Source organism: Emys orbicularis, chromosome 4 (genome assembly GCF_028017835.1).
Source record: "Emys orbicularis isolate rEmyOrb1 chromosome 4, rEmyOrb1.hap1, whole genome shotgun sequence".
Classification (NCBI taxonomy): domain Eukaryota; kingdom Metazoa; phylum Chordata; order Testudines; family Emydidae; genus Emys; species Emys orbicularis.
The window spans coordinates 57,442,155-57,514,243 of NC_088686.1; positions in this window are offsets into that span (position 1 = coordinate 57,442,155).

Sequence of the window (72,089 nt, forward strand, 5' to 3'; positions counted from 1 at the left end):
TATGAAACTTTTTTCTTCCAGTGCTTCCTTGTGGATGTACTCTTAATCTCCCATATAACTAGAGCTGTGTGAACAACGGATTTGGCATTTCATTGGCAATTCCAAAAGAATGAAAAAAAAATGGGGATCAAACTGAAAATGATTTTTTTAAAATTATTGGCAAACAGAAAAGTAAAAAAAAAATTATTTGGGCTCAAATAAAAGGCTTAATTTGACCCCAAATGAAATGTTTTGTTTTGATTTGGAACATCTTTGACATCACTGAATTTTTTTAAATTAAATTGAAGGAAATTTCTAAATGAAAAATTATTTTGACCCAAAAAATTGAAATGTTTCATTTTACATTTTTAAATCAAATGTTTAGATTTTTTGTAATTTTCTTTCCTGCCACAAACAATTTGGTGAAACTGACATGAATTAGTGAAATGTTTTGGTATTGCTGAATGCCTCTTTCACCAAAAAACCAAGTTTACATATAACTATGCTTGAATGGATCAGATTTTTATCAGTAATTGTCGGTTTCACCATACATACACAAACTGAAGAAAAAATATTTCCATCAATAATAACTGAAATTTACAGATAGGCAAAGTAAGACACATGCTGCTTGAGAATTTAGAAGAGTTTGATTTAAGGATATTTACTTTGTATATTTTGACATGTGACGTTACAATTGGTATTTTAATGGTTATAGAGTGATGATTGTCTGACCCCCTATAGTCTGACCTCCTTGTAATTTCCCACAACTGTGAAAACTGAAATCGATAAAAATTGGGGGGGAAATGCTTAAAAGCCATAATTTTAAGTAACTGTGAAAATTTGCTTAAAACAAACATTGATATTATCCATTGAAATTATATATAAAAAATCAAATTCAGTTGAGCCTACATATAACTTTCCCAGTAGTACTGTTCAAATAAATGTTAAGGACTGACTACATCACCGGTTTGAGCAGGGGGTCAGGAAGAGGGGAAGAAAATTTAATGGAATTGGTACTTCTCTTCCTGTGTGCATGGACAGAACCATGGCTTAGCTTTACTGACTGCAATTGATGGAGAAGTACTCTGCTACCAATGTTGGCCAACAGCAGGTTAATTCCCTCCTGGAACAAGAGGAGAAAACCAGGAGGGAATTGTCATTCCCTAGACTGCTCCTACTATGTGTCATCCATGCTTATGGAAAAGAAAGAAACTGACAGAATAATTTGGCCAAAGCTTGATTCCATTGCTACTTTATTGGTTCTCTTTTGAAAGTCCTTTTAGTTTTCACAGCAATATAATAGCAACAAAATAGGCCTGAAAACCAACTGATATAGAGAACAACTAAATGTTCTAAGGTTAAATTGTGCATCTTTGCCTGAATATCAAGGACTCCCCTAAATCTGTGTTAGGTTGAACCTATAGAAGGTTATCCTAGGTTCCTTGGCACTGGCAGCCTTATAACTGAGATATATTTTCACCTGTCAAAAAATCAATAAAATATACAGTACTTAATCCTTAAATGTTTCACTATTAGAATCATTTTCTGATCCCTCTGGATTAATGCATCATAAAATAGAACACTCAATTTTACATGAATAAATTAAGTGTTTTTCAACTTACAGTAATGAGGTAGTGTTGGCTCATACAACTTTATAAACTGGTTGATATTCATGTATTGTTATCTGTGAAGATATCTCACTTTGGGCTCTGCAGTCGTTCATCAGACAAAATTGTTGATTTCATTGGCAGTTCTGCCTGAGTAAGGACTGCTGATGTGACCCTTGATTATCTGCTCATTTTTAGCCTGGAATAATTTCATGCATTAATGGGTTTCCCAACAATCTTCCTGATTCTTTTCATTATGCCAGTTGCTTCCCTGTGTTACAGAAAAGAGGACACACATTGTAAGATGGTCATGTTAATTGCTCTCTGTTTCCTGAAAAGTCACACAGAAACTGTTCCTCTTATACAAGGTAGCAGCCGTTTCCAGACATACATTTTATGAGCACGCAAAGGGAAGAAGTTAACATGCTATGTTGTAATGTTTAATGGCAAAGATCTGTCAAACAATTTAGAAACAATTCATGTCAATAATTATGTGGCTGCTTGAAATGAATACGAGGTTTATAGTTGGGCATGAGGAAGGCCACTACATAAAGTTTCCCCCAAACCAAATATCTTTTTAGGTAGATGAGTCCCATAAAATGGTTTACTTCTGAAGCAGCTGATTTCCAACAAAGAGAAATGGGTTATGCTCTCAGGGATGATATAGTATTCATGCAAAGGAAGGATGGTCTTGTGGTTTGGGCCCTCATCTGGGAGTCAAGAAATCAGGGTTTTGATTCCAGTTCTGCCACAGACTTCCTATGACAAGTCCTTAAAGTAGCCTCTGATTTTGCAATCAATGGGAGGAGAGGGTGCTCAACACCACTGAAAATCAGGCCCATGTTGTTTCAAGCTGGGCAAAATCTGAGGCACTTCAAGTCAGCTGTTGTTTTTGAAAATGTTGGCTTTAGCCCCTCTGGTGCTACAGATTTCCATCTGTAAAATTAAGATCAAGTTCCAGTGGAGTAGAGAAGTGTGGCTGTGAAGATACATATATTAATGGTCTGAGATATCTCCATGGTAATTTCATGGGAAATTCAGCCCAGCTTCAGTGTAAAAATCTCTGGCAAGCCTTTTGGTGAACCTAGAGAAGGCTTGAAGTTTTGTTCAGAAAATGTCATGCATCAGACCTGAGTGAAGCAGTTCACCGAACTGAAAGTTAGAAAACTCGTGTATCTGAAAGACTTTTCATTTCCATCCCTTCTAGTGACTGTAACTGGTAATGGAAAAGCATTTTGTATCATATCCCTCACTATTCTCCTCCTCCTCCTCCTGGCCCAAGGATCTCCTCTAAGATGCATTATGTAGAGGATGGATTTTTATTAATTTGTATCCATGTTAGTTTATATTTTAGCTGTAAATAGAAAAATACTTTGGTCAATGACAATGACTCTGGAATCATTAGAAACTCAAAATAAATCCCTGAGAGTGGGCAGTTGAAATAAACCATGGGCACTGTTGGTCTAATTATTTCTAGCCATCCTTGTTTTGACTTGCCAGTACATCCCTGTAGTCTGTATCAGACCAAAATGTGATCAAAACTAGAGTGACTTGCCTGAGTATAAATGTGATTCACGCAGAGAAAGTTGTAAAATAGAGGGGAATGGTGGCAATGGCTGAACTGCTAACAATTACAGTCATTTGATTTGAATGATATTGTGGGTTTTTTGTATATTTTTTCCACTTCTCCTCTACCTGCCTCCTAGTGTCAAAAGAGGAAGTTCTCTTTTCTTTTGCACTAATCATCTCTGACATGCTGTTGGCAACCTTATCCTTCAGGTTCTTTCGCTTGTATTCTAGAACACATTCACCCCATGGGAGAAAAGCAAACATGATGTCTTTAAAAAGGAAATCTAAAAATATAGCTAGGAGATACTTGTCTGTATTCAGTGCCTTGGCATCTGTTCTGTATATAGGATTTCTTTTACTCGTGCACTTAGCAATGTTTAAATGGGTTACCTAATGTAAAAGGCAGTAAAAGGGATAGTTTAAGATAGTGGTACTAGGATGAAATTATGAAAAGGTAAATGTAGCCTATCATGAGGGTTTGTAATGGTGAGATCTATGAAAATGTGCAAAATATGTTTATAGAATGATGGGAGCCACACTGCCTGCAACATTTAAAACTATATTGGGCACAGTATTAGAAAATAAAGTATATGGAGTAATCTAGTATTGCCAGAGGAATGAACTCGATGACCTAACAGGTCCCTCAATTCTCACAATGTGAAGTAGGTAGAGAAATGTAATTATTGTTTCTATACAAATAGGGAAAGTGAGGCAGAGCAGGTAAGTGGCTTGATCAGTGTCACAGAAAAATAATTCTCACAGTCAGGATTAGAATCCAGGAATATGTTCAGTCCACTAAACTATCCCTCTCTTTAAAAAATAAATCTAGAAATTGCATCAAATCTTGATATGGTAAGATTTAAAAAAAAAGAAAAAAGGATAGTGGGTGAAATCCTGACTTCACTGAAGTCAATAGGAGTGTTTCCTTTGACTTCAGTTGAATCAGGATTTCTCACTGTAATATAAATTGTGGCCTGCTCCTTAAACTCTTACACAGGCAACTCTTTCGCACATTGGCTTAAATGGAAGTTTACTTGCATTTAGTCCACAGGATCAGACCCTTCAACTCTTTCTTCCACATTACATTTTTGTTGAATATAAGGATGTTTGGTTTTGCTTTACTGAGGTTTTTAGTGAACAATACAGCTAGGCTGACTGCAAACATTTACATGTAGTTTGTTTGTGTCCTTCTGCTTTCCTACTTGTTTATGTTCATTCAGAGAACATGTTGACAGTACAGTGAAGACTGATGCATTCACAAAATAGTCATTAAGTACTGCTTTTTTGAAGAATACCTCTCTATAGAATTCTGCTTCTAAAGAGGATAGTAATCTGCCGGGTAGCAGTTGTGTGTGTGTGTATAGCATTTAGAATTTGTTGACTTTTGTACATACAACTATATATTATTTTATATATAGAACTACCTTTGAATTTTGAATGTTGATTTATTCCCATGAACATAAATTTATTCATTTGAATTCTTTTGTGCACCTATAACTTATTTTTCTTATGAGAGTGTGTGGCTATACCGGATCTGAAACATTTTACTTTGCCAGGGGAAAATAAAACCCAAACTGGAAAAAGGATAATTGATCTATATAAATAAATGATTCTGCCCTCCCATCCCTACAATCCTCTTTGCCCCTCCTCTGAACTCAAACATGGGGCTGGTTTCTGCACTGTCTTGCACCTCGTGTAATCACATACGCCCATGCCAAGTAGGCGCAAAGATCATGCTACTGAGCGAGTAGAAGGAGCTGAGTCTGACCTCCTCTTTGCAGGGGTAATCATTTTGCTGGAAAGAGCTCTTTCCAGTTAGGCTGGAAAGAGTCTGTTAGGCAGAAACGTAATTTGGAATAATGTCATCTCCATCACAGGAACAACAGATGCTTCCTCCCAGTTGTCTGCAGTCTCTTTCCTACTGGGCAGGTCTTGTATCCAGATAAGCTGATTTCTGGGTACTCCAGCGGAAGGTTCATGGCCCAGTAGCAACCATGCTGTACAATCTGGAGACAGGGCCACAGCAGAATGACCACAGACTTTGGGGGACTTGGAGCACATGCAATGCAAATCCACAGTGGGGAGACTGAATAAGCTTCTGAAGGAACAGAGAACGCTTCACCTCTCTGCCAGAAGAAGGACCCATCACAAATCAGTAGGGACATGGAATACAGACATGGGGAGGGGAGGAGGGAGTGCTGCTGAAAACACAAAGGGAAGAAATCCCTCCCTCTAAAGTCAATTACATACATGCTATACAGAAGCTAAGAGCCTAGTCCCACAAGTGTTGAGTAGCTGTGAGCACTCTGAGTCAGATGCCAAGCTATTTCTGATCCAGTAAGTTGAAGCAAGCTATGGGGAATGGACAGGATTTGAAGGAGGAGAGTGTAGTGGACTTGTAGAGCTGTGTAGTGGGCTTGCCATGCATAATGGTCAGAAGGTTCAGAGACATTTGTGTGAGAGGCTGACTAATGGGAGGATTAGGCTGACATCATTAGTGGAGCAGAGAAGAGGGATGATGCAATAAGAACCTTCTTTGTATGCTTAGACACATTTTTGTGTCAGTGACCGGCCTTGCTCTCATTTTTCTTCCAAGTACAGCTTTAACTCCTTTAACCCTATAACTCCACTATATTTACTGCAAGCATTTATGCCTTGGCCAAACCCTTTCTCTGTTCTGATACATCCCTGCCCTACTATCTTCTCCTAACTATGCCTCAGTTCAGTGCAGTAGTAGAGATGTGCTCATATTTCTGAACCTGGTGCACATTTATCTGCACTAAGTGAAAACCTCTCTGTGAAGATAAGAATCACTTCCTCAGTGCTACTGCCGTGGCTCTCTGCACATCTTTTAGCAGCCTGCAGGATTGAGTCCTAAGTGATTAGTAAAGTCTGTTGGTTAAAAATCAAATGTATGCTTTATACTTCCAAGTCTAGAATACTCCCTTATTGCATATGTGTTCTTGCAAATGTTTTTTCCAGATGACAACATTTGAACAGTACACAGTACAAATTAAGTTTTTTACTATCATGGATATCATTATGAAACATCTAAAGACTAAATGTATTCCAATAATCATTACAATGATGAAAAAATTCCTTGCTTCAATAATTGATTTATGCGTCATTTAAATGTACAGAGTAGTTCCAATATCATTTCTTATTAGCTCTAATGACAAATTTTAAACTAGCATGACTGAAATAAAGATGAAAATTTGCCTTACAAGTTATTACATTTAAATGGATTTAATATTTAATATTTAAAAAAATCATTTGATGTAAATAGCCATCACGAATCACTGCAAATATGCTTAGATGTAATTAAAGTTTTTTCTTTAGCCATATCTAGTTGTTTCATAATAAATTATTTTCCTTCCTCTCTCTTTGAGATGTGTAGGTTACATTTAACATTTTAAATTGTGGAATAATATTAGTTTTCTTCAGAAACACAGGTGGTGCTTATTCAAATGTTCACTATTGTGTTTGTGAGAAAAGTAGGTGCAGTATCTAATTCAAGTTTTGTTTTCCTGTTCCCCTGTTTATGAAGCCACATACATAAATTATGTATTCCCAAATAGAGGAAGACAGAGAGTACATAGGAACCTGAATGACAGATAGCTATGAAGCTTCTAACATATTTCAAACTAAAAACTTTTGCTGAAAGAATCATACAAGAAAATGTATTTTCAACTTGTCCCATATTGCTGATTTTGCAGTATGGTATGCAAAGAAGAACTTTATCTGAGACAAGACCCTATAGGCTTGCCCACAAGGCAGATAGCTAACTTTTGACACACATGATACAACTGCTATCTACAGACCACAAAAATCCCAGTTCAAGTGACATCTATAGTAAGGTAGAGGACAGATGTACACTGAATCCATCCACTATATTTGAAAAGGGGGTGTTCCACTAATTGATTAAGACCCTGATTCAGCAAGGTGCTTAGTTACTGAGTAGTGCCATTGTCTTGTTTAAGATTAGACATGTGCTTAAATACTTTGCTGAACCAGGGCCTAACCTGGGACTACCATTGGTCACTCACAAACACAACATTAAATTACCTGCCCGCTATCAGTGCTGGGCAGTTTGATTAGTTAGATTTCACTATCCCATCAGTAGAAACTGCACTCAAAGCCAAGGGAAACCATTCCTGTATCTGCTTTAGAGAGACCGTAGTTTTACTTCCGAGTGTTTAAGAAAATTCTATCAGTTCCCTGCAGTTCCCCAGATGACAATGTGGCATTGTCATAACTAGCTAACCATTTTATTTCTTTACTACTTAGAAAAATCTTTTTGACATGAAGGACCTGAATCTGTTATCACTCACACTGGTGTAAATTGGCAGTAGTTCCATTAAAATTGGCAAATGAGACCAGAATAGAGTTGCCAATTTTGGTTAGATGTATTCCTAGAGGTTTCATCACATGACATAATCTTTAATTAAAGATTAATCTTGAATTACTGGAGACTCCAGGATTGTCCTGGAGGGTTGGCAGTCTTTGACCAAAATCAGGCTCCAAATATTTTCAGTATAGAGAATCTTGGTGGTAGAATACACACAGTACTGAAAAGTTAGTTGTTTGCAGAAATGAAATCAGTTTATCTCAGCAGTAATATAGCTTCATGTAATGATCACCACTTAGTTACCACTATGTATTATTTACAAACAGTGAGTGGAACTATTTGCATTAAAATGATACTATCAACTTTTCAAAGTTTCTAAAGAGTCAGGCTTTACTGCTGTGCACAAGGGCAGAATTCAATTTTTATGTTTTTTTCTCCATTTATTATAGGTATTTCTTTATGGAACCATCACAGCTATTTCTAGGTGATAATTATTTTCCTGTATTTTTAATGCAGCAGAAACCAACAGGACCAGTTTTTGTTTACATCTTTGCCTGGGCACCAGACTTATCTACAATAATAGCATCAGGAATTTCCATTAGGTATCAAGTAGCTTTCAGGCAGAAAGATAGTCTATCTTTCAGTAATCTGAAAACCCCCCATGAATGACATTAATTAGTAGAGAGGAAGACTAGTTGTTTTCTAAAGGCATCATGCAGCAAGTATGCATGTCCACTATTAATCAATCACTACTTGTCATACTTACAATTTTTGCAATGACTTCCATTCACTATAACAACAGTAGTTTAACGAACAATATTTCTGTGCTTCAGGCAGGGAAATGCATGTAAACATTTTTTTAAAAGTAGTAGAATGCAGATTGCTGATTACAGCATCCAGTTTTCCCTGAAGCTTTGAAATAGTCTTACTTTGCCAAGAGTTTCCATCTTATGCAGATTTCAGAATCTTAGGAAATCCAAAGTTTTTTCTAAGGAGGTTCGTTCTCCTTCTAATGGACTATTTAATTGAAGCAGAAATGGGACCGTACAAATTATTTTCTTATGCAAGTGTTAGTACTGTCCACAATTGTATTTGACTTAGATACAAAAATCATAAGTGAGGTCCTGATCCTAACCCCACCCAACCTATCTTCTTTCATTCACTCTCCTGCTCCAATCAGCCCATGATACCAGCCTCCATCACCCAATTCTTAAATTTTTAAGCAAGCACCTTTGTGCTTTCTCCCATGCTGCCCCTCACATTTCGGAGAAACTCCCTGTAAATAGCTGCAAAATGAATTCATTATCCTCCTTCAAAACCCTCCTTAAAATTCTCCTTTGTCATGAAGCTGACAACAATTAGGCTGCTAGTGTGCAAAGATCACTGCCCTATATATGCTGACCTATATTGTCTCATTTTCCCTTGTATTCCCCCCTCTGTCTGTACGCTTTGTTGTTTCTTGTCATATACTCAGATTGTAAGCTCTTTGGTTCAGGGACTTTTTTGCTCTATATTTGTACAGTACCTATCATAATGGGGTCCTGGTCCATGACTGAGACTCCTAGACACTATGATAATACAAATAAGAATAAGAATAATAATTAATAATTTGTAACATTTGCATTAAAAGTTGTATAAGTGTAGGCAGAAGAAATAGCAATGTTCTGCTTCAAGCATTCACTACTCAAAAGCATGCAAACAAAGAAGTCGGAGATATGCGGGAATATGTTCAGATTAGCCATAAGAAATTAGCATTTTCCCATTACCTTTATATAGATAAGTATTTCTGGCTTGGCAGCTGTCTTAATAAAAACTTACAAATGGAAGATGATCATGGGCAAAACATAAGAAAAAAATCCACATAAGAGAAAATGATACAAATTGACAAGTAACATGAGAAAACAGTAAGGTGGTACTTGAATAACACGTACTGAAGCACATATGATAAATGCTGGGAAAAGTTGAAATGGTAACTACATCATAAGGGATTTGTGATGGGGCAGTTAGGCCCCACACTGGCAATGAGGGGGTTGTGGACCCCCATGAGCCCCATCCTGCTACACCGCAGCTGATGTCAGGAGGAGGAGGAGACCTAGCCCAGTTAAAAGTTGACCAGGAAGGAGAACAGGGCTCTACTACTTCTTTGATGGTTCCAGCCTAGAGCATAAGGTAGCCTGCTACCTGGGCAAGCCATTTTGTGGATGGGATGTCTAGGCCTGAGAAGACTGACAAGAAAGGACTGGCCTCACGGAGACAAACCTGGAGCAGAAGAGTGGGGTCCTCCTGATGAAACCTTAGATGACCCTGGTTTTTAGTGCACCATTTCCCTTTTTGTTTTGGACTCTTAACACCGTGGAAGCTGTGGGACTCCAGTGTGCCTTTGGTGGAGGGCACCATGGCAGCTGATCTGTGAGGGGCAGCACTTGACTGTCAGGGACCCACAGCGAGGGAGTCATGCCCTAATGGGCCACATGGGTGTGCCACCTAAACAATCTGGTTTCAGATTTTTTTTTTTTTAAATCTCAAAATAATTGCCAAATGCATTCCCACTCTATAATTCCATTGATGTATCTCAATAGAGCTAGAAACGGGATTAACTTGGTCCATTGTTTATATTATAAATTTATTACCTTTCATTATTAATTTGAATTATTATTTCCCAAAGTAAGAAACCCAAATTCACAATCTTTTTAAATAACTGAATATTTTATAGAAATGTGAATATTGTAGAACAGATTGGAAAGATCAAACCATGTGTCTTTTTTCAACTCGCAAGTGTAGTTAGAAATCTGAAACAGACTATGTTCATGAAAAGATATGCCTTGGATAACATCTGGTGGTGATGTGGGCAGTTTTCAAAACATGGGCCAGCATGGTTTTATACAGAAATAATCTGGAATTCATGGTTTCATGTGGTTTTGATGTAGAACCAGGTGAAGCTCATTGCTTTTGACTAGGTTTCAGTTTAAGAAACCTAGTGAGAACCCAATGGAATGAAACTGAATAAAATGTTTGCATTGAACTCCTGCACTGATACAATATTTAGGGAAATTTTTAATGTGTATTTAAACTTTCATCTGTATGAGCTTTCACATCACACACATAAATAACACTACCAAACTAAAGTAGGGGCCAAAAATTATACTAACACTTAAATTAAGTTGCTTTCTACCTTTGCTGTGCCTGAACATAAATATGTTTAGCAGCATATTATAAAGCAATCGTTTTGTGCCATATATTTTATTAAAATGACACAACAGTTAAAATCTATTTCAACTGCAGTATATATGTTTGACTTGATAAAATAATTTAAAAGATGTCACCTTGAATCACACAACAGTGATTATTTACTAAAATAAGATAGAGACACTTTGATTCTAATAAGCAAATGCCTGGCCTGAAGTCGCACCTTCATATGCATCTAACAGTGCTCTCATTTTATCATATTTTAAAAATCCACACCTCATGTTTTCTCTTTCCTTACATGGATGGTGCTAATGACACACATAGTAAACCTTCTATTAGCTCTGTACTTCAATAGGATTTGTTTAATTTCAGCTGTCAAACAATATGGAGGCCCCACACATGCACTTTTTTGATAACCCCAGGATTTAAAATACATTATCAGGATGATGGCAGTAAATGTTTTCCAAACAATAGTATTTATTGACAATGTTCTTTCCCAGGATTTATACAAATCTGTGCATGTCAAATCCCTCATATTTGTCTACCACGATTATATGTATGTTACCAATGTATATATATATATAAGTAAGTGTATTGGGTGGGTGGGTGGTAATGTGATATGCAACATTTTACCCTCAGCTCACTTATCCAAATCTGACTCATGCTGGTACTATCTGTAAGTCATTACCATATGATGGCTGTTCAGCGATTGGTCTGTGAAATGTATTGGAGCTCTAGTGGAGAGGTAATCCATATCATATACAAAATATCCATCATGACATCTGGCTTTTCACCCCTAGAGTTGATTTCCCTAGAACAATGCTGAAGCCAACTGGTGAGTAGTATGGGAAGCACTGTGATTGCCTTCGCTGTACCATTTTCCAGGAAATGGCAGAGCCAGATTCCATCGGACGCTTCACTGAGACCACCAAACTGATTTTACATTTGATTTAAGACAGACTTAAACCTATCGGTGAAAGAACAGTTAACTTACATTTCTGTGTAACCTGGCCACCAGCAATGCCCCTTCCCGCTCAGCACTTTCACTTTTCATTTGATGGATGCTAGGGTGACCAGACAGCAAGTGTGAAAAATCAGGACAGGGGGTGGGGGGTAATAGGAGCCTATATAAGAAAAAGACCCCAAAACCGTGACTGTCCCTATGAAATCGGGACATCTGGTCACCCTAATGGATGCTGTGTTACAGTACGTAACAATTTTAGACTTTATCTGGTTGTGCTATTCGGTAATGTGGAACTAATACATTTGTGCAACTTCCAAGTGCAATATGTAATCTGACAAAATATTACTTGTGTAGCATAATCATAACATAAAAATAGTATTTTAACTCTCTGAATTTACTCCTTTTACTCCACATTTTATTACCTCTGACGGTATTTATATTGCCACCTCACCATGGTATCTGAGCACCTGACATTACACTAATATCACATAATAACTGTAATCAAAAATTTTTTAAATTAAAATAATTATCTTGCATTAAAGCATTATCAGATTTAGAATGTCTGATATCCATACTTCTTAGCATCTTACAGATCTGATTAGTCTGTTGTTATTAGAGCACTGAGGTTTGTTGATGTCTGATACCAGTTTTAGCCTACATGGTCATTCAGTAATGAGAAAACAAGGTTTCCCACAGAATGCTTCGGATACACAAGTGATTACAAAGAGACTGAAAATGTGTCATCTGCCCTCAAATGCCTACTTACAAAAATATTTTCTAAGCCTTCCCTTTCTGCATATGAAGAAACTGAAGATATACTAAGTATCAGAGGGGTAGCCATGTTAGCCTGTATCCACAAAAACAACAAGGAGTCCAGTGCACCTTAAAGACTAACAGATTTATTTGGGCATAAGCTTTCGTGGGTAAAAAAACCCCAGATTCTTCAGAAGTGGGGGTTTTTACCCACAAAAGCGTATGCCCAAATAAATCTGTTAGTCTTTAAGATGCAACCGGACTCCTCGTTGTTTCTGAAGATATACCTTAACTTAGCAAAAGGAGGATTCACTTGTGGGGGACTTACCTTCTGATGCAGTACCTGATCCTGAGGGCAGCTTGTAAGAATAGATATCCAGTTACCAGTACGGGAGTGAGTATACAAATAAGATGGTATAAGCTGCTATTGGAGTGGCTGTGCTAATATTTATTTTAAATTTCAAGCCATGCCCTAGTCTGAACTAGGTCCCCAATTCAGCAGTCTATCCCTAGTTTTCAAAGTACTTAAGCGCATGCTTAAGTTTAGGTTCATGCTACAGTCCCATTGAGGTAAATGCTTTGCTGAATAGGGATGGAATTAATAAAGCATATGCTTAAATGCTGTGCTATACTAGGGTCTAGATGTAGCCAGAAGCCTGAGCAAAGTTAGTTCTGAGCTGGTTGCTCAAGCAGTTAATAAAAATGCTGACGCCTGAAGGCTTACTAAATGTTATGTACACTGAGCCTGATTACCTGCACTTCCAGTTGGGGAATGGGAGTGGCTGGTGCAGTTTGTCAGTGGAAGTTGCTAAATGCTCAGCTTCTCTGTTGTTCAGGCTGTTTAGTAATATGTTTGCTCAGCTGTATTGAGAAATCAAAACCACCAGCCTTCAACATCTTGGATTTTATTCCTAAAAACAATACCCCCTGAAGAAAGTGGATATTTTCAGTATTAATGAAATCTGATTCTGCTGAGAAACTTTTGAGAGCAGCACACAAATGTGAAAGCTATCACTTGGCATACTGCCATCGAAATGGGTACATTATTCAGGCTGTAAAAACTCATTGGGACATGTTGCACATAGCCCGTATCTAGTTTTCATATATGTCCCCGCTTCCGGTGCACACTTGCCTTTCCGTGCTCTTGCTGCCTGTAAAAAGGTGAAATTGCATATACAATATTGGTCCTGGGATTTTCAAAAATGTGTTCTAATAGAGGATTTCAGCATGTCATTTTAATGATTCTAGGTAGAACAGTGTGTTTTTGACAGGTTTGTATTTTCTTACGTGTATTGAATTTGATTCTAAAAGTACAGTGTTCAGTTTTTTAAAGCAGAATTTTGTGGGTTGTGTGACTTTGTTTTTCATTTGTTAAATATAGAGCATCCATATGTTGTTTTCTTTTGGAGTCTCAAAGAAAACTATAATATAGTCACTGAGAACTGGAATATTTTATCCCTACAATCATAACATTCCTGCAGCAGAGGAGTTCGGCTTAACATGAACATTTTTTCATCTTTCCGTTATTGCAAATTTGTGTTCTAACCCACTTTCTGTGTTACACTCACGAAGTCAAAGCTGTAACAGGCATAGAACAATCAACACCTTTCCAGCTCCTAAGTTACAGTTTTATGATATGAAACCCCGCTGACCAAGATGTTCAAGTCATGTCTTTGGTTCATGACCTTCAGGTTGCTAGAGCACAGTATGAAGTATTACACCTGGCTTCCATGGTGTAATCTTTACGGTAAGAATAATACATGAGACCTTACATACTTCTATCAGTTGCAAATGTTCTTGTAGCTCATTGTACAATATGTCAGATGAAATGGATTTCATGATCTTTTATATAATGCATATGTTCCAACAGTCATTTCAAATCTAATTTATTTCCTTAGAAATTCATTCATCTTTTGGGTGCCATTTTTAACCATTTTGATTTGATGCTATGCAAGCATAGGGGCTAAATTCTGTGCTCAGATACATGTGCCCAAGTCCCCTTTAATTCAGTGAGGGGTTTGCATGTGTACAGTATGCAAGGCCAGAATTTGGCTTATAGGTATTTGTAATTCGCTCAGTACAATGTTTCACCACAAACCGTTCAGTGATTCTGGGAAGTCGTTCTTCAGAAGCTGAGGCTCACTTAATAGAAAGTGGTCTTTCTAGTCAAACTAGGTAGGCTTGTTTACATTACATTCTTTCCAGTTAATTTGCCTGTTTAAACACCTAGTCTACTAAGGTGGTGTTTCAGAATATAAACGCAGATTTTTGTGAGTTGTAATATTTGTTGCACCTTCCCTCTGGTACTCCATCAAAAATAGTTGTAACATTTTTCCTTTCTTACTTTGGTGGTGGTGGCTGTTAGTGGGAATTCAGGGAGGGGAGAATGGGAATATGTTGGATTTTATGGGGTGGGCACTTTGAAGTTTAAAACCTTGTGCACAATTTTATTTATACTAGGCTACTGTGCATTTTCTGGAAAGAATAAGTTAGCTGAGGTTTCTATTAGCCAAATTAGCTTTTAAAAGTATATTTTAATGGGGAGAGTGACATTAGCTTCAGGGCATTGTTATATATAGTAATATTTTGGCCTTGTGCAGTGCAGAAAATCAGCAAAACTGGGGATTCCTTATTCCCATGGAAGGGTCTTTTTGTGTGGCAGGGAGCGAGAAGGAGGTGGGGAATGTGATTGGCAAAACAGTAGATTATGTGTAGTGTAAGACCAGTTTATTCACTTGTTTGGGAACAGAAATGGTAATATCTCAGTCTCAGCACTCACACTCATTAGGCGAGTGCAGGATGTGTGTGTCTCAGAGGTTTAGTATTTATAGAACAGCCTTGTCTCCTTGATCTATGAAGTAGTCTCCATTATTGAAAGCCACAGCTTTGGTCTTCACTTTCTGTTCTTCTTTTCTAGTCTTTCCTATTCTGGTTCTTGTAACCATCAGTATGGTATCTAAAGGCCAGAATAAGACAATATGCCATAATTACCTCTAGAAGGAGAAAAGATTTGGGGAATAAATAAAGTGCATTTGAAATTTTTAAAAAAATCAAAGAAAATAACTGCAAGTTATTTTATCTATTAAGACTAAAAGGCTATTAAAATGGGAAATTTTAGCATAACCTTGGAATCTTCCATATATAACCCCGAAATTCCAGGATGGACAAAAATTGAAGAAAACAAAATTATGGAAATTTTCCAGAGAATATTTTGTTCAAGCTCCCAAAAAAATCATTACACAAGGCAAAAATTGGGCATGATATCTGAGTGAACGGAAAACTGAATAGAATGAAAAATCTTTACACTCTCCCACCAAAATTCGAGTAGAAAGAAAATGTGCATTTTCATGTGTGTGTTTCATATGAAACTGACTAGCTGAAAAAGATATGTGGTCTATGCTATAGTGGGAATGGTACGTGTAAAAACGGACTATGCATAAGCTCACCAGACATATGCTTCCTACACATATTACCCAAATAATATATTCCATCCCAGACATGAAATATTCTATGGCTTAAAATATTGATTCACATAAAGTCTACCAGAGAGGATGGTGCTGGTATTCAGGAAACGTTAGTACTTGTGCCTGAGCCATAGGGCTCTATCAGAGAGATTAGTGGCTGAGATCAACATGCTATTTATGCCAACTCAATTAGCTATATATGGGCTCTGGTATTCAGTCAGTAGCAGTTATTGATTGTGACTGCAATATGATCAACATATACCTGGTGGAGACAAATGGTGTGACCAACTGTTATTATACCCCATGACACCTACCATTAGCCACATATGTGGATATGGTCACATATGTTGGGTGGAGAATGAGGTGTGCAGTGGCAGATCTGTCTCCAATATAATGCTATTATGCCATATAATTGTGAACATTCCCAGCATGATGGAATAGTGGGCTACAATTCATTTGCTGAACTGTTTCAGTATCTCTCCACACAACTCCTTATAGGTGGGGAAGATACGGTCCTTTAAGCAGACATTGAGCGGCTTTTCACTCTATGCCTTACATCATTGGAGATTTTTAAGAGCAGGTTAGACAAACACCTGTCAGGAATGGTCTAGATAATACTGAGTCCTGCCACGAGTGCAGGGGATTGGACTGGATGACCTCTTGAGGTCCCTTCCAGTCCTATGATTCTATCATTTACACACCGGGATATATCTGACAGCCAGAATCCTGGGGCTTGTATACATGTTGGAATAGTATTGGCACAATATTGGAATAGTATTTTCCCAACTTGTGAGCTAGAATTTGGCCCCCGACGTTTACTATTATTGCCTTTTAAATGTCTAAATAATGTAAAGAAACTCATGCTAGGTTCCTATACTCAGATCTGCCAGAGATTTGGGTGAAATGAGTCTGTTTCTAGATCTGAGATACAATGAATTAGGTGGTGAACTGTTGCAGTTCTTTAACATGCAACAGTTTATGTGTATATCCCATTCTGAGTCAATTCGGTTTAGCCTGCTCTAACCAAATTACCCAGGACACAGGGTCTAATAGTAAAAGGTAACTGTATGAATACAGCCTCTTTGTAGTTTACCTACTGTCCTTCATGAGTAGAAGAGTTTGAGGCACAGAAGCTCCTTAAAGTTGACAGCTATTTTATAGAGTAACATAATATAGAACAGAATTAAATGTACAACTGAAGTTGCCTCTCACAAGTAAAATATGCTGGATTACTGATTCCTCCAAACAGTCTCCTAGTAGGTTCTCTGCCTTCCCACTTCCTGTGTGACTTGAATTTATTCTTTGAGAGTCCAGTTTCCAGTATCCCTTGAATCTATGTAGTTTTTGTTCTCAAAGGGAGCACAAAAGTGCATCAAACTCACACAGTCTGAGTCCTGCTCTCACACCCACATTGGGAAAAGTCAGAAAGGAAAGACAACTTGCATTATATATGTGTGGAATGCTTCAGTTTCTAATGTGTTTCTTGAGTGTTTCCTAGTCTACAACCAAATTGGAAAGCTTAGTGTTCTTTCTGATTCTAAAATACAAGAGAAGACATTTTAACCATTTCACTTCTGCTGCTGTTCTAAGGACATTACCACAGGGGTAGAATTACATGTAATATAGTTGGACAAAAAGGTATAAAGGATGAGAAGTGAAAAATGTGGCATCAATTTAGAAGAAGAACTGAATCACATTGACCTGAGGGAAAAAAGCCAAACAAATGAAAATACATAGAATAATGCCATGCATCTTTTAAACTCCCAATTTTGCTTATGAAGGTAATTAAAAAAAAATTAGAATAGTAGATGCAATTTCAAATATCTCCTGAGCAACATTTAAAACAGAGTCAGCCTAGTTTTGAGATACTTAAACTCATCATATGTACATAGGTTAAAAAATTGTTACAAACTCTGCCTGCTCCTTTAAACATTTTTTAAAGTAAAATTAAAGGGAACGGGTGGGAATTTTTATTTAGTTCAACCTTTCAGTTGCTGTACTTTACCTGCCAATATGAAAAGCACTGCTTCTTTCAATTTCTATGTCATTATAATATTTTTAATTTTTGTTTCCTTTTTAAATTCCCTCTGCATGGCTTAATTCGGCAGCACCATTGTTCTGTGCCTCGCATTCCCCTTGGTGATGGCAATGGCTCATCACCAGCTGCTGCACAGCTAAAATTGCCTTCCTCTTAACACTGTTTACTTCTGATGCCTCCTGAAAGTGGTACATTTTGTTGTATGTCGTGTCAGTGTTGTTACACTTACATAATGTACTTAAGTATTGTTTAGATTGACACAGTGTTAGTACTAAACTTGAAAATAAAATGTCATTATTGGGAAAAACAGCTGTTTTCATGCACATCATTTTCTGAGCTTCAGCTTATTAATCAGGCTAAGCGGGAGTTTTGTACACATGGTAGTTTTATTTCTTGAAGTATTCCATGGACTTCAGATTTCCATCATAACAAAATTGAGTAGTATAATGTTAGATGTGATTAAAAACGGTTTATTCCGGGCTTGTAATTGATTTAATTGTAACATCTAGAGGACTGCAATTTTGAAAAGTTTCAGTCCTGATTGCCTATTATTCACATGACAACGCTGAAATAAAATGACACTCTGATAAATGAAAACATAACAAATAACCCTTGTGGTTCAATAACATTTTGAAAGAAAATCAGTAGATGTTCTGCAGAAATCACCTAAAGAAAGAAAAGCCCTTTTAATCAGCTGTTGTAAAAACCTGCTCAGAATGACTATGAAATTGTTGCGGAAACTATAACAATTTTAATAAACATCCAATAGAACTATTTTCTTTGATTTCTACAGTCTGAAACTATACCTCTTCGCTAAGTGCAAGTCAGATATTGAAAAAGAGGATTTAATTAGTTATGCTAGGATGAAAAGGGCGCAATCCTGCTCCCACTGAAGTCAATGGCAAAACTGTCATAGATTTTAGTGGGAACCTTGGAGAATTTAGGCTCTGATCCTGTAGCTAGATCTATGCAGACTGACCTCTGATCCCACATGGAGCATCATTGACTTCACTGGAGTTCTGCACAGATGCAGAAGTCCACTCATGCGAATTCATTTGCAAGACTGGGGCTTTATTTTAGCTAATGGAAACCTTGGAAGGCTCCACAGTTGGATGTGGCATTATGAACTATCTTAAGTAATAATGTGCCCTCATGAATCGCAGTTATCAGAGTGAGTAGAAACATCAGGAAATGGTAACCATTCAAATTATTAACAGTAAAAATAAATTGTTTACCACTCTTATGTTTCCGTAAGAAAATAAACAAGTAAATTAACATCAATTATTTTCCTGGTTTATTGTGGGATTTTTAGTGTCAAGTTGTTAGGTCTCCAGATTCACATATATTACAAGAAATTTTTCTTTTCTGAGGCATATATGGGGATTTCATCAATATTTCCCCTCCCCACTCTTTTTTTGGACATTAACAGCAGGGGAGAGTTATATAAACATAGGTTCAACTTGTTATGCCACTTTTATTGTTTATAGTGGGCATTGCCACTGTAACTTGAGTGGAATTTGGTTTGCAGAACCAAATTCTGCACTTGGATGCAAACACAAGAACCTCATTAGCTTCCATTGGAATCCCAACACTGGCATGTGCATCTGAGGGCAAAATTTGCTCCTGTGTATTTAATAATTTGCATATTTCTATGATACATTATCTGTATTAATTACAATCAGTTAAAAACTCTGGGCCTGTATCAACTCTCATTCATATGAGTTTTGTACTAGAGTAATTCCATTGGCTTCAATAGACTTACTGCTGATTTACACCAGTGTGGGAGCAGAATCAGGCTCCCTTTTTCTGGTGTTCAATCATTTAGGACTGGATCCTTCAGGAGTGCAGTGGGTGGGATTGCTAAACATTGGACTTTGTTTCAGTAATGCTGACCCCCAGCATTCAAAATGTCATGGCCTCAAAAAATCACAAGATTGGCTTAAAAGTAATGAGATTTTAATTTTGCTCTCTGTATTCTGAGCCTATAGGTTGCACTTGGCTCATGTTTTCCCACTTTTCTGCACAATCATGAGAGCTAGAAGCTGCCTGTTTCTTTTTTTTTATGAAAGCTGAGTTTCTGACATAATCACTTGATTTAAAGCTGAAGCTTTAAGAAAAACACCCGTTATTGTGAGACTTGTGATGTAATGGTGAGAGGTGGCAACACTGTATTTATAATCCAGTAAGGTGCAGTCACAGGAGGGAGCTGGTGCTGTAGAATGGCATGAATGCTGTGCTCAGTACAAGTCACGAGGCACTGAGCATTGGGTTGTGAGAGATGCTGTTTTCTTACATAGACACACTAATGGCAGTGGTTGACCCTCATGATTACCCATGCTTTCAGTTTCTTCTATGTGTAGCTTTCCAAGCATGCACATGTCCTGGCTAGCAGTGGCAATAACCGAAAATCCTAAAAGTGGCTGCTACACATATCATCTGTAATAACTGTGTCTACATACATGCTCTCCCCACCCCCTTCAGTACACACCTCCTCTCCCTGCTCAGCAGTATTCCGTTCACTGTTTAGCTTTGTTCTAAGCATGGTGCACATTTCTCCACACGCCAGACAATAGGAGCAGAAGCACCTCTTCCCCCAGCATCCCTTGGACCTAGAACTGGTCCTACACACTCTAGGGAAACCAGGACCCAGGAGGTGTCTCCCCTCCCGCTTGCCATGTGGCATTGGGGGAAAATTGCAGAGAGAAGCCAGCTAGAGACTCCAGATAGTAAGAGCAGGAACAGCCAAAATACGGACCTCTGGACTTTCAAAGACTTTCCAATAGTTTAGACTTTTTCTTCCCGGTGCTAATTAGCTATTTGCTCAAATCCTCACCCTTCCCCCTCCCTCACAGTCTTATCACTTCAGCTTCACTCCACACTTGTCCCTCTTAACCTCTTCTCCCCCATCTTGTCTCCTTCTTTTCCATTTAATTTAGCCTCTCCTAACTAAACCCACCCTCCAAAAAAATCATGGAACTAACATGCCGTTTTTTACGTTGCATAGTTCACCCTGCTTATAGATCCTAACCCTTCTCCTCCATGTGTCTGTCTTGTCTATTTACGTTGTAAGTTCTTCAGAGCAGGGATTGTCGTCTACTCTGTGTTGGTACAGCACCTAGCACAATGGGGTTCCATTCTGGGTTGGCCCTTAGGCATCACCGTAATAAACATGATTAAATATAATAACTGTGTTGAGCCTCTCTGCACAAGTGCTGAGCAAATGTTGACTACAATGGCTCCTCTGTACTTCCCTCAGCAGCCTGCAGGCTCAAGCCCCTTAGTTTTGATAATTTCTTGTTGATTAAATGGGTTTCAAAGGGTTTACACTGATGTATTGTAAATTATGGGGAATCAAGGGTTACCATCTATTAGGATAATGATACTGAACCAGCCTGACTTATGCAGCCTCACAAATCAAGCTATGTGTCTCTAAAGAGTTGGATGGTTTATGTGAGTGGATTTTAATTGGTGTTATGAAGTATCTTGTTAGTTTTTCTGAAGTAATTCTGTTGAATATTTTGTGGAGGATTTTAAAGATGTTCTGTAGATTCTACTTTGATTAAATACCAGAGAGAGAGAGAGCACGAGAAATTTAGATAAGAGAACTGGCTGAAGTTTCCTATGATTTATGCAGAACTCTGATAGATTTACCATGATGTGGAATCTTTCTAAATCCTTTTCTTGTGCTTTATAGGGATGGGGTTCAAGACCAGAGAATCTAATATTATTTTTCCTTTATGATATCCACCTTCAAAGATTTTAGAAGAGGAGTGCTTGTTGGCTGAAGTCCATCTGCACAAATCCTTATAAGAACATGAGAATGGCCATATTGGGTCAGACCAATGGCCGATCTAGCCCAGTATCCTGTCTTCTGACAGCAGCCAGTGCCAGATGCTTGAAAGGAAATGAACAGAACAGGGCAATTTCAAGTGATCCACCCCCTATCATCCAGTGCCAGCTTCTCACAGTTTGAGGTTTAGGGACACCCAGAGCATGGGATTGCATCCCTGACCATCTAAGCTAATAGCCATAGATGGGCCTATCCTCCATGAACTTATCTAATTGTTTTTTGAACCCAGTTTTATTTTTGGCCTGGCAACAAGGCGTAAATAACACTTCCCTATTCACTTTCTCCATAACGTTCACGATTTTATAGACCACTATCATATCCCCCCTTAGTCATCTCTTTACTAAGCTGAACAGTCAGTCTTTTTAACGGAAGCTGTTCCATACCTCTAATAATTCTCGTCGCCCTTCTCTGTACTTTTTCCAATTCTAATATATCTTTTTTGGGATGGGGCGATCAGAACTGCATGCAGTATTCAAGATGTGGGCATATCAGGGATTTATATAGTGGCATTATGGTATTTTCTGTTTTGTTATCTATCCCTTTCCTAATGGTTCCTTGAGATGGCTGTAAGAGTAACTGGAGGAGAGTAATGAATAATACTCTGGAATCTGTTCTTGCAAGGGTTGTTATAATCATAGGAACTAATTCTGCAAAGGCCAGGATTTTCAAAGAAGTTAGGGCCCTTATCGCCATTAACTATATTTGTTAATTAGTTATTGTTCTAAGTGAATGTAAAGATTTGTTGTTATAGGTGAAGCTATCAGCACTGCAGATAAATAAGGTTGCCCTACGCTTTCGAGTACAAGACCCTATTTTTAGCTACTTATAATTAGACTTGGAAGGATTAGATTTTTATTGATAAATGCTGATAAATTTGAATTTTACAATACACAGCAAACCAGTGGAAAAATATTTCTGTCAATAATGATAGAAATTTACAGATGAGAAAAGTAAGAAAAATGCTGCATCAGAACTTATTAGAGTTTAATTTAAGGATATTTGTTTTGTTTATTTTGACATATGGTATTTACAATTTGTGTTTTAACTCTTATGAAGCTTTAACTTATTGAATCTCAGCATCTACTGTCGTGAAATAATTATTGTCTGATCCCCTATTGTCTGATCCCCTCCACCTAATTTTGCATAACTGAACATTTCAATTGATACAAATAAAAAAAAAGCCTAAAACCCATAATTTTGTTATACTGAACATTTCAGTCAATAAAAATAGAAAAAAAGCTTAAAATAAACATTGACACTATCTGTTGAAATTATAAAAAAAATAAAAATTGAATTCTGCCAAGCATACTTATAACTTAACCAAACTTTAATCATTCAGGCTGACATTTTCCATTCTGGGCGTTTGAATTTTTTGGGAAAAGTTTTAGATAAAACACTTCACCTATTTCTGACAACTAGATCAGGGCAAAATATGTTGGTTTGCCCAGGTTAATTTTTTCCCACTATTTCATTGAGAAGCTCTAGCACATCCATGCTTTGAAGCATGCCTTTGAAATTTGGCAGGGGGATGTGTCACTGGTGTCAGTGATGTGCCTTTTGCAGTTCCTGTGAAAATTCACCCAAATTTGGCCAAGGTAAAAGCCCTCAAAATATCTCAATTCACACATGCTCAGCAGAGACTCATAGTGTTTGGGAGCTAAATTCTCCAAACATTCCCTCTGCATGGACCATGCTCTATTCCAGGGATCCTGGGGCTGAACAGGACTTCCCCTGCAATTGCAGCTCCTGTTGACAGTGCCCATTTGCTGTTGCTCAGCAGTGATGAAGAGGAGGAGGAAGCAGCCATGTGAATGGTTGAAATGTGGATGCTTGAAAAATGAAGAGGAAGATGGGGAGAGTGGGACAGGAGCCAGGGTGGTTGGAGGGTATGTAAGCACAGAGAGAGAGGGGAGAGGCAGACAGAAGCAGAGGAGGTCAGAGACAGAACTGGGGGTGCATGAGCAGAAGGGTTTATAGAAAATGGCAGTGAAACGTAATAGCAGATGTGTGTCTCATTCTCCCTCTAGTGTTTGGTCCATATAGATTATAACAGCCCACTACTGCTGCTAGTTGCTACATTACCTCAAATGGTAGATGTTTGTGCTGTGAATCTAAAAGTCTGAACTCTGCTGTTGACCCAAGTTTGGGTGTCCGTATAGTTCCGCATAATGGAATTTGGGGTTTTTTGTTTGTTTATATATATGTAGTTAGAAAAATACATTTAAAAAAAACCCAGTATGTTAAAAGAATGTTAATGTTAGAAAATCAAGCACTCAAATGATAGAAATGTCAGAATTAAGGCTGCCTGGGCAACCTTAATTCAGCCGCCTTGTGTGTTTGCATTACGACACAGTGCTCACTTACATGATCTCCTACAATTTTTCTTATATACATAGGGATCACTATAGCCACCACTATAGAACAGCCACTTCTGCTTTGAAAAGCGGTACCTGTTTAAAAGTGCAATGTAAAATTATGCAATTAAGGAAAATATGAAGCATATCTTTTCCAGGTGGAATTTAGAAGCTCAATATAATTATCTGAGTTGGACTCTGATCAGTGCCCTGGGGTTAACACTCCTGTTCTTCCAAAGAAATCTTTAATGACCACAAGTACAAAATGACTAGATTTTATTACCGAAGAGATGGTAAAATATATATATAAACAGGCAGGCTCCACATTTAATATGTATAACTTTTAAAAAGGCATTTTTTTTACTGATTTGGCTTAAAAATATACTAAAATAAAGGGAGCAGAGAGAGAATTATTTTCCAAACTGAGTCTGAATGGTGATTATTGCTGAAGTAGGGATAACACTAAATGAGGCTTAAACTCCCACAGAGGTGCAATTGGTCACAAAAATGGGAGTGCACACAAATGTTCATTGAGGTAAAAGTCACATATTTCTAAGTATACTTTGCAGTTTCAAATTACAAGTGAGAGATTAACAGCATAGAGAGAAAAATACAGCAGTATTCCCTCAAAAACTTGATTTGTAGATCTATAAAACATGTATGACTAATTTCCAACTCATTTTATTTTGTTTTTCAGAGCCTTTGAATTGTTTAAAGTATAATATCCTATTATATCACTTGTAGGGTATGGCCATGCATTGCAGAGAACATAAAACATGTTTACAATAGCATTCCTACACAATGGTTAAGTAGGTTTTCTGTAAAATCTGGAACATTTATAGAAACAGAAAACAGTTCATTTTCAGTCCATTGTACAATATTTGACAATGGAAGCTGGACAGGTCAAGTTAGATTATATAAATTGGACACCTAATTCCTTCACACCCTGCACTGAAAATTTACTTCTGATTATCTGTTAAAGGTTTTGGATTTTAATTTTAGGGTTTTTTTTGGAATACCTTAAAGCTAAGGTTTTGCAGAGAAGATAGGATAATTTGCTCTCTGACCAGATTGTATTAATATTCATAATGGACAATTTCTTAACCATAAAAGGCTCTTATAGAAATGTTGACATTTGCAGTTCCTGGAGGTGGGCAAATTAATCATCACAATGTTTTGTTTTTATGAACTGGGCTAGTTTTGAATTCTCAGAATTTCACTGAAATCACAACAATTTTGCAAAATAAAATATTTGCTAGAAACAAAATATATATGGCAAGAGTGGGAGGAGAGAAGAGACTTTTTGAAGTCCATATGGCCTAGAACAGCGAGCGTACTGCTGGGGAGCCAGAGCTCCTTAATTTGCACTAATGCAGCACTTCATGAACACATCAGATTCCTTTCCTTCCACCTCTGACCTCCCAAAAATTGGCATATATCATTATTAATAGTTTATATATAGGGAAACTGAGTGGTTAGATCTGGACAGACAGACAGGAGAGCTGGGTTCTGACACTGGCTTTCAGTGTGTCCTAGGTCACATCACTTAACCTCTATTAGGAAATTCCCTATTCGTGCAACAGGGATAAAAATTCATAGCAGTGTCAGGAGCCCTAACTAGATAATGTTTCCAAGTGTTACAGAATACTAAAGTATTAATCACTCTTGCAGAGCCTTCTCTTACCTTGCAGGACAAAAGATCCTCGTTATGGCATAGGTGGGGGAAGTAGGGGAGTGGGGGGTGCTGCAGCACACCCAGGTTTCGTGCCTCTACTACCCAACCCGGAGCTTGGTTCCCGGCCGCCAGCCCTGCTCCCCAGCTGCTGGCCCCATGCCTGTGGCTCTGTGCCAGGGCCCCGCTCCCGGCCCCATGCACGGGGCCCTGCTCTCTTGCCCTGCATCCAGGGCTTGGGTCCTTTCCCCGCACCCTGCTCCCTGGCTGCTGGCCCTGCGCCCCGGGCCCCACCCTCGGTCCTGCGCCCAGGGCTCTGCTCTTGGGGCACTGGCCCTGCTCCCTGGCCACTGGTCCCGTGTCTGGGGCCCCACACCCAGCCCCCTGCTCCCAGGGGTCCCTGCTACTGGCCCCACATGCAGGGTCCTGGCTGCGGGCCCTGTGCTCAGGGCTCCACTCCTGGCCCCATGCCCGCCCACAGCCTTTGCCCCCCTTATCCCTGTCCAGGTCCCCCCCTCCCAGAGACACGGCCGCATGAATTGAGAAGAATTTGGACCCCAGTATTGCAAAGAGAATGATGCAGGTGGACCCATACTAAAGTCAAGAGAGCTTTGTGTAGGCATATGGGTCCACTCACATGGTTCTCTTTGCAGAATTGGAGCCCAAGTAATTTCCCACTTTTAAAAATCCCTGAAAAAAGTATGAAAGAATAGAACATACTGGTAATATTTTTCCTTTTGTTTCCAAAATATGTGGTGAACTTTCTAATGGAACAAATCCACCACCTAACCTATGAGACGAAAATGCTATTTGAAACGTTCTACAGATGAATCAACAGCAGCAGAAATATTTCTGTTCTTAATAAGCTGGATATACCTATTTGATATTTTTTGTTTACTAACAAGCCAGCAACTAACTAGACACCTAAATTTGGGAGGGAAGGGAGCAAACTGCTCAGACTCGATCTTCCAAAACAGATGAACAACAACTATAGAAGTAAAGGGTTAAGGAAGAATCAGAAAACTAAGGATTATGTTATTAAAAATGATGTTATTCAAATAATTTTATGCCTAGTCTACAGTCAATTGCGGGCACAATCAACTGTACCCACAGATCAGAACATAGGTAAGTACTGCTTTTGCACAAACAATGGATTACCAAAGGGTAGAAGTAGAAACCGGATTAATGCCCCTTTAAAAAAAAATGGAGCTTAATTGATTTTCAGATAGCCCAGGGTTTGAGCTAGAGCTACTACTGTTTTATTCCTCCCCGCCACAAACACAAAATGACAATCACTGTAGTATTAAATGAAAGGTATTAATCGGTAGTGCCATTCAGCTTAATATCTTTACAAGTAGCACTAGCTGCCAATCCTTTAATGGACATATAAATCAAATCTTGGTCTTTTAAGAAATCACACAGTGCAGGAAGAAGAGACAGAGGACTCTGGAATCCTTGGTGGTGTTCATAAATATAAAGGTACAGCTGCAGTTGGAAATTGGCACAAATGACTATAAGATGGATTTATGCTGGACAGTTGAACCACATATGGAGTAGTAAGAAAAGAGGAAAAATACGTAGCCATATGCCTATCCCATCCTAAAGGCCAGGTGTTCAAAACTTTATTGTATGCACCAGACACACTGCATTGGACTTGAGCTGCAATGCTTTTAGTGTGATATTGACACGGTTGTTGTTGAAGTGCAGACTTGCAGAATCTGCTTACTATGGCTCACCCACCACATACACACATACTTTTGTACACTTGGCATTATAACAATGTCAGTGCTCCACCTCAACAATGAATTTCATACCTTAGAAACAGGATATATTTTGGGGGAAAAGGGAAATTGATCCCCTGCTACTATACATTGGCATATTTTGCTAAATTTAACTTTAAAGCTATGAGAAACCACCAAACAAAAACTAATTCAGTATTATTAAAAATATTTAAACTGATTTACATTGAAAGAAGAAGAATGGTCCAGTGGTTACACCACACAGAGTTCAATTCCCTAGTCTGCCACAGACTTCCCATGTGTCCTGGGGCAAGCTACTTAGCCACACTGTTCCCCATCTGTAAGATGGGAATATAACATTTCTCTCCCTCACAGGGGTGTTGTGTGGATAAGGACATTAACCACTGAGAGGTGCTCGGATACTATGGTAATGGGGATAGATACATACCTAATAGGGGTGGCTCCAGGCACTAGCGCACCAAGCACGTGCCTGGGGTGGCAAGCCGCGGGGGGTGGCCTGCCGGTTGCCGTGAGGGCGGCAGTCAGGCTGCCTTCGGCAACATGCCTGCGGGAGGTCCGCCAGTCCCGCGGTTTCGGCGGCAATTCGGCGGCGGGTACGCGGAAGGCGCAGGACCGGTGGACCTCCCACAGGCATGCCAGCGAATCCACATTACCAGCAGACCTCCCGCAGGCGCGCCACTGAAAGTCGTACTTGGGGCGGCAAAATACATAGAGCCGCCCCTGATACCTAAGATAGATTTTTATACTAAGGCAACATGCATTCTGATTTTTTGGAATAATAGCTTGAAGCTGTTAATTGTATGCCACTAAAAATTCCAGTACATAAACACTAAAGACAATTGGGAGAAATTTTAGGGTCACTGATTAGGGACAAAATGGACGAACACTTGAACAGGTGCAGACTGGTCAAGGACAACCATGACATTTATAAAGGGGAAGCCATGCTTGACAAATGTTATTAACTTGTTTGAGAATGTGACAATGAGAGCTGATGGGGTGAAGCAACAAACATAATCTACTTGGACATAAAGATAGTGTTTGATACTTAAACACTGAAGACTAGATACAGGGTTAGTAAGTAATTGTTGGTAAAATTTTAAATTGGTTTAAAAATCTTGCCACGGTCAGAGAAATAAGAGTAGATATTGCATATCCTAGAGAAATGACCAATAGAATGCTCTGAAATCTCTATTTGCATCAATCTTGCTAACAATATTCATCACTGGCTAGGTGGAGTAACATGCAACAAGATATACCAAATTCTGGATATAAATGAATTTGGTAGGGACAGTTAATATCAAAGGGAAGAAGTAATGAGGACTGGTTTATGGAGGGCCATCAGAGAAGCGATCAACATACAGCAGTTAGGAAAGACTGAGATTTCTCTGTATTTATGCCCACTGTCAGGGCCTGTGGAAGACCAATGCCAGTGACTAGGATGTGGGTGGTCTGGGCTGGTGGTCAGGAACCAGAGGGCAATTGGCAGATCTGGAATCAGGAACTGGTTCCTGATTCCAGGTGTCAGAGCTGAAAATTAGACCCAGGGTCAGACAGGAAACAGGAACTGAAGCTGAGGGTCAGCAGTGAGTCATGAGGCAAAGAGCCATAATCTAGGTCTGAGCTGAAGCAGTCAGTCACCAGGATGACAGGCTCAGGGACCAGAATGAGGCAGAGGGCAGGAACAGGGTGGGGTCAAAGTCAGGAACCGGGGTTGAGGCAGAGAATCAGATGCAAATGGCAGTGTCGGTAGCAGCAGCAAGCCAGAATCCACCTTGTTGCACAGACAACTTCCTCTGTCTCTTTCTGGCCTAAACAGTGTACTCAGCCCAATCAGAGAGCCTAGAGCTCTTCCAGTTGGGTTCTGGTGGGCAATACCTTTATTGTAGCATAATACCTTAGGACTCCTAATTCTCCAGTCTCTAGTAGACCCATTCAGTGGAGCTGCAGATGCGGCAGTGGCCAAAGGGCCCAGATTCAGGACCTGTGAACCCTTACACACACAACTTCCCATAACATGAATGGGAATTTGGACACACACAGAGGGCAGAGTGGTTGTTTAAGTGAGCAAATTATTTTAAAGTATGTAAATTCCAGGGTAGGAAGGCTTGCTGGGAGAAGCAGCTCTCTGGCTCCCTCTATTGCTGAAAAGGGAAATTGAATATGTGTGCTTACCTGCTGTCAGATTTACTTTGTTATTAAGCAATCTGGCCCTCTTTAGGGTTGCCAATTTTGATTGGATGTATTCCTGGAAGTTTCATCACATGGCATAAGATTAATCTTGAATTTCTGGAGACTCCAGGACAATCCTGGAGGGCTGGCACTCCTAGCCCCCTTTTAGGTAACAATCTGAGGGTTTTAGAATATAGGAAGCTCTTGAGTCAAATATAGCATGATCCCACTTCTGTAAATTGGTTTTGAGCCTACCCTCCTATTTCAGTGCTGTTCAGCTCTCATCAGCCTCCACTGGCACAAAGAAGATAGTTGCCACAAACTTAACAAGCAGACATCACCCAAAAACTAAAATGGAGTCAAGTAGCAAAGGAGCTGAGGTAAAAATTCTTTTTACAGAGGATAGTTCATCTATGGAGTGGGTTACTACAAGGAAAGCTTGAAGCAATAGCCATCAACAAGTTTTTATTCTCCTTGCCTACATCTACACTACACACCACTGTAGTGTAGTGTATGTGTATGTACCCACCGCACTGAAAAGCAGGCTGCGTACACATATCAGTGAAAGGTGAGGAAAGGCTCTGGGAGGGGGGATACAGCAGGGAAAGGATGAGACAGAGTCTCTCCGGGAAAAGGCTGCAGCAATGAGAAGCCGACAGACCCTTTCCCCATGGCTGGAGTCTTTCACTACGGCGGGGTAAGGCTGAGCAGCGGGGAGCTGGCAGAGCCTTTCCCTGCTGCCTCCCTTCTGCCAGAGCCTCTCCCTGCTGCCAGAGTCTTTTCCTGCAGTGAAGAAAGTCTTCAGCAGCGGGCAGGTAAGGGGACACTCCACTGTGAAAAACAGCAGTGCAGCTTGGGCAAGTAGAGCATGTGCTATATATATTTGCATACATATCCACATCCTTCAAGCCTGTCTTTATTTGCCTAAACCATGCCTCCCTGGCTATACTGCTATTTATGCCCATGCTAGAGGAGCTATGTGGATAGGTCCTCTACATGCCACAAAAAGAAGCGTGCAGTGTAGATATACTCTTAGAGGAAAATACATTATTGGGTAAACACATGCTAGGTATGTTGCTTGGCCTAGAAGAGCCACGTACATATCCCTCCCTTCCAAAATGCTGTTACTATGAAGTTCTTGTGTAGTCATTGCTGTTCTATGCCGTCTTCCTTGCATTATAGACACGGACCACACTACTATTATGTGGAAGCAAGTTTCATTGAGGAAGGCAATAGAAAAGTGTACTAGTGATGACAGTTTAATCTAAATGGCAATTAAACTGAGCCAAAAAATCCCATTTTATTTTTTTGCTGGACATTTTGGGAAAAATTGTTTTTCAAAATTTCCTATAACCCCCTCCCCCCAAAATAATTAATAGAAAACTTGAGGGGGGAGAGTTGTTATTTGTTAACAAACACACACAAAAATCAACCCAAATAATTTTTTCCCATGAAAATGAATTTTGGTTGAAATGCCATTTTGCATTAAAAAAAAAAGTTAGGAAGAAGAAAATTTCAACGAGCTCTAAATGGGAGATTAATTATAAACAATTAATCACTTCAATGGGGTCTGTTCCAGGAGGAAGGCACTGCTCAGTGTGAATAATCTGGCCCCTAGGGAACAGTCTGTGACTGCCGAGGTGTCTCTGGCAGCAGGACAAGTGTGCTTCCGGTATGCAGAAGTGGTCTGAAGGGGATGCGGGAGCATACACATTCCCTGTGCAGCCTGGAACTAGTTCCACAGTGGCTCTATGCTGCCGCTCACCAAGCGAGGGGATGAACGATCCTTACGACCTGCTGCTATGCCAACTCTCCCTCCTCCACAGAGATGCCAGATTAGGACTGTCGCAGCCCAAAGCAGCTCTGCAGCTGTTCCATAGCCAGAGCGGGAGGATTCCTTCCACTTTTTTGGCAGCGCAGCAACAGAAACCCAAGAGGCCCTTTTACTGCTGAGATTTGTATTTGTGAGTTTTCAGTGAGTAGAAAGAGGAAGTTGGGCTGTGATGGTGGCTCCAGAGACCAACTGGCCTAGAGAAATGAGAACAGAGCTGGGAACTCCTAGGGATGCCCAGTTCCTAAATGTTATTTCCACCTTTGCCATGGATGACCTGCCTAGTACTTTAGTCCTATGTAACACTCACTGACCGAACACCCATTTAAAATACTGGGAATATTGCCATTAATTTAGCGGGAGCAGACTCAGGCTCATAATTAGACACAAAAGGTACGTCTACACAGCAGTTAAACACCCATTTCTGGCCCTTGTCAGCTGACTCGGGCTCACGGGACTCAGGCTGCAGGGCTGTAAAATTGCTGTCTAGGTGTTCAGGTTCAGGCTGGAGCCCAAGCTCTGAGACCCCATGAGGGGGTAGGGTCCCAGTCTCCAATCTGAGCCTGAATGTTTACTCAGCAATTTTTAGCCCCAAAACCTGAGCCCCACGAACCCTGAGTCAGCTGACCCAGGCCAGCTCTGACCGAACTGCAAGTCTTTTGTTCCAGTGTAGACATACCCAAGTGAGATAAATATAACATTTAACTCTTAATTTGTTTCTGGTTTTACTGTAAGTCTAGGCCTGTACATTGCTGGAACAATATTTATTATGGTTCAGAGTGTGTCATCTGAAATAGCTTAAGCTTAATTACCATACAGTATCAGCCATAAAATGGTGGTGGGGGGAGGGGCAGTTAGGAGAATGGAAACCAATGCATGTGTCGGAACAAAACAGGAAAACAAGATAAGGAAAAATTCTAAAATATGGTCTAATGTACATTTACACATTTATAATTCATCTCGTTTTAACAAGCTGAATGTAAAGCTACCTTTTGTCTTTGATTGCAGAAAAAAAGACAAAGAAATTAATATTTTTGTAGTATAGATGTCATCTTATATTTCATGCCTGACTCACTTGAAAATGTAGATTAATTTGCAAACAGTTTAGAGAGGTGAACTATTGAATTGGGTCCTCTAAGATTTAGGATTTGTCATCTTTTAAAGTTGACACCCAGTGAGAGCTTGTCAATTACAAAGAAGTGAAATGAAGTGAAAATAAGTCTCATCTTCATCTTCTTGTTATATGCTTGGTTGGTTATGGACAGACACCATTTACAAGCTGAGAATAATTATTGCAAAGTTATGTTTCACCTTAAACCAAAATTATTTATTATTTTATCTTATTGCACTATGATTTAGCCGTCATTGTAATTTCCTAATCTTATAAACCAAATAGTCTATCAGGAATGATGTGACCACCTCTAATGTGGGTTAAAAATGAAAAATTGTATATATCGTACCAGTGTTTTTTACTCAAAAGCAACTGTTACTTTTGTGATGAGTTATTTAGAATGTTATCATTTTATAAACATGCAGCAGCTTGTAATTTAGTAAACATATTAAACTGTACATATACTATACAGGGAAAATGACAGCATTAGAAAACTTTTCTGCTTTTACAGAAACAAATCAAAATTCTCTTTCAGCTTCACTGTGTATTATATTATCACCCTTTCCGCTTATAGATTTGATTTTTAAGCAGAGCTTCTTTTTAATCTTTCCATTTGCTGTGATTCAGCTTTTTTGATGTGTAAAGCTCTTTGGCTCTCGCAGGTTTGGGAGGAGTGTGTATGGAGACTATTTTTTCCTGAGAGTGCTAATCAACATTTCTTTCCCTTTCAGTTTCTCCACTCCAGCATTCATAGTGTTGGTTCTGAAACAGTTAAACTTAACTTAACTTGAGCATTCTGCCTGTTTTTGTATTTTTGCATTTTATAAAACTACTACACACAATCCTATTACATCAAAGTCTCTTTGGCCATTTCACTAAAGGTAATTTTTGACACTAAACAACACACTCACATTAGAGTCCTGAAGTCTTATTTCCTTTTAATAGATATGTAATATATTTGTGCAGCAATGCTCTGCTCAGCTGCACTATTTGGCTTTAAATGAGGTGTGGGTTTTTTTTAAACCGCATCTTCCAACTGAATTGACTGAGGCACTGGGAGGTCCAGTGATTTGCTCAAGGTTACACAGCAAGTCAGTAGCTCAGCTTCAATAAGAACTAGTGACCTGGCTCCTATTTCTTTGCTTTAGAGCACCCGTCCTCCTAATGTGACGCATATTATCAACAAGCTCACATAGGACAACACTTAGCAGCTTCTTTAGAAACTGGAAATTATTCTTGACCACGTATGCAGCGTTTAATACACTATTTTTCATAGCATGTATTTAATAACACACTCCTCGGTATGTACATACACTACTGTATACCAGTGTGCAAAATAGTTTCAGATTTTGTTGATGTTGTGAATGTTTGGATGACATTTAGTTTCCTTGCTGCGTAGTTGATTTGCAATACTGATAGGTCTGGATAACTGCATTAGTTTGTGTATCATACTAGCACTAGCTGATGCACAAGGCAAACCATGTAAAATCCCTTCTGTAATTCCCATTTTGTTTTATAATAGTCTTGCTCTTCCATAATAAGTACATTTTGGTTATACTGTTTAACTATATAGCAGAAATAATTCTTTTTTTTATTGCAGAAGAATGCTTTGATCTATCTAAAAGTGTAATTGCATTTCACTGAATGGTTCTTCTTTGCAATTAGGTATATGTATGGCAGCCACTACATTTTTTCTTTCATGTTCTTTCATTCGTTTTTAAGTAAATTTTCTGTTACAACAACATATTGTACAGTACAGTGGATGTTTTAGCACAGTCTCTGGTAGCAGTAGCCTTCGGGTAGCCACACACTTGTATCTGATTTCCCCAATCATCCATGAAATGTCTTGGCAACTTGGCCTTCGATTGTTTTAATTATTCCTTTCCTTTTTGTGGTAGATTAATGGATAATTTGAGTTATATTTCTGCCTTGGAACAGAGTAACTGAAAGACCAGCAACAGTGATAGCAGTAATACAATGCACGTTCACTACATACAGCAGCTACTCTAACTTAAATGTTGTGGGCCAGATTGCCTCCTCCTTTGGTAAAACTGCTGGAGTGAGCCAGGAAGAATATTTTGTAAGGTTTTCTTATGTAGCAGTCTAAAGATTTTCTGGTTTCTTTTTTAATTGAGGAAAACACAATAAACAAGGAAAACAATAAAAAGTGTCAAGTCAGCAAAGAGAAATCACTAGAGCAGTGGTTCCCAAACTTGTTCCGCCGCTTGTGCAGGGAAAGCCCCTGGCGGGCCGGGCCAGTTTGTTTACCTGCCGTGTCCACAGGTTCAGCCGATCGTGGCTCCCAGTGGCTGCAGTTCGCTGCTCCAAGCCAGCTCGGCTCCAAGCCGAGCTGCTGGAAGCGGCGGCCAGTACGTCCCTCGGCCCGCGCCGCTTCCAGCAGCTCCAATTAGCCTGGAGCAGCAACCGTGGCCACTGGGAGCCACGATCGGCCAAACCTGTGGACGCGGCAGGTAAACAAACCGGCCCGGCCCGCCAGGGGCTTTCCCTGCACAAGCGGCGGAATAAGTTTGGGAACCACTGACCTAGAGGCTTATGTAAGCCCCAAATTGCCAGACAACATCAAGTCTTACACAGAAAGCATGGAGAAACCTGGCACTGGAGGTCTACATGACTTAGTCTTTGCTAGAAAATACATTTTCTTCAAAAATATGGGCTAAGGTTTGCATTTCTGACTGTTCCTGGTTGCGCAAAAACAAGCCTGACATTACATACAGCCTCAGGGATATCTGCTACTTCTTCTGGGAGGTGGAGTATAGTGGCAAAGGCATTTGTGCTGTAGCTAGGCTTGGAAGGATTAGCTATTTATTGGTGAGTATAGGTAAGCATCAATTTGACTGTACACACACAAACTGAAAATATATTTCCATTGATAATAAAAACGTACAGATAGGCAAAGTAAGAAAAATGCTGCTTGAGAACTTATTAGAGTTTGATTTAAGGTTATTTACTTTGTATATTTTATGTGATTTTAGAATTTGTGTTTTAATGGTTCTAAAGTTTTAACTTTATGAATCTCAATCTCTACTGTAATTCAATAATTATTGTCTGATCCCCTCCCCCCCCCATAATTTTCTGCAACTGTGGAAAATTTAAATAGCTAAAAATTGAAAAAATGCTTAAAAATAAACATAAATATTATCTATCAAAATTATTTTTTTTAAAAATCAAATTCTGCCAAGTCTAGCTATAGCAGGGATCGGCAACCTTTCAGAAGTGATGTGCTGAGTCTTCATTTATTCACTCTAATTTAAGGTTTCGCGTGCCAGTAATATTAACATTTTTAGAAGGTCTCTTTCTATAAGTCTATAATATATAACTAAACTATTGTTGTATGTAAAGTAATTAAGGTTTTAAAATGTTTAAGAAGCTTCATTTAAAATTAAATTAAAATGCAGAGCCCCCTGGACCGGTGGCCAGGACCGGGCAGTGTGAGTGCCACTGAAAATCAGCTTGCGTGCCGCCTTTGGCACGCGTGCCATAGGTTGCCTACCCCTGAGCTATAGTTTCTGGTGGATTGCCCTTCACAAATTTCATTGCTTTGTCTGCTGGACAAGAAAGGAAAAAATCTTCCTCTCTATTATTAATACAACAGTAGCACCCTTTACAGATGAGGAGTTGGAACTGTGTGATGACATATTCTTTGACTTGGAGTATGCAAATGCGTAACAGCAAAGAAACTACTGCATGACACTAAGATACTTTAATGTCCACATAAAAATACTCATTCTTCCCTCTTCATGGAATTCAAGAAGCTCTGTGAGCCAGGAGCCAAATTTGTGACTTCAAGGAAAGTGACTTGGAAGCTGTTAACAAAGAGGGGTAGTAAGGTTTCAGTAAGAAGCAGCAAGAACTTGTGTATCCAGCACAGGGAAAGAGCTCTGAACTTCTAATTCTGGCCCTGCCAGTGACATATCCCTGTGCAAGGCACTTAACTTCTCTATGCCACAGTTTTGTAAAATGGAGATATTTATCATCCTTCCACTGGAGTTGTGAGAATTAATTATTAGACAATCAATTTGGAAGCACTTAGAGGGGACCTAATTTCCTTCTTTGACACAGTTACTGGCCTAGTGGATGGGGGAAAGCAGTAGACCTGATATATCTTGATTTTAATAAGGCTTTTGATACAGTCCCACATGATATTTTCATAAGCAAACTAGAGAAATGCAGTCTAGATCAAATTACTATAAGGTGGATGAACAACTGGTTGAAAGATCATACACAAAGGCGTTATCAGTGTTTCACTGTCATACTGGGAAGGTGTATTTAGTGGGGTCCAGCAGGGGTCAGTTCTGGGTCCAGTACTAGTCAATATTTTCATTAATAACTTTGATAATGGAATGGAGAGTATGCTTCTAAAATTTGCAAATGACACCATAGTAGGAGGGGTTGCAAGCACTTTGAAGGACAGAATTAGAGTTCAAAATGACCGTAACAAATTAGAGAATTGATCTGAAATCAACAAGATAAAACTCAAAAAGATAAGTTAAAGTACTATACTTAGGAAGGAAAAATCAAATGCACAACTACAAAATGGGGAATAACTGGTTAGGCGCTAATATTTCAGGATATGGGGCTGGTAGTGGATCACAAATAGAATATGAGTCAACAATGTGATGCAGTTGCAACAAAGGCTAATATTCTGGGGAGTATTTTGGGGTCGTATGTAAGACACACAAGGTAATTGTCCTGCCCTACTCGGAATTTGTGAGGCCTCAGCTGGTGTATTGTGTCCAGTGCTGGGTGCCACACTTTAGGAAAGATGTGGGGAAACTTGTGAGAGTCTGGAGGAGAGCAACAAAAATGATAAAAGGTTTAGAAAACCTGAGCTGTGAGGAAAGGTTAAAAAACTGGTCATGTTTAGTCTTGAGAAAGGAAGACGGGGGAAGGGGAGACTGTTAATCTTCAGATATGTTAACGGCTGTTATAAAGAGGACAGGGATCAATTGTTCTGTGTCCACTGAAGGTAGGACAAGAAGTACTGGGCGTAATCTGCAGCAAGGGAGATTTAGGATGGATATTAGAAAAAAATTGTAACTATAAGCATAGTTAAACAATAGGCTTCCAAGGGAGGTCATGGAGTCCCCATCATTGGACTCTTTTAAAAACAAGCTGGAAAAAACAAGTGTCAGGGATGGCCTAGGTTCACTTGATCCTGTGTCAGTGGGGGAGGGTTGGATTTGATGACCTATCAAGGTCCTTTCAAGCCCTACATTTCTATGATTTTATGTTTGTACAGTGTTTTGAAAGTAAGTTTGTGCCAATAGGCACTCCAGACCCTGGCCCAGACAGCATTGCAAACACTTAAGTGCTGAAAACAACAAGATCTTTTTTTCTTGGTGGAAATTTTAATGTGTATTATTTTTATTGGTAATACTTAAATATAGGTTAGTTATTACTCAACAAATAAAGGACTGGAATGCTATGTAGCACCTATAACTTGAGTTATCATTGGAAGGATATGATGCTCCCTACCTGTGCAAAATTGAATTGCATGTCAAGATCAAGGCCATGACTAGAGCTGGTTTAAATTTCCCAGTGAAACAGTTTTCCAGTGGAAAATGCTGATTTGACAAAATCAGAACATTTTGCCTGAATGCATCAGTTTTGTTGAAGTTTTCGATGGGAAATTATCAAAATGTTTTATTTTCATAAGGGCAAAACATTTGCTTTAACTTGTATACAGTGCAATACTATATATTAACGTCAAAATGAGATTTTTTTTTAAATTTTAATTTCACAGTAAATTTTGACTTTTTATTATGATATGGGATGAAAGGAAATCTTGAAATGTCAGAATTTCCTGTGGAATGGCTATTCCATTTCCTGAGCAGTTCTAGCCATGACTCTGTCCCTCAAATGATTATAAGCAGTGAGTTTCCATGTCTTTCATAAAAATGGCAGCTTGACTAGCTGTCATCCACTGGTGACAAGGAAAGGAGTGATCAATGCTCTTTCCAATGTACTCCCTTGAAGAGAGGTCCTATAATTTTTTTTTTTTTTAATCATAATTTTTCTATAGGGTTTTAGAAGCATCCTATAGAATTTAATAGAAAATTGTATCCCTATCAGTATAAGATGTACATAAAACCTATAGACAGGAGATCATTCTCTATAAGCTATTTGAGCTCTATGGATGAAAACCACTATATAAGAGCTAGGTAGTATGTTACTATTTATTAAATCCTATAGATGTTTGGATTAATTTCTATTTACCATTATTGAATTTCTATAGAAACTTACTGATTTCATCCCTAATAAATTCCATAGATCTTTTCCATAGCCTTTATTTTGTAATACTGCTACCCAACTGTCTTATTAATTTCTGGGTTATACAACTTTGCTGAGGTGATTGTGAAGTAATTTCTTTGGCTGCCACCACATTAGGTGCTGTTGGTGAGCTATGGGCACTAAATCCAATAGAAATCCTGGTATAAGATATAAGAATAAAGCAACAATCAAAGAGAAGATAAGTTTACATCTTAGGAGAAATGAAAGCAACTCAAAAGCCCATCATATGTTTTTCTTGCATCTGACTGAATGTTTCTCATCTTATTTTGTTGAAATCAGACATCTTAGAATTTTACACAGAAAATTGAATCAAATAAAGTAGGTGATTTACAATAGAAATGAAAAAGTCTTAACACTATGATGTGTGTGTGCATGTATACAATATAGTTCACATGCACCAGTGATAATGATAAGGAGGTTTAATATTTCCCTTTTGTGGAGTGGGGTATGCTAAATATTTTACAAAACATTTTATCCATGCTGCAAGAGTGTTATATATTAACTTGTTAAAGTGTGTTCTATATATGCACATACATTTGTAATTCCTCCCCCCCCCCCTTTCAATTTTCCTTCCAAAATTGCAGATTAGGCTACTCAAACACCTATATATTCATGCAAGTATTATTTACTTCTTGATTGAAAATGCAAAGTCATTTCTATTTATGAACATTTTCTTGTAATACAACCTGGCATTTCTCATCACTACAGCTTGCAGTCTACTCTTATAAAATTTAATGGATGTCAAAAATGAGCACAGTATGAAAAATAAATAGACAAAAGAGAAATCCTTTATATGTGAACAAATGTCACAAAAAGGTCTCTTAAAGTTAAAAATCCTGTGGAAAAAATAGTTTGGCCTAGACCAGAAGAAGCACCTCTTTGAGATATATGGCCAAGGGAAATCATGGATTTCTTGTCTTTTGCAGAAAGTAGCTTGTATTTCATGTGTCCTCCCAAACTGTGCTTCAATTTTATTAGAAAAACCCTTCCTTTCCACTGATTTTAGACAGATTAACTGGCCTAATTGGACCTAAGCTGCTGTGAAGAGAGGGGGGGGGGGGGAAAGGTGGAAGCACAGGCTCTCCAAGTCCTCAAGTCACATCCTCCTGGTTGACTGGTCTGCTTAGCCAAGCTGAAACTGGTCTTATTGTCATGTTGGGTGCATTAATTGGAGTGCAGACTAATTTGCAAGAATGCTTTAGTGCCCTTTAAAAGGTGATTTAAAATTCAAAGTGATGGAAATTGTATAAAAGCATGCTGATCTGATAATTACCCAGAATTCAGTTTGACATTTCTTCTATTTATCTGTTTTTATTGTTTAGACTTTAAGTATACTGTGAAAGACTTAAGTGATTGTGCAACAATACACTATATACGCTGCAACGGCTGATAATACCGTTTTAATTTAGACCAGAGAATTCAGTGAGCATAGACTCCTGTTGCTGGTTAAAGTGAGGAATGTTTATGCTGTGGAATTATAAACTCAGGAATACATTTTGTGTGTTATATTTTAATAATGGTTGCAGCAACATGTCTGTCCTTGTTTCAGCCATATAGCTGAAAACACATTTTCCAGAACATTCTTACAGACTAGAGCCATTAACACTTCTATAACATAGACTTGAATACAATGATAATGAGGATAATGAATTTATACTTTTGAGCCAAAAGGACACAAATAATTTAAACACTGGTTTTGCAAGCTACATAGTTGTAATTTTACATACCATTGAATTCCAGCCACTTTTGGGAGTGAAATATGGTAACTAACAGAACAAAGCAATACTTTACAACAGTTTTGAATGGAAAGTTTTGGGTACTTTACTCATTAGAAATCACAGGAGTAATCTTAGATAAGCCGCATGTAAAATGACCAAAATTAGAATTTGGCCATCATCACTCCTTAAGAGAAAAATACCACGGGCTCCTTAACGCCCATAAGCGGTCAGGACCTCTATTTTACATCTCATCCCAAAGCCAGCAGAATAGAGTCAGCCCTGGTGTGTAGTAAGTGATTTGAACTACCAGTGAAGTGCTTACACCAGAAGCATAATTCAGTCTAATACATCCAGCAACACAGCACCTTTATGTTGAGGATTTAGTGTTCTTACTATGTGATGCTTTTCCCTCTGGGTCAGTATCATTAAACTAAACCTGACTCAGTTGGAAGAATATGGACTCCTGAATAGCTGATACTCCTTCTTGAAACACCTGGAGGTAATATCATGAAGAAGTCCTTTTACTTGGAGGAAACCGCCTGATGCAAACCAGTCTCACTAGCTCAGTAAGCATTACTCAATAATTACTAAATAATTATAATTGCAAAACTCTATTCTGTCTGAGATACACATGTACAACTTCACTGAAAACAATGGCCTCCACCATAAACCTCACTGTATGCCCATGCAAGTAGTAGGTAGGGGGAAGGCATAAGGAGCCTCCTCATGAATCTTTGTGGGCTTCTTGCATTGCATGAGCCTGTATGGGGTGGACAGCACCTGCAGCCAGGCTGCTACTCCACAGACCACACAGGGGATTGGGGAATGAGCGGCAGGGTCTCTCCCTGTCAGTGCTCCAGCCTGCACCTTGGAACCAGTACAGAGTATTTTTCTTTTGGAGCAAATTTGGTTCCTGCCCTTCTCTTGGGGTTGTACTACTCTACTCTGCCTGGATTGTAAGATTACAGCATAGAACAATGAGATTGCATTGCTGTTAAGCGAGGGCACTGTTTTAAGGCACTGGAGTCACATGGGCATAACTGAGGGCAGAACCTGGTTTGCAGAACTTTTATTACTGGTGATGGTGCATGCAAAGGAAAGAACATAGCTTGACTTTCAGCTCCGTTTCAGTTTGCAGGGCTGGCAGTTTAGTTGTAAATCATAGAAATGTAGAACTGGAAGGGACCTTGATAGGTCATCTAGTCCAGTCTCCTGCACCGAGGTGGGACTGAGTATTATCTAGACCATCCCTGACAGGTGTTTGTCTAACCCTTAAAAACCTCCAATGATGGAGATTCCACAACCTCCCTAGGTAATTTGTTCCAGTGTTAAACTACCCATGCAGTTAAGAAGTTTTTCCTAATGTCCAATTCAAATCTCCCCATGTTACAGTTTAAGTCTGTTACTTCTTGTCCTGTCCTTAGTGGAGAAGGGGAACAATTTATCACCCTTCTCTTTATAACAACCTTTTACATACCTGACAATTGTTATCATGTTCCGGCTCAGTATTCTCTTCTCCAGACTAAACAAACCCATTTTTCCCAAATCTTTCCTCATATGTCATGTTTTCTAGACCTATTATCATTCTGGACTTTCTCCAGTTTGCCCACATCTTTCCCAAAGTGTGCTGCATAGAACTGGACGCAGTACTCTAGATGAGGCCTTATCAGTGCTGAGTAGAGTCAAAAAATTACTTCTTGTGTCTTGCTTACAACACTCCTGCTAATATATCCCAGAATAAAGTTTGCTTTTTTTTAAACAGTACTACTTGTTGACACACATTTAGTTTGTGATCCACTATAACCCAAAGATTCTTTTCTCTAGTACTTCATCCTATGCAGTCATTTCTCATTTTATTTTTGTGCAATTGATATTCCTTCCTAAGTGTAGTATTTTACATTTGTTCTCTCTGAATATTATTCTATTTATTTCAGACCATTTCTCCAGTTTGTAAAGATCATTTTGAATTCTAATCCTGTCTTCCAAAGTGTTTGCAACCTCTCCCAGCTTGGTATAGTCCGCAAACTTTATAAGTATACCCTCTATGCCATTATCCAAATCATTTATGAAGATATTGAACAGAAGTTGAACCAGGACAGATCCCTGTGGGACCCCACTTGATATGTTTGATCTGATAAGTAGGTGAACAATGAGAGAAAACACAGAACACCATGATGTTATTTTTAGTCATTTTTCACAGTAAAACTGCACTTTAAATAGCGAAATCCTGTCTTGGTTGCTAAAATAACTGAGTCAATTTAGTATTTATATGATGTATTATGTACTCTTTCTCCTGCACTTCTAAAGCAACTTTCTCCTGGCCTTTTCTACTATTGTGCACCTGAGGAATTTGCATAAAAATGTGAAGAAAGTCTATAGAATAAGAATTATCTTGTCTTAATTGTACAAAGTACAGAGCTTCGTTTAGAAAAGGACTTTGAAACATTGCCACAATTCTTGATGCTCAAGGTATTTTTGCCTCGGCATTGTTTCCTTCCTTCCCTACAAGCTGGGTATATGTTCTCTTCTCGCTTTTATTTTGTTATCTATTCAAAAAGAATGTTTACCCTGGCAACCTTTCCTACATAAAATGTGTAATTTGCTCAAAAAGCCACAGTGAAGTATATCTTTTTTTCACTCTTTCCCTTAATGTTGTTGTTTGCTATGTTTTGAAATCATGCAATGTGGTCTCATGGCCAGTTGTATGGGATTACTTGTGGGCAGAAAGTAAAGCATTAAAAGGAGACTAAATGCTTGATCAGGTGTAATACAAACCATTGAAGAGGGACAGTCTGCATGACCGGTTGACTTGTATAAAATTGGTTCCTTAACTATCTCTATTGGTTTTCATTATCCCATTCACTAACAAAAAGGATACACACAAGGCATGCATCAATGAACACTTAGTCTTCTGTTATGCAAGCAATACATATATGTTGTCTTCATAGCATTAAGGGAGGAGAGAATAGGTAAAGAGGAACAAACATGGTTCACATACAAAGTAAGAAGTGTCTGGGAGCTGCATGCATGTTTGTGAAGGCGGAATGTGGGCCCTTTGAGAATAGTACACTGTACCCATTCAGAAACATGGAGAAAGAACATAGCAATACTATCATTATACCTATAGTGAGGTATCTGAGCTCCAATATTCTTTCATCTTCTCTGAGTTCTAACATAAGTGTTCTGGCAATTCAAATAGCCAATCATTGAGTAAATTAGTAGGTGAGATCCTGGCCCCATAGAATTCAATGTAAGTTTTGTTCTCAGTGCGGCCAGGATTTCGCCAGTATATTTTTCATTTTTATCAAGATTTGCTTCTCATAGACTAGATGTTCACTTGCATAGTTGTTGAACTCTGGAATTTATAAAGGCCATTTGGCTCTTTTTCTTGTAAGTTATGGTAGTAATCCCTTCAAACCCTTGTTGGGCATTTTCCCTGAGCCTGTACAGTACAATATGTTGATCTTTACCATAAGATCACTCCTCAGGAACACGTTCTCCCTTTCAATACTCCTGAAGGACCTGCTTTGGCTCTTCAGCTTCTAAAGAAAATGAGATAATTACTTATACTTTCTAGCGGTGTTAGGAGGCCAAACCCTAGGACCAGCCCCACAGTCAAAGTGGCCAGGAACAAGGGCTAGAGAGGAAGGAATTCTTCCTTCCAGGCTGTGCAGCAACAGAAGCTGATTCAATCTGTGATGCACTTGCAGTCTCAGGAATGCAGTGGCTCATGCAGCTCATGAACTCCCCCTCCTTCAGGCGGGGTGGGGGGGAAGAGAATGCAGATGAAGCAGTTCTACCAGATCAATCAGCTCTGCCCCTCTTCTCCATTCCGCATGCTGAGGCACAAGAGCCCTCCACAGTTCAGAGAGGGTGCAGACTCCCTGCCCAGATCCCTGGATCTTGTGCTTCCCCTTTCTACAGTAGAAGGATTCCAGGTCTGCTTCTTCAGGGCCCACAGTGGACATGGAGGAGGGGGGACAGGATTCAGGCTGTGAAGCTGAGCAGCTGTTATACTGGAGCCTGGGAAGTGGGGTATTGTTTTTAAGAGAATAAAATATGTAGTTATAGGCTAAATAAATGCTGGTAATCTACATTTCTGTTCAGCAAGATAGTTTCCATGCATAGGCTTTGCATAGGAGTGATTTTTAACAACAAAAGTAGTGCAACTCAGACTTAGCCAATAGCCAAGACTGTCTTGTGTTCTAGATGATTCTGTGTCTGTCTTTCAGAAGAGCTGAGCTGCTCTCTCTCAACTGCCCAGCTTGACAATCTCTAGAGCAGGTACTTATGAATCCAGCTCTGTGTTTACACCTCAGACCCAATACACTGAAAGCCACATGTTTTAGGAACAATGTTGAACCATGTGGAACAACCACTTTTGTTAGGCCTCAAAGCTACCTTGACTTTGATTAACTTTCAACCCAACAAGAGTCATCAAATAGCTTAAAGGCGTCTGTTTTATTGCAAAGGGACTTCTCCTGTCTGAGACAATGGTCATACTATATTTTTTATTTTAAATTATTTATTAAATTAGCATTTAAGCTAACTTTTTTTTTTCCTGTTGGGGACTAGCTCTGTGATGGTATTAATCCTTTTAAAAAGGTACATCTCCACTTCAGATATAAAAATCACTTCTTTATAAGAGTATAACATTTATATCTTTTCCATATTTAATACAATATTAGATAATGGATTTAATATAATGGATGGAAGGTAAAGAAAAACAACTGTCATCCAATAAAGCAAAAAAACTAGAAAGCCTTCAGAAAATTATACAATTTCAGAGCAGCTGTCACTTAAGAGTGTGAACCATGTTATTTCTAAGGATTTTGTTGTTGTTCTTTTAGTACAGAGTGCACTGAAGCACAAATACACAATTTACACACTTATCATATATACAGTTTTTGGTTGGAAGCCAAAGCAGAGACATAAGGTTAGTGGTACACAACTGGAGGATTTAACATTACACTCTTGTGAGAAGAAAGAGGCTAGGACTTTTCAGCTTGGAAAAGAGGAGACTAAGGGGGGATATGATAGAGCAGGGGTCGGCAACGTTTGGCACGCGGCTCACCAGGGTAAGCACCCTGGCGGGCCGGGCCAGTTTTATTTACCTGCTGACGTGGCAGGTTCGGCCGATCGCGGCCCCCACTGGCTGCGGTTCGCCGTCCCGGGCTAATGGGTGTGGCGGGAAGCGGCGCGGGCGAGCGATGTGCTGGCCGCGGCTTCCCGCCACCCCCATTTGCCCGGGACGGCGAACCGCGGCCAGTGGGGGCCGCGATTGGCTGAACCTGCCGCGTCAGCAGGTAAATAAAACTGGCCCGGCCCACCAGGGTGCTTACCCTGGCGAGCCGCATGCCAAACGTTGCCGACCCCTGTGATAGAGGTATATAAAATCATGAGTGGTGTGGAGAAAGTGAATAAGGAAAAGTTATTTACTTGTTCCCATAATATAAGAACTAGCGGCTACCAAATGAAATTAATGGGCAGTAGCTTTAAAACAAATAAAAGGAAGTTCTTCACACAGCGCACAGTCAACCTGTGGAACTCCTTGCCTGAGGAGGTTGTGAAAGCTAGGACTATAACACGGTTTAAAAGAGAACTAGATAAATTCATGGAGGTTAAGTCCATTAATGGCTATTAGTCAGGATGGGTAAGGAATGGTGTCCCTAGCCTCTGTTTTTCAGAAGGTGGAGATGGATGGCAGGAGAGAGATCACTCAATCATTACCTGTTAGGTTCACTCCCTCTGGGACACCTGGCATTGGTCACTGTTGGTAGACAGGATACTGGGCTGGATGGACCTTTGGTTTGACCCAGTATGGCCAGTCTTATGTTTATGTTCTTATGTTCAGGAAAATGTGAGAGTTGATACTTATTTATTTATGATACTACTGAAAAGTGTTGTATGTCTTTGTATTTATCTGTATTAAGATAGAGCTTGAAAATTTACAGGCACTTCTTGGCTAAAAGTGTTGCTGTAGTATTCTGATTTTGTTTAAAGCTACTGGAATAAAGCAAATATGGGTATGAGTGAGAAGTGAAAAATAGCGTTTAATAGATTTACTCAAAGATAACAAAGCCTAATTCTCCTCTAACATTGGCATAAACAGAGTAATTTCATAAAAGCTAGTTTGAAGCCAGTGAAATGAGAAGAGAATCAGGCACTTTACTAATCTGATTCAGTCTGCTTGGGTTACCTGCTCCCTTGCAAATTTAGGACATGATCCTTCTCTCATTAAAGTCCCTGGGAGATTTTGTCATTGATTTTCAATAGGTTAAGAATAAGTCCCTCACTGTTCTGAGAACACACCAAAGAAATGTAAACATCTGGGTCCAATCCTGTGAAATGGAGAGTGCCCTCGACTCTTATTTAGTGGCAGTAGAGGGCACTTGGTACCCTTTATAGGTTTGAACATTAGCACTTCAATCTTGAAAAGACTGTCAATAGACCCAAAGGAAGAAACATCATGTAATGCATGTTCTGGATATATATATTTGATGCAATGGGTTGTTCTAGAATTTGCAAAACAGACTTGGTTGTACTGTGTGTGGTGATGAAGGGGACAGTGTGAGAAGAGCAGGAGCACATTATTTAAGGTATGCACTAGTTGGAAAATGTATCCCATATCATTAAAAAGAAAAGGCTATAAAGAACAGTAGACCACATCCTCAGTGGTTGTATGTCACCTTTGACATAGCTTCATTGACTTCAATAGAGCTATGCTAATTAAACCAGCTGAGGATCAACCCAAGATTCTTACAACTATCATCCAGTGTTGATAGGACAAAAAATCAGTGTCACATACTATATATATAATGATGAGAGAAATTTAAGAGGTTTTGGAATTTAGGTTTGGTTTATAAAAGCATCCAAAAGTTCAGAGCCTTATGCAAATCTTATCCAAAAACTTTTGTGTCTCTTGAGAACAGGTTTTCTTATGGAATTTCAGCACTTTTGGTTCTAGTTTCAGAAGGAGACTTTCTGCTGTGAAGCCATCACAGTCCATATAGCTTATTGATGGGTAGATTGCATGTGATTAAAGTACATTCGTATTCTCAAGATACATATTCTATTATTTTTAATTATATCTGTAATAAAGGCTGTAATATTTTTTAAAAACACCAACAGATGTTACAAAAAATTGAGAAGTGTAATAAGTCATTTAACTGACAAAAACCTTTGTGTGGAGGGAAAAGTAATAATTGGCACAAGGTGGAATATCAAATATCAGTATGTTTCTGATTTGATGAGTGATTAATACCAATCCAATGAATGTACATGAAAGTAGGAATGAATCATAGAATTGGAAGATACCTTGAGAGATCATATAGTTCAGTCCCTTGAATTCAGGCAGGACTATGTAATACCTAGACCATCCCTGACAGGATGGCCTAATCTGCTGTTAAAAATCTCTAATGATGGAGATTTCACAGCTTCCTTAGGCAATTTGTTCCAGTGCTTAACTACCCTGACAGTTAAGAAGTTTTCCCTAACATCCATCCGAAACTGCCCTTGCTGCAATTTAAGCCCATTGCTTCAGAGGTTAAGGAGAACAACATTTTATGTACTTGAAAACTGTTATCAGGAACCCACCCAGTCTTCTCTTCACCAGACTAAACAAACCAATTTTTTCAATCTTCCCTCATAGGTCACGTTTTCTAGACCTTTAATCATTTTTGTTGCTCTTCTCTGGATTTTCTCCAATTTGTCCACATGTTTCCTGAAACGTGGTTCCCAGAACTGGACACCATACTTCAGGTGAGGCCTCATCAGCACGGAGTAGAGCGGAAGAATTATTTCTTGTGTCTTGCTTATAACACTCTTGCTAATACACCCCAGAATGATGTTAGCTTTTTTTGCAACAACCTTGCGCTGTTGACTCATATTTAGCTTGTGATCCACTCTGACCCTCAGATCCCTTTCTGCAGTACTCCTTCCTAGGCAGTCATTTCCCATTTTGTATGTGTGCAACTGATTGTTCCTTCCTAAGTGGAGTACTTTGCATTTGTCCTCTTTGAATTCCATCCTATTTACTTCAGACCATTTCTCCAGTTTGTCCAGATCATTTTGAATTTTAATCCTATCCTCCAAAGCACTTGCAACACCTCCCACTTTGGTATCATCCGCAAACTTTATAAATGTACTCTCTATGCCATTATCTAAATAATTGATGAAGATATTGAACAGAACTGGACCCAGGACTGATTCCCGTGCGACCCCACTTGATATGCCCTTCCAGCTTGATTGCGAACTACTGATAACTACTTTGTATTTATGGGAGGATTATTAGATTTAATTTACAATGGACGCATTTTTTGTAGAAAATATATGACATGGACAAACTGCCTGAATGTACAGTCAGGTATCTAAGGGCTTATCTACACTTACAGTGCTGCAAGGGTGTCCCACTTAGTTATGATGGGAGAGCTTATCCCATCAGTGTAGGTATTCCACCTCCTCGAGAGGCGATAGCTATGTCGACAGGAGAAGCCCTCCCATTGAAATAGTGCAGTCTACACCAGGAGTTTGGTCGATATAACTGCATCGCTCAGGGGGGTGATGTAGTTATACTGACATACGTTTGTAGTGTAGATCAGGACTAAGAATATAAGGGAGTGCTCAGCAACCGATAGTCAGGATTGGTATTTTGTTACCCATGCAACTGTCTACCTCCCTTCATCTCAAGGTTAAAACCGGGGCAAGTCAAATAATGAGGTCTCTCGAAGAGGAGAGATCAGGGACAAAAGGCTAGCCAGCAACTCTTAGGTTATTCCCCTAGAAGTCTTAAACGATAAAGAAAAAAATTTAAACTGATATGAAATGTTACTAGAAGCCAATATAAAGAATTTAAGCAATAGGAGCTTGGTGTATCTAGAGGTGCACAGATATTTTGAAGATATCCACAGCTATTATATAAGTGGTGGAATGAGTTATTTTCATGTTTTATTCTAAAAACACTTGCACAATGCAGTTTTGTAAATGTTTAATGTATTATGTCAGGCATGGCCATGTAAGATCTCATGGTTTGACAAGTGACATAACTCTACAAGACAAACTCTATATGCCAAAACATTAGCAGGTACTATGCTCATCTCAGTGGAATGTGGGGGCCTCTTGTATCAGCATTTTTGGTTTGTTTTTAAAAGCACTAAATTTATCTTTCTACCTACGTTCAATGAAAAACATGCACAGCAACTAAACTAAATAACATTGGCAAGATGGCCTTGCTCTATAGGGTCTACACTACCTATAATCCAGATCCCTGTGGCATAGCGGAATGGAGTAAAATATGACAGCAGAGGCAACTTTTAAAGTTATTAGCATTGGTGGTTGCAAGCATATATTTTCCTAGATAACTAGATAATGTTACCTGCGGTGGGCTAGATCCAAAGATAATTGAAGTCAATGGAAAGACTCACTTAATTCAGTGCACTTTGTATCAGCTACTATTTGCTGAATTTCCTATATTATATATAGGGAAATAATTTTATCTCAGAACATGAAGTATTTCTTTTATCTAAGATAAAACTGGAACATTTTTAAACCCACTATTATAAATCTGAGTGAGCTGAGAAAAAGGGGCAATTACCATGAATAATATTTTAGAAAATATAAATACAAAGATTTTCTACCTTCATGCAAAAATCGTACTGTCTTCAACAGGAATTACATGTAGCATCGTGCCCGGTAGATAGAAAATTGATCATTTAATTTATTGTGAAATGATTACAAAAGTACAGGGATACTTTAATATTAATGATCCAAAAAGTCAGAAATGAGATATGTTAATGAGGGAGAAAGAGCTCTTATTAATCCCAAACTCTTACACTGGAAATAGTAAGTGTCTTGCATTATTCAGTTTTACTTCTTTTTAAAATTGACTAGAAAATTGACTAAAAGCCAAATAAGTTTTAAAAAAAAACATATACAGAAGATTATGTGGGCCACACACTGTACATTAAAATCATGTGAACTCTATTTGAATCTCACTGGTGCTCTCATAGGGACTATTGAAGGCAATGAGAATTTTTGTTGTTGATATTTCACAGGAAGCAGGATCAATTTCAAAGCCAATAAGTATGAAAGTGATTTTGGAGAAATATGGCAAACAATAGTGAATAGATGAATCTCCTGTGCACAGCATGTATGCTCCCTTTATAGATGGATTCACTGTTCTTCCATCAATTTCCTTTTGTTTATGAACTGGCACAGAGCAGGCTATAGAAAGACACTGAATTGGATTCTCCTCCTATTTAAACTGGTGTTAATCAGGAGTAACTCCATTGAAGTCAATGGAGGCACAACTCTATTAAACTTCTATAAATGAAAGGCGAATCAGGATCAGTATGATGTACATTTTTTATGCAGTAGTAGAGGTAGGGCTGGTAGCATTGCCTATTATTAAGGTTGCCTTCCAATGATAAGACCCTGTTTACAGTTGCTTATAACTTTGCCAAATTTTAACTGTTTGGGCTTAAATTTTCCATCCTATGTCTACCACAGGCTGAATGTTTTGGAAAATTTCAGGCAAAACAATAGTAATTTCTAAGAATGAGGCTAGGGAAAATTGGTTGTCTTGTGCATGTTAAAAATTACTGATCCCTTGTCTTTCAAATGCAGTACAGCCTTATGTGTTTTGGAGCAGGGATTTAAAATTTGGCAGGGCGGTGGCCTTTATATCAGGGATACCTTTTGTGATCCCTGTGAAAATGCACCCCAGTTTTAGCCAAGTTTTAAGCCTTTAAAAATCACAGTTTGCACATGCGCATGCTAGAGGTTAACAGCTAAAATCTGCAGAGTCCATTCTCACTGAGCCTCTCATAGCTCCGAGTACTGACCAGATTGTACAGACACCATCCCTACAGAGTGACTGCCCACGCTCCATCCCCTCACAGCTCCTACATGTGACCAGAACAAGTATGAACCTTCCCTACAGAGTGACTATGTTCCATCCCAGACCAATGGAGGCTCAGAAGGACTCTCCAAGTAATGGTTGCTCCCAGGTATTCTGGACTGGGGTATGATCAAGTAACCTAATTTGAGAGTAGGTAGCCTGTGCTCTTAATAACTCCCCTGCTGGCACCCAGGCAGAATGGAAGAGGAAGTTGTCTGATTTGAATGCAGAGGGGACAAAAGCTGGACCAGGTGGAGGAAAATTGGGATAAGAAGTCTGGAGAGACTGGGACTGAGGGACTGGGACTGAGGGAGTTGGGAGAGAAACTGTAACTGGGAGTTGGAGGGGGTGGAGACTGGGAATGGCTGGGAAAAAAGACTGCATACCAAAGCAGACTGAAACAGGGAGCCAGTGGCAGGAAGATTTGGTGAGGTAAAAAGGTGGGCTTGGACTGGGATCTACTTGCCGGCTCCAGGTTTTTTGCCGCCCCAAGCAAAAAAAAAAAAAAAAGTCGTCGGCGGCAAAAACAAAAAAACGAGTGCTGCCCCTTTAAAAGTGCCACCCCCAAAGGGCCGGGGTGCCGCTCCTTGAAAAGAGCCGCCCCAAGCACATGCTTGGAATGCTGGTGCCTAGAGCTGGCCCTGTCTGGAGGGGAGCACTGAGGTTGGATGAGGAGATAGAGGGCTGGGTAAGGAGACTGGGGACAAAGAGTTGAGGTGAGAGGGGGAAACTAGGACTGTTTGGTTAAAGTGACTGGGACTGGGTCAAAGAGCCAACAGTGGGGAAGAAAGAGACAGGACTGGGACAGGGACAGATTGGAAGGGACAGGGCAGAAGGGATCAAGATGGGGGAGGAGGAAATGGGCAGAAATCTGTGCCCACTGAAATATACTGCCCTCCAGAGTCTGGAATGAAACCCACAATTCCTGAGTGTCACCATTCCTCCACTGGCAAAGCATATCTTATCTCCCTCTAGTGCTGGGCTGTATAGAGGATGACAATCAGCTATTTCCATCAGTTGCTCTGTTACCTCAAGTGGCAGAGGTCTGTGTAGTGGGTCTAAAGGTTTCAACCCTTACGGTGTCAATGTGATGTCACATGATAGACTTTCTGTTTTTTGTTGGGTTTTTTTGTTGTTTTTTTGGTTTTTTTCGTTTGTGGTTTTTAAAAACCTAGTATATTACACACCAAAAACTATGTTAAAGAACACTATTAAGTTGGAAAAGTCCAGCACACAAATGTTAGGATATGCCAGAAGTAAAGTTGCTGGTGGAAGAAGAATTGGACTAGCCACTATTAAATTAAAAAAACTCTAAGATATGGATAGCTAAAAACATATTGATAAAAATGAAAAATCAGTGTATATGAGGCAATTGTCATGCCTATACTGCTGTATGGGTCAGAATGTTGGAGTATAAGCCGACAAACAAAAGATATTGACTTCAGAAAATAACTGGCTGATGGAAATACTGAGAGTTTCAAGATTGCAGAAAATAAAAAATGAAATAACAAGAAAACATCTAGGGCAAGAAGTAATGCTGTTACAGAAGATCCAAGAAAGATGACTGTGAGGTTTGGACATCTGTCAAGAATGGACCTGGAAAGGACGTGGCAATATGTACTAGAGTGCAAGGAACTATAAAGAGAGGAAGAGCGAGGATAGACATTGTGAAGAATGACAGAGAACAAAAAGGGTGAAAGATGAACAAAGCCATGATGCTGGTACAAGACAGAAAGTGCTGGAAAGACTTCATTAGACCCCATTGTCGCTGCTGAGCAGATAGATGGGAAACAAAGGAAAGAAAAGTAGTGTAAATAAACAAAACCTACTTACTTTCATATATGTACTCCTACCCTTATGGGCACAGCAGAGTGAGGAGCCAAGCTCCCTGATTATGAGGACAGTTCTTCATTGGCCCCAGCATAGAATACAGCAGGCTGCAGCTCTAATTTATGTGAAGTGACTGCACCCCTCCCTCCCAATACCATTTGTCAACGAGTCACAGCTGTAACACAATGGGCTCTGCCACAATCCCTCCTGTCCCTAACATACCTGTATATCAGAAATATCACTAGTGAGAAATATTACTGTGCAAACAGTCCATCTAAAGAATTCAAGGGGGGTAGGTAAGAAGACATAGTACCAGGTGATGTCAAGTTGGTGCCTGCCAGGGACATCCCTACACTGGAGGAATCTCACACTGGGGAAGGCTGTCCAGTTTGGGCCCTTTCTGTCACCATAATGGAAAAAAGGGGACAGAGCAGGCCTAAGAATCTGGTTCCAGTAGTTAAAAACATTTCTATAAAAGAATAGTCATTGAAAATATTAAAATATATTTTCAGCACAAGAAAAGTTGTTTAATATGAGTAATAGGATAGGAGATGATTAATTAAAATAAATTACCTTTTTTTAGCCCCTGAATTCTGTACAATAGCCTGTAGTAAAAGCAAACTACATTGACTGGTAATGTATGGAAGTAATTAAGAATCTTTTTTCCTCCAGCAGGTCTTAAGGCTAGATTTTTGTTTAAATAAAGATATCAAATAATAAAGGCAACAATGCTAACAAGAAATTGATCAAATTTTAGTTATATCTGTCCTAGAAAATGAATATGAGTGGGAATGTCAGAAATCAGTACAGTGCTAAGGTCCAGTCCTTCAGTCCTTGTGGAGGTAAATCCCCATATCCTTGAATGTGGGTTTTGCCTGGTCAATGATTACAGGGTCAGTCTTCTAATGTAATCAGGGAGTTAAACTATTTTTATCTTCACAATTATAAAATAATATTATTGTGCAAACTATTCATCGAAAGATTTCACGTATCAGGATATGGAGATGTTCAGTGGAAAACTAGTTAGGATTTGGGTATCGGAAGAAATGGGAATCTTTTAAATTTATTTTTTGTTTTGGTTGCTTTCAAGTCTTTTCCCAAAGTTCAGATCTAACTGAGAGCTTTTATCTAAAGTCCATAATAAAAAGATAACCACCTACTACTACTGTGGATCACTGACTCTTGCAGATTGATATTAGCCAGGAAGATAATGGTAACACTTTAACATAAGAAAGAAATCATAAATGCTTTCTTAATATTTATTAAGTGATTACAAGATGTAGCTATGCACATTCATAACTCTTTATAAAACATATTATAAAATGCATTACCAAAACGTTTGTCATAAAGGATGCTATAAAAATGCTTTTTTTAAAGAATGTTTTAACAAAGAAGTTAAATAATGGCCCAATTCTGCAAGCACTTTAGCCTCAAGTAACTTTATGCACATGAACAGTCCCATTGAAGTCAATAAGCAAAGTTACTCATGTGCATAAGTGTTTGCAGGAAAAGAGCCAATGAATGCACTAATGTAAGCATTCTGTAAAGTGCCATTTTTTAAAAAAATAATAATTTGGTTAAAATAGTCTGGGAATTATTGTGTATCTGTATAACTCTGGTTTTCTTTTTTTAAAAGAGAAATATAATATCAATAGAATCTTAATATAAAGTCAGATAATAAAAAAAAAACTCCCAAACTATTTGGCCCACAGAGTCTTAGCCTCCTAATTTACCTTTATGGATCATAAAATATAACAGAAGGTATCGTTATTATCATGAAATAATAATGATGTTGTGGCATCAAGGCATAACCTTTAACTTCTAATCCGAATGGTAAGTGAGCTCAAGATCACCACACTACCTGGAATTGCCTTGCTGCTCTTACAGAATTATTACTCTGGGGAAAATGTCTTTTCTAGTGGAAGAAGATGAACTTGGCAAACTGAAATGTTAAATGGTAATGTCAGCACTTTCATCAGAGTTGTGTGGTTCATGTTAATAATTGTGTTTACCAGCCAGTCTGAATTCTGCCCCCAGTCCAAACAGTTTATGATTCGATTCACACAAGTTAATTCTGCACTAATTTTAGGTCCAAGTGTATACTCTGAATTTTGTGAAAGGTGGCTGTAGTAGAGTGGACTATATTTTATTTAACAGCCATTCAGATTCTAACATCAGTGATATACAAAAGAACCCAGGACATTAATAACCTGGAATTACCAAAAATAACAATGCTAACAACCTAATCATTAATGAGAATTACCAGGCTTGTTACTATAGAAACAGAACTGAAGCAAATAGAAATTATGTGTAATTTCTCATTCCCAAAAGTGATACATATTATATCATTACCATAGTAATGATATTATTACCCAAAATGTATTAAACTAAAAAGCTCCTTACCCTGAGAAGACACCTCCATACCTGAGAGAACTACAATGCACATTCTGCTGTTGATCTAACGTGAAGCTCTGAAAATAAAGAAAAAGACTGAAAGTTAAAACCCGATTGACAAATGTAAAAGGTAGCGGTGATAGGGAGGCAATCTCAGATAATTTGCTGATTGTTTGCTGATCTCATGGCAACACCAGAAATCAGGCTTCAGTTGTAGGGCATAATGGGGGGAAGTTAAAAGTCAGTTTGCATCACTCTGTCCCTTTCTTATGTGATCAGTTGTAATTGCTGATGCAAAAAGAGGAGTATAGGGCACACTGAGCAAGAGCAGCAGAGAATTAGCAGGAAATGCAGTCTGGAGCATTTTTACCTCTATTTAGTAGACTTGGGGAGGGGGGGGCAGGATTTTAACATTTCCTTTAGTTTATATTTAAAAGCCAGAATTGAGCATTTCCCTGGGACTGAAAGAGGGAAAGTGTGATGCTTTGGGGTAAACGTACAGGAAAAGTTTTAGGTGAGGATGAATCCAGTTACACAAAATTAAAAAATGGAGAAAAGACTCCCTCAGCAAAAACGAACCGCTGGGTACTGTACCAGCTGCAGCTGGTTACACTGTCCTATTCCTACATATTTCCCACATTAGCCATTAGGGGCTCGGTCCTGCATAGTGCTGAGCTCTCTGGCCTAATACAGTGAATCATTTAACACATTTGATGTTAAATATGTGAAAAGTCCCATCATTCGCATGCTTAACATTAAATATGTATTTAACTGTTTTGCCGGATTGGGCCAGAGTTCTCAGCACATTGCATGATCAAGCTCTAGGAGATAAGGAACGTAATGGCAAGGGGTCCTATATCAACCATCCTCTCTCTAATCCCTTTTTCTAATATGCTGTTTCCATGACATAGGTTGAGCAAAACTCTATGCATAAAGAAGCAGCAATAGTGGTAGATCAGCTGAGGAAGGGTGGGGGAATATTGATAAGGCCTCTCACATTTAGAATGGGAATAAAGAAAATTCATCTATTTGTAATCATCACATCATCTATCAGCCGTGTGCAATCCCAGACAATGGGTTTGCTGTTATTCTTTTACTAATTTTTGTTAAAGTTCATTCATAGCTTCAGTCAATGTTACAGTTCTGTTGTGATAGAAATGAAATAGAAAATTAAAATGTTGTCTTGTGGAAGTTTCCAAGCTGGCATCTCACAACATCTGACATACCTACTGCCAGCATTCCTTGTCTCTGCCAGAGGGTCATTTACAATTAGACTTATGTTTTCATAAATTGTCATTCTCCTCGTTACCATTGCATTCACCTCTTTTTTAAAAAAAAAATGTTGTAGAAAATCTGTAATGCTAATTAGGTGAATACATGATTTTACCTCCCCAGGTACCTCAAAACATTATGGTTACTTTTGTTCCTGACTAATTTCAGTTTGAAGTTGTACTAATATTATCAATTTACACTGGTCATCCTGGTGACTTTATGACCCCATCTTTCAGCAGAGAGTGCTGAAGAGGCCTTTGCCCTGAAATTGGTTGCTTGAGAGCAAGGGGCATGTATGTCTGATACAAAATGGTGAAAATTGCCCATGCTGTGAGTGGAAGTAAGTTTGTAGGAGGCAATAATAATGGATTAAATGGAGCATCGATGTAATTAATGAGTTCCAAAAGATACCATTAACTGTGCCTAAATGAGTTTACAAGGCCATTGTTTCCTCTGATGTGGCAGAAATGATATAAGAAAGGGCACAATTCAATGTCTCTCTTTTTTTCTTTGTTTTCCACAGAAGGTCTGCCAATTTGTATCCAGACAACCTTTGAAAACAGAATTTGCAAATAAAAAATACATGCTTAGAGAGATTGTACAATATACCTACAAATGAAGATGCTGATTGTGATGAGATAGAACAATTATACAAAGCATCCAGATGTTTTCTGCTACAAGAATTACAATTTCATCTCTTAAAATGCCAGGAGATTTAAATGCAGCTTAAGCAACCGCACATAGATCTTTCCTTGTGCCTCTATTTGCACAAGGAAATACAGCCCTTACAGTTCTGTCTTGTACAACAAATGTTCAGTTTCTAAATGCATAGTCTTCTACATTTGGCATACAACATTACTCAGCTTCTAAGGTAATAAATTATGCTGTATCCAATAGATTTTAGATGATGATCTATAAACTTTACAGATGTAGAGGAACTGCGGTTGCTTTCCTACAGTAGTAAGCTTGAAATTAATGCAAAACAGCTTTTTTCTTCCAAAGCCAAGTTGATCTATCTTATGTTTCTGATATACTATTGACATTTCAAATCATTTCTCACCATTAGCTCTGACCCTGAAAAGCAATGGAGTAAAGTGAATGAGGAAAATGTTGATATTGCTCAGAGCACTGTAAGAGAGGAAACCAACAACCCAGGCCCCGAGCATGCAATCAACATGTAGGACTCATTGTGCACCATCAAGTTGTGAAAGTAGGATGGGGAATGAAGAGTACATAGTCATGAACAGAATTTGGAAAAAGAGCTGTAATGACTGACACAGAACATTACTTTAATGAAAAGACTACAGCTCTGGAGGAAGTTGTATGAAGACATGTTCATGCTGTATTCTTCTGTCACTGCTCTTGGCCACAGAGCCAAGTTGATAATTAATGGAGCAGCAATATTTGCCTAATGGCATAAACACTTGGTCAGTCTCTTGAATAAAAAATTGAGTTTGATTGACTCAGATCCTCTGTTTGCACCTCCTAAAACCATAATTGTGGACTATAATTGATTTACTCAACTGGGCCATTGGCACTACTGTATATTGAGAAGCACTTCAGTGGATAAGTGCCTCAGATAGACGCAGTAGTTCACAGTGAATTACTGACAAAAGGCAGAGACTCTTGCTCAAGACTTTTAGGATAATGTTACATAATCTGAAATTTCCCTTTTTTTAGTGAAAGAAATTTTAAGAAGGGCCAAAAATAGTACCTCAGATCTAAAACCCCTGACTGAAGAGATCACATTAGATAGCTTTCTGAGGCTATGGTGAAGCTAGAATCTATTGGTTAGTTAATCACCTTAGAACAGAAGAGAGGATAAGCAGATAGAGATCTCTGGTCAGCTGGAATGGACTCTGGCTATGTTCATGTTCTAAAGTGTATATTTTCTGCTTGCTGTGACTTTTCTTAAAAGACTGTCATTATGTATGTATGTAAATAAGCTGATTTCTTGCCCTATATTTTAGATCAATAACTATCTTTTGAAGCTTTTAAAATGTCTTTTAAAGAAGAATTTAAACTAGCAACTCCTTCTTTCATCAGATGAACTGATTTAAGCATGAATAACATTGCCATTTAAATTTGTACCCTGCTGATGCCAAGACAATGTAGCAAATGAACCAGTATGACTCACCTGTATGGAATATGCAGTCAAAGCCATGTAAAGACTTCTTTCCAATTGATAAATCAGCCATCCACAACCTGATCCTTTACCTCAGAGAGAGCTCCGTTTATTTTTCTTCTACTGACAGAAGCATCTCTTCTTTACTCAGAGATTTAATGGAAAGTGTAGACACATTTCCTAGTTGAGGCAGAATGCACACTAGACTCAATGATACAAACAATAGTAGATCAGTGTGAAATGAGTAGGGCACAGACCCCTAAAATGAGGAAAAATAATATATATAGACCTATGTATATATATTTTATTTCTATGTACCTATGTCAGTGATGCAAAGCTATCACGAAAATTTACCAGCACAAACACCAGATCTACTCACCAACCCTTTACTTGCCCGTTAAAATTTTTTGCCTGAGAAGCAGGACTTATTCAAGTCCTGGACTTTCAAGACTTTCACATCATTTCTACAATGACAAAACACTGAGGTTGCAAAGTCAAATATTCAGAAGTTAAGAAATGCCAGTTTTGCTCTTGCCTTTGGAATGTTAATTCTGCTCCATTGTGTGTCTGCATTATGGCAGCAGTTCTCAAACTGTGGGTCGGGACCCCAAAGTGGGCCGCGACCTCATTTTAATGGGGTCACTGGGGCTGGCCTTAGACTTGCTGGGGCCTGGGGCTGAAGCCGAAGCACGAGGCTGGGGCTGAGGCCAGGCGGGCCAAAGCCCTTGGGCTTCAGCCCTGGGCGGTGGGGCTCAGGTTACAGGCCCACTGCGTGGGGCTGAAGACCTTAGGCCTGCCTGCCCGACCGGCGCAGCAGGGCTTGGGTAGGCTCAGGCTTTGGTAACAGACCATGTTTCAAATAGCTGCTTGGAACTGTGCTGAGACCCTGGTTCGCATCTCCATCTGGGGAGAAGCATTGGTTCAGAACATTCCTGTGGCTAGCCACAGGAATAGGGATATTTTTTTGTGGACATTGCAAAGCAGATGTCTGTCAGTGGTCAAAACTGAGACACCAACCAGTGCTGGATAAAGAGCAAGCAGCTCAGGAGAAAGTATGTTGAAATGAAGGATAAAAAGAGACAAATGAGTAGGGGACACCTGATCTGTCCATTGTTTGAAGAACTGGACAGGTTACTATGCAATTATAGTGTGACCCATCTCAGGCACTATTGGGAGCCTGTGGCCTGCATTGTCCCTGCCACTGAGGAAAACTGACTCGACCCATTGGGGAATGAGCAGGAGGATGCCAGACTGGAGATGTCCCCTGACAGCCAGCATCTTTTTGGGACTCAGAACCCTGATGATGGCCAGTTGGACAGTCATTCCCAGTCCTGCCCTGGTACAATGGACCCCGATACCTGCCCTGCATTGGTTGAGCCTGAGTCTGAGCCAAAAACCCAGGCTGGGACCAAAGAGTCAGATCCCCTGGAGAGAACTTTGGCATATAAATACCTATCTTTACAATTTATTATTTATTGTTATTGGTTGATGTGAGCTAGGAGCACTTGCCTCCTTCCCACTTTTCCCCTTTTGCTGCTTCAAAATGGCAACCGCCAGCCTGCTGTAGTTGTGGTCTGTATCTCACCCCTTCTCTGCTCCTCCTCCCAGGGCCAATTTGTATACCGAAAGCATTCATTGGCAGAAAACTCAACAGTTTATTGGGACAGTTTATACAGGAAAAAAATTTGGTTAGTTTTCATTGTTTATATGAGGTCTGAGGGCACATTGCATGCCTGGTCAAGACACAAAGAGTACTGTTCCCCACTGAGTTACAAATGCCTTGAACTTTCTCCATATCTGCAGGGGAGATTAAGACTAAAACTAAACTCAATTTTGTTTACCATATTATAGGTAATAACTACATGCTTATACCCCCCCGGTAAAGCTTGCAAGCCTCTTCCACCCCTGCAGCAATTCTGGGGGCGACACCCTGGTGACTAACATCACAGCGTATCTCACTGGTCTTCCCTTTACCTTTCTGAATCAGACCATTCTTTGCCACCTCAATATAACACATTGCAGTACCCCTGAAAGTTTTGAGCCTCAGCACTTAACCCCAGCACCCATGCGGACAAAATGAATAAAAGGTAAGGCATTTATTCACCTTTAATTTTCTGCACCCCCTCCGAATTATTGTATTTGAAATGTTCTTACTGTTGAACTTTGAGTTTTGGTTGCACTTTTGCAATAATTAAAGGTTTGTGTACAGTTGGTTACATAAGAAGATTGGTTAGTTAAATGTATTTCCAAATACAAAGATATTATTTTTCCATTGGTTTCATTAAAACTTTATTATTGGTTTTTTATTGTACTTTCATAATAAAACTGTGTACAATACATCCATTATGAACCATCATTACATTTAACACAGAAAATCCTTTAAATAAAGGTGAAAAAATTCATAGGGTTTTACAAAAGCACATAGGGAACATTTCATCTTTATTTAAAGGATTTCCTGTGTTAACTGCAATGATGACTGCTAATGGATATACTATGAACAGTTTTCATTATGAAAGAACAATAAAAAACCAATAATAAAGTTTTAATGAAACCAATGAAAAAATAATATCCTTGATTTGGAAATACATTTAACTAACCAATTTACAAAATAAACAACTATACACAAACCATTAATGAATGGAATAGTGCAAACAAAACTCAAAGTGCAACAGTAAGAACATTTCAAATACAACAATTTTTGGGAGGAGTATAAAGTTACAGGCAAGTATATGGCTTGCCTCTGGCTCTTCTTGTCCCCTTGGATTCTTGAGTTGAGTGCTGCAGCATCTCTTGCAGGGGTATTGCAGGGCTCAAAAGAGCTGGACTCCCAGGTGCAAGTATTCTTGGTGTCCAGAGGTTGGACCTGAGCGGTAAATGGGAACCACTGGGAGCTGTGGGGGCTAGGGTTTGCTGCTGGTCTCAACAGCCAGCATTGGTCAGGGGCTGAAGGACATAACTGGGTCGCAAATTATGAGACTGCAGGGCCTGCTGGCTGATGTAGTAGGAGCATGTTTTGCAGGAGCACTTTCTTGTTCAGGATAGCATCCATGAGGTACCTCTGCATCTCTCTTTTTCCATACTTTCCTTCACCATGGTGATGCTGTCCTTGGTCACAGCCACGCTTTCCCTAACCACTGTGACACTGTCTTTGGCCACTGCCACAATCTTCTTAGACAGCTGCATTTTTTTTCCTACTGGGTCCTCATGTTCAGGCTCCATCTCTCAGCCAGCTGGTTTTCCCATGAGTACTGCAAATAAGTCATTGTGAGTCTCTCTTTTTTCTGCCCTCGGATTCAGCCCATCAGCAATAGATAGAGGCCCTGTCCTTGACCGTCTGGTTGTTCCAGATGGTGTGGCTCTCGGAGTAGGGAGAAAAACTGTTGCTTATTGTTCATATCCCAGACATGTGTGGCTTTACCTCAATGAGACGCTTCTGATTCTTTGGTGGAACCACAGAGATGGTAAGTGCATGTATGGAGGGCACTTGTATTTGGATTTCAGTCAACTGTATCAGCTGTCCTGCTGTTAGAGGTGGGGCGGGGTGGCTGGAGCTATGTTTCAGGTTTGTTTCTGAAGTTTTGTTTGTGTGCTGGAGGCAATTTTGTGTCATTAGAGGTATAATAGAGGGTTTTGGGAGGTTTGAAGGGGAAGCTGGATAGTAATCTCTTCTGTATCTGATGTGGGCTGTCCTCACACTCAATGTTACACTGAGGTGGTTGAATAGGAAGCAGAGTATGGTCTTTTTCAAAAAGGCAAAGGGCAGACTAGCAAGATATGCTGTGGAGTTATTGGCTGGGATGGTCCCCCCAGAAACGCTGCAGGAGTGGAAGACACTTGCAAGCTATACCAGGAGCATGGGCGTGTGGCTGTTCCCTGAACAAAACAAAATAGAGCAATTTCTGAGCCTTAAGTTCTGCTATATCTCCCCTGCAGACATGGAGAAAGTGCAGAGGAAAATAGATAGGGTCCTGCAATTATTGCCGACTAGCACGAGTGTGACAGGGCATTTGTACCTCAGCAGGGAGCAGTAATGTTTGTGCCTTGACGGGCATGCACTGTGCACTGGTACCTCACACAAAGTACAAAAACGAACCAAATTTATTTTCCTGTAAGCACTGCCTCAATAAACTGTTGAATTTTGAAAAAATGAATGCTTTTCGTATTCATTTCTGCCACCGGAGAGGGGGTTGAGAGTGGACAGGGTGCAAACTGACTGTGCCATGCTGGCAGGAGCCATTTTGAAACAACAAAGTGGGTGGAAGGCAAGCCAAGGCTACTAGCTCATGTCTGCCACTAATAACAATAAAAATACATTGTAAAGATAGGTACTTATATGCCAAAGTTCCCTTCAGGCTTCTGCCTCCTTTAGTCCCAGCCTGGGTTTCTGGCTTGGATTCAGGCTCAGTCAATGTGGGGCAGGAATCAGGGTCCCTTGTAGCAGGGCTGGACAGGGGATGGCTATCCAGTTGGCCATCATCAGGATTCTGGCTGTGAGGGGACAGCATCTGCCATGCATCCTCCTTCTTCTCCCCAGATGGCAATGAAATTCAGGGTCTCAGCATCTCTCCAAGTGGCTGCATGAGGCATGTTGTTGGGCTTCGGGACTGTAATTACATTTGTATCACCAGAATATCATACACTGAGATCCAGGAGCAAATGGGCAAAATCTGGCTATGTGCCAGCTTTTTAAAAAGGGAAGGGCTGTCCTAGAAATTTTATACCAGGGCAGGGAGAGCACAGAAGTAAATGGACCCTTCAGTACTGATCAGCCTGCAAAGCCCTGTGGGATAGCCATTGGAAGTATGCAAAAAGTTGTGCACAGCAATGGCGTGCACACCAACAAATGACCGAACGAATACAATTTGAAGCAACCTTGTCCACTTTTCAAGAGGACTCCAGAGTTCCCGATAAATGCAGAGTTTGTACGCAGTGATGGGTTTGTGTCATGAATGCAAGTGTTTCAAACTGAGCAACTTGATTTGATCCCTTTTAAAACCCCTTTGTAGACAAGCTCTCGAATGTCCTTGATATTATGAAGCAGTAGTAGTTGCACCAGTTCAGGTTAAATTAGTTTTCCATTGTAGTAACCTAGTAATATCTGTTTCTTAACTTAAGTGTATTAATGCGTATTACAAGAGGACAAAGTTAAGGTTTGATGGGGAGATATTATTTGCATGGGGTGATAGTAAATGAAGAAGGAATATATAATATAAATGAAGTGGATGCATTCCTGAACTGTACATTTCCGGACTTATTTCTTGAGTGTTTTGTTGGAATAGTCTTTTAGGTAAAATAATTATTCTATGCAAATATAATTATATATCCCCCATTATTGATTGAGTGAGTCAGAACACTATATTTTCTTTACCTTTCCTTGTAACAATAGTATTAAAATAAGTAGTAGTAATGGTTTGTTCAGGTTGATAGTCAGCACTGATGTGTTCTTCAGACTATCTAGTTTTATAAAAGACATTGAAACTATCCAAATGCAAAGGAAGCCAAGTGCTACCAGACAAGTAGCCAGATTAAAATATTTTTAATTCGATTTTGGGAAGACAAATAGGCGTGGAGAGAGAGAAAATTAAACAAATCTCATACCTCATTAGGACTCAAGAAAAAAATTCAAAATAATGTATTTCAAAAATACTCAATCATACTTGCAGTGTAGTCAAAACAATACGTCATGTAAAGTGGTCACTATTAAAAAAATCAACATTTGACAGAAGGGACTGTCAAGCTGCTACAGTTATCTCCTAGCTTCAGCATATCACATACCTCTGTGTGGTAACTTAGCAAGTGCTGACTTGTAAATGACTTTTTACCACCGAAGAGCATGTGTATATAGCCAGTGTCCTAAAAATGAAACTCTCTTAAATTGTTTAGATGGATGTATTAGCAACCACAAGTCCTACATATATAGGATTGTTTGGAGAACGTGGAGAGTGGGAGCACTACCCACAATAGTGGTTGTATTCTCATTATATGAAGTTTTTCAAGTGCTTCTGAAGAAGTGAGCTGTAGCCCGTGAAAGCTTATGCTGAAATAAATTTGTTAGTCTCTAAGGTGCCACAAGCACTCCTGTTCTTGTTGCAGAACAGTGGCTTATGGAGGGAGCTGGTGATGTGAGCATTTAGTAAAAAGTAGAACACATAACAATGTGACCTGTTGAAATGGTAAGGTTTGGAACTGGTGAACTGTTACTCAGCTGTGACAATATGAGGACATATCTATAAGTTTTCTGTATAATTCTCCTAGTTCACCAGACTCATGAAATTGGAGTGAATTTAGTATGCTATGGTCTTCCCATCAAACAGCCACTTCCTCCTCCCAACTTGTGTGTGACAAAACCTAAGGAAACACCAGTGTCACACGTGGTAAAACATTCCACACTGACTCAAATTAAAAATCTAACCCTTTTATTCTTTTTCTGACAAGAAAAGCAAAGCATCATAAAAGGCTATTTTCATTTTAATCTACCCACAAACTTTTTTTTCCTGCTGACTGCTGTTAGAAATAACAATGCCAGATATCAAAGAAGGGAAAACATGCTAGCCTTGCTTTTCAAAAGAGACACATTATGGGTTTAGGATTCTTATTTTCTTTTCCCAGCTGTTTTTTTTATTTTAAGTGCTATAATGGGGATAAATTTAATAGTCTCTCTTTCCCCCTCCCAGTCAGACACTCAGACTTATTCAGTGCAAAGAGTTATCTAGAAAGAGTACAAATAGGAAGTTAAGGAAAATAATGAATGAAGAAAGTGAATGAATTAAAAGGTCAGTGTTCCTGAGTAGGCGAGCAGTGATAGGTGTTGTATAATGAATCTTATGTAAATGAATTCTAGATGAGACAAAGTTTAGTTATGGTAGCACTATTAGGTCTTCAGGATCTTGGTTGTACACTGGGGACAGGGACCTAGGCACAGCTTAGATTCTTTAGATATCACAAGTTGGCAGCATTCTCCTCACTGCCCATACGCCCCATTCTGTAAAGCAGCTCAGTCTCTCCCTTTCATACTAAACCCTATTTATCTAAATATTTCAGATGTCCCTGGAAACATGATAGACAGTGTGGTGTTTTAGTAGGTATTAGATAATCGAGCCCAGAATAGGCCTGAATCAGAAAATCCAATATGCCTGATTTATGCAATTGCATTCTCCAATGTAAAACTCCCTTCAAAGTTCAGGAAAACTATCTAAATGTCTTTTTTACTTTTGTGTTAGGGACTAAGAATACGTAGCTTTGTCATCAAAGAGGTTTGTGATGTTGAAATGAAATGAAATTTGTGCTTAAAATGCCTAGACGGTATACAAGAGTTTCAAAAACAGCCCCCAAAGTCCTCTTTTCTTTCTTCTTTATTGTGTGCTAAGGACAAGTGACTGCTATCAATGGAGCTTATTAAAATCCTGTAATATAATGAAAATGAAATGCATTGTGACTTAGTTTTCATAAAAATGACAACAAATACACTGCATTTCTTTCTTTGTTTTCTGTGTGTCAAGGATATAAACTGCTTTCTGGCATCGCAAACTGTGAATAATGTATGAAATAAAAAATCTATGCAAAATAGAATAGAGACAATCTCTACACTGTGCCTAGCATAGCATGGGCCTAACGTAGAGCCCATTGAAATCAGTGCAGATTTCCATGGAATTCTGCTGGCTTTGGACAGGTCCCATATGCACACATATTGGCCTACCAAACCCTCAGTAACAGAAATAGACTTGTCAATATTCACTAGTCTTTATCTTTCCATATCTCTTCAAGAGCTAAAACCAGACTGACTTTCTCATTGGTACGACTTTCCCCATTTGGCCAGGCTGGTTGTGGAAGGCTCAGATTTCTGTATATTCAGGTATAGTACTTATACAGAAATTAGTGTCAGAGATTGCCTTTATCAGGAAATCTTCTACATTAGGAGGAGATCATCTCCTGGTTTTACCAAATATATTATCATTTATCTCCACATTTATTAGACTTCCTGTGTTATGAGCCCAGATGTGTTGGACCCTTCAGTGGTCACTTAACAGATTTTGACATTTAAAAACTACTTCTTGTGAAAGGTGCCAGATTGTCAGCCATGGAGAAGGAAGTTCCCCATCTATAAAATGAAAGTTTCTCCATGCTACTTTGTCAATGTACATTGCCTGAACACTGTAGTCTACCACTTAAAGTGGGAGTATATTTCCAGTCAATATCCATTTATTGCTTGGCTGAGATCTCTAACAAAGATGTTATTTGTGATGGTGATGGAATTTGTGATCTGGATGCTTGTTCACTAAGTACTGGACTGAGAACACCAACACATTTCACATAGGGCTTAGAAAGACATAAGCGGGTAATGACTTTCTGACTTGGAGAATTAGATGCGAAAGTTTCACATATCCCATCATCAGTCCCCTCAGCCACCCTGCCCCCAGTTTTATGATTTAATAAATGCTAGGATTATGTTCAGTAAGAATCAATACTTTTCAATGAGCATGTAATTTTATTGTTATTCTTTGTTATTTGCTATTAATAATAGTCTGTATTACAGTAGTACCTACAGGTCTGATCCAAGACTGGTGGCTCCATTGGGCTGAGTGCTGTTTATACACAGAGTGGGGAACAATCCCTGCCCTAGAGCTCACAATCGAAATAGACAAGGCAGACAAAGGAAATACAGTTTCCCCCATTTTACAGATGGGGAAATGAGGCACAGAGAGTTTAAGTAACTTGCTTTAGGTAACACAGAAAGTCTGTGACAGAGCCAGTATTAAAGCCAGAACTCCTGACTCCTAGTCCCTTAATAACAGACTATCCTTCTTCTTTTCTATAGGAAACAACATTCACAAAAGTGGGCAACTGTTCCACAGAAGGGACTCAGAGACGTGGGCTTCTTCCGGCAGGCAGGGATGGCAGCCCTTCTGCTCCATCCCCACCAGCCCTACAATTGCAGAGTGTAGGTGGCGTTGGGGCAGCGAGAGAAAGGATTCATACTTGGTGCTCAGAGATATAATATATATGCACACACACTTCCTCATCATTTCTCTGTTTTTTTCCCCATTGTTCTGTATTGCTTACATGTCTTGCAGCATTTTGACATTTCAGGCCTACCCCTGCTTCCAATTAAATCAATAGGAATTTAGCCCCCACTCAACCAACTGGGCTACAGACATATACAATGGACCTTGAAAGCAACACATCTGCATAGGACTCCTGTCCATAGCTGCAACAAAACTAATAAGTAAAACTTAACCAAAGCCAGAACTCCTGATGGGTGAGAGGAAGTGAAACAAAACAAAACAAATCTTCCCATTAGACTTCCACATGACCATTCTGCCTTGTGTAAAAATGTCTATCAGCCCCCCAAAAGTGATTGATTGAGCCCCTAGCAGTCCAGAAAATCTCACTTAAGAAACATAAAACCCCAAACATATACTTAGGGAAGGGGAAAGGAACAGCATAAAGGGTGCCAGAATGGCTCCCAGCTCAGCAGGTGATCCTTAAATTCCCAGGGAAAGGGGGGATAGCACAAATCATTTGGATTCCACAGTCCCCGTTGGTAGCCAGTCAGTGGCTGTAGTGGTGGGACAACCTTCAAACAACTCTTCCGGCAATTCATGAGCTCCACATGGAGCTAGAAAATGATGAGAAAGAGGAGTGCTCTCTCTCTCTCTCTCACACACACACACACGCGTGTGCCAGAATCTACCAATAGGGGTATCTCATTCCCTCATAGTTGGCTTACTCCCTCATCCTTCTGAATGAGATGGGTGTTCTGCATGCAGTTAGCATTCATGTTTAGTCATACAACAAATTAAAAGTATACAAAAGTATGTTGTCAGGCTTTCCATATTATAAAGCACCAAGGGATGCTACTGTCTAGTGATAATGTTTATAAAGCCACTCTACACGGTCTACCTCTATGTTATGACAGAAATAGTTGTATGCATCTCTAGCAGAAAACTAGAACTGACAATTAAAATACCAAGTGTAAATTTGTACAGTATCCTAAGGGAAATTTAAAATTTTGTATCCTCTTAAATATATGAACATGATTGCTACATAAATTCACTCTACACTGGTAGAGAAGATACTATGTAGTAGTTAATTGAAATGTTCATACTTTAAAAAAAAACAACAACAACAACTAATTTTTAATTTGGCTCCTGGCCATTCAGTGCCCAGCAATGTATCTTTTCACAACCCCGCTGGAAATGGGCTTGTTTTACATCAAAAATTACAAACCTGAGTATGTTTTCATAGGATTTTTTCCCCAAGTAAAGTTTCAAATTCTGAAAATGAAAATGCTGAGGTATACATTCAAATATAGGATCATTCACAGTTGGGAATTTTTGCAATTATTTTGTAAAACAAGACCATTTTCAGAAATTTAAATAAACTATGTTCTGTAGCACGACAAGAAGCAGCAGAGACATTCTGACAGGTGAATTCTTGAAACCTAAGATGATAAAACACTTCTAGTGACAACTTTATTCACAAAATCCTGGAAATTAGATTTTTTAGATCATCTAGTCCACCTAAATATGAGTGAACTATGCAAGGGAATGTTATTCACTGTGTGAATCTGAGATTATAGGCACTAAATCTAGTCTGGTCTATGTCCCTTGTACCTTGAAGTCATTGGGTCAAATGAATCCAGTTTTAGGAGATTGCAATATCCATGGAAGGCTTTGGAACAAACTCAGCAGTGATGTAAATGTTGAAATAAATTAGGGCTCTAATGTAAATTGGTCAGATAACAGGAGCAAGTGGGAGTAGAGGCAAAGTAATGCAACTTGTGCTGATTTGGCATTCGATAGGCGCATAAAGGGGTAATGTTCACTCTGAGATGCCAGAAGACGGAATGTAGCAGGAAAAGCAACTAACAGGAGGATGTAAGATACAGCAAGATTCCTCTTTTAACTTATGCTGGACCTTCCCCAGGGCTCCTTAGACCATATTCAGTCTCAGTGAATTTGGAAACAAAATCTAAATGGGACAATTATTTAAAAAATTAAAGGGAAAATCCAGATGCAGAGATGATGAACTGCATGCAAATACACAACTGCACATGAGAATACCCATTGGCACTCAAACATGATTGGTTCATAAATATAAATATGGGTCTGCTCTTGTGAAAACATGTTTAATAAATTTAGCTCAAGTATTTTAAAAGTACTATATAATATCATAAAATTATGTCTTTTTAAAAGTATGGAGCACATATAGGATGTAAACTGGGGCCAGTCCACTGACTTCAATGGAAATGTACTCCCTTACACCATGGCTGAATTTGACCCATATAGAAACTTTAATAGTGGGCCTTAGACTTAATGGACAGGCAAAGGCAGCAACTTAGGTTTTATACAGAGCAAATATTCATTTCAGTATTTGGGTTAAATTCATAGCATTCAGACACATTGTGGATTAGTAGCTCCCCAATGCCTAATGTGATTCTTAAATCAAGCCTAATGGTGGAGGTTGGTTATTTCTAGCGTATTTTAGACCTCTACTGATTAATTTCATATCTGGGCTTAAAAATAGACCAGGTCAATTTTATACATACTCTATTGTATGGATACTAAATGAACATCTTAACAAATGCAGTTCTCTTTTCTATTTTAATTTAGTACTTTGTGATAGGCTTGTTTTTATAAATGAGATGTGGGCATTGGAAATAAAATGGAAACACTATTCATATATACACTCTTTATCATGCTATTTTACATGTACAGTGAATATATTGTATTATGCAAGGAACTGTTATTCACTGTGTGAGTCTGAGATTATATGCGCTAAATCTAATTTGCAGCAGGCAGCTTTAAGTCATAACGAAAGTGGAACACTGTTAAAGTAATCGATAACACATCTATAACAGCATTTTTATTTTTTTAAGTGGAAACTGTAAATTGTTTCTACTTAACAAGCAAATATATACCCCATCTTCTGGTCCCCAGGTCACAAAAGAGGGTTATCCTGTCACCACCACTGATTTTTGAAAAGTGTGACATGTATTTAGTTGTCAGTTCCTATCAGCAGCATTCACAAATCAACATTACATCAGCAGCAAAGCACACCATTTTATGCTCTTTTTGAAGATAATTAGAGTTCCCTTTTGTTGCAAATAAGATGTAAAACAGCTATAACTGCTAGTGAACATGATTAAAGTAACCTCTATAGAACCCCATTATTCTAGACAGATTCCTTCAGATGCATAATTTCCCCATTTTAAGAAAACATAATGCATGCATATAAAATTCAAATTGTCGAGACACCTCTAACAAAAATTAGTTCTCTATTAAGGCATTCTTAGTAGCTGGGTAACATGTAAAACTCTTTAAGTGTATTTTAAAATAATCATGAAATAATAGTACGTGTCATGAAGGTAAACATTTTACAATGAGAGGTTTGTTCAGACAAGAGCTGTATATTTAACTTTTACTCACAAAACTTCCATGATAAATGTATGAAGAATATAGAATATACCTCAGTCCCACACACACATACATTTGTTCAGACAAGAGCTATATATGAAATCATATTATATATAGGATTGTGGTATATTCTTCATACATGCATATACACATACATACACACATCATATTCACATATTGCTATATACATACAAATTAGAAAATGTCCACTTTTTTTTTACCATGTAAATTATGGCTGAAATTTTCTAATTAGACCTCATCAAATAATGTAAAAATTTTGTTCATGCAAAAAGTATTCATCAATTGATGGACAATATTCATGACTAATTTATTTGTCATAAATTGTCAGAGCATGTAGAGAGCTGGTTGAATAGTGGAAAAATTGCATGTGAATAATTTATTCAACAAGTGAGGGCAAAATTAATCAAATAAACTAGTGAATATTAGTTCATAATAATCCTATTTTCCCA